Genomic DNA, 72,089 nt, shown 5'->3' with positions numbered 1-72,089 from the left:
TATTGGCTTCTATGTGTGTTGGGCAGCGAGTCCTTTCTTGGTAACAATGTGAATGATAAATAAAATCTTACTCTATGAACAGCTGGGATTTGGGGATTTATCTGTAAAAGTGGTTATTGTTACCTTAATGAATACACTTCTTTACCCAACTATTTTGCATGTTGAGTTATTCAAGAAATATTTAACACTTAATAAATAGCAGGCACTTTTATCAGGTAGTTATGATACAGTGGTAAATAAGACTGATAAAGTTCTTGGAGCTTACATTCCCTCAGAAGGGAGAGAACCACTAAGCAAATAAATAGTAAACAAATATCAGTGGGAGGTGCTATGAAAGAAATACAATAAAGTGAAGAATGACAGGATAAAGAGGCTAATTTAGATGGGGTGATCATGGAAGCTGAAGTCTGAAGGGTGCCTCAGCTGCATTTTCAAATGCTTCTTTTGACAAGAAGCATTTTTTTTTTGACCATGCCACGTGGCATACAGGATCTTAGTTCCCCAACTAGGGATCGAACCTGTGCCCCCTGCGAGGAAGCACAGTGTCTTAACCACTGGACTGCCAAGGAAGTCCCTAGGAATGGATCTTTTTTTTTTGCGGTACACGGGCCTGTCACTGCCGTGGACTCTCCCGTTGCGGAGCACAGGCTCCGGACGCGCAGGCTCAGCAGCCATGGCTCACGGGCCCAGCCGCTCCGCGGCATGTGGGATCTTCCTGGACCGGGGCACGAACCCGCGTCCCCTGCATCGGCAGGCAGACTCTCAACCACTGCGCCACCAGGGAAGCCCTGGATCATTTTTAAAAAGAATATTTCAGTGCTTTGTACCTCTTCCTTCCCAGTTTGGCAGAAAGAGTTAAATGTCCACCCAAATTCCATGCTCCCTCTCACAGTATGCAGGTATCACTGGAAAGCAGCTGCTCAGCCAAAGATTGACTAGTTCTACACTGAGGCCTTGTTTTATTATGGTAAAATATGCTTAACATAAAATTTATCTTTTTTTTTTTTTTTTTGCGGTACGCGGGCCTCTCACTGATGCGGCCCCTCTTGCTGCGGAGCAGAGGCTCCGGACGCGCAGGTCCAGCGGCCATGGCTCGCGGGCCCATCCGCTCCGCGGCAGGTGGGATCCTCCGGGACCAGGGCACAAACCCGCGTCCCCTGCATTGGCAGGCGGACTCCCAACCACTGTGCCACCAGGGAAGCCCCCAAATTTACCATTTTTAAGTGTACAGTTCAGTGGTGTTTAGTACATTCACGTTGTTGTACAATCATCACCACTCTCTATCATCCCAAACTAAAACTCTGTACCATTTAAAGGTACAATCCCCAGTCCTCCTTCCCCCCAGCTCCTGGGAACCACTGTTCTACTCTCTGTCTATATGTGTATGGCTATTCTAGATACCTCATATAACTTGAAGTATACAGTATTTGTCCTCCTGTGTCTGGCTTATTTCTCTTAACATAACATCTTCAAAGTTCACCCATGTTGTAGCATATGTCAGAATCTCCTTCCTTTTTAAAGGCTGAATAATATTCCATTGTATGGATATAGCACATTTCGTTTCTCCATTGATCTGTGGATAAGGTGGGGCTGCAGGTTTCTTAGAAGTGGCTGAGGCTTCTCCATTCTTCTCCATTCTCTCTTCCACCATCCACTTCAGAGAACTCTGAGATCCTAGAAAACAGAACAAACAGAACTACGTGTACCCTGGAATAACCATGACAGCTGCCCTCTGACCAGGCACACCTGCCTGGGTCCTTTATATGAATAAGAAAAACACTTTCATTGTATTAGCTAACCACTGGAAGTGTGGAGGTTATTTGCTACAGTATCTTGTTTAACCACAACAAGCATTATCAGGCTTCTCATACTCCTTTACTTGGCAAAACATTTTTTGGTCACTGACCCATGAAAATATTTTTTTTCTCTTTTTACTTCCACAATTTCTCTGCTTCTAGAAAACCACAGTCCCTTAAAAATCAAGAAAGCAGGGCTTCCCTGGTGGCGCAGTGGTTGGGAGTCTGCCTGCCGATGCAGAGGACACGGGTTTGTGCCCCGGTCTGGGAAGATCCCACGTGACGCGGAGCAGTTGGGCCCGTGAACCATGGCCGCTGAGCCTGCGCGTCCGGAGCCTGTGCTCTGCAACGGGAGAGGCCACAGCAGTGAGAGGCCCGCGTACCACAAAAAAAAAAAAAAAAAAAAAAAAAAAAAAAATCAAGAAAGCAAACAGTAATGAAGTGGCACTTTGCACTCCTCGTCCCCCTCCCCCGCCACTAAAAGTAGGAATTGTGATGTCTTTTCTGGCACCTTTTCTAGATTAGCCCATCTCTCACCTTGACTGAACTAAGATATCCTTCTGTGTGAACATGGATCATGTTTCAGTTCAAATAATGAATTTTCTTTAACTGAGACTGAAACGAGTTCTTCATACCAAAATCATCAGGCCTCCACTTGGCAGGGGCCCTGGCAAATCAAGAGCAACTGCTGCCATTTGTGTTGACACCACCTCCAGATGTGTTATGTTGGTTTGTTTTTGTTTAAGCATTGCCAGCCAGAGTTTATAATGCTCAACTTTCTCGTGTTCAGCAAGGTCCTGAAAAATGAGGGCAGAGAGTTCTATGAATAGTGTACAGACTCTGATACGATGCAGCCACCATCGGGTGATAAGTTACATAAGTGTAAATAAAACACGTTAACAGTTTCCATGCTGATGAGAATGACCCCAGGGTCAGACTCTCCACCCAGATTTCCAGGATTCCAGGAGCCCTAGAGATCTCTGAGCTTTCTTCCCTCAAATCTATTTTCAGGCCATTTCAAAAAGATAAGTTGCTCTCTAAGACATCCTTTAACTGACAGGTGAATTTTCCTTGGATTCAATCTAGAATGATTAAAAAGCAGGTAATAAAAATTTTGAAATGTGTGTTGGAAAAGTCAAGGGACTGTAGTTGACTCCATCTCTGCGGGATCAGAAGGCCCTCGGAGCACGGTCACTCTTGGAGTTCAGAGCTGGCCTTAGCTAAAACACCAAGCCTCGTTGTCTCTGGCCACACTGGGTCCTGCGGCACCAGCTCTCAAAGGTCCCACTTGAATGGGGAATGGAGGTGGGTGAGGGTTAGATAGAAAGGGAAGGGGGAGAGAGGAATGGGAATTTAAAACATTACAAACGGTTAGAAATTAGAAAACATTAGAAATGAGAGAGAGGGAGCAGATGAGGGGGAAGGACTTGGCAATGTGGTAGATGAATTAGGAGGGGGAGGAAATGGAAGGAGAAAGGGAGAATAAAGTGGGAAAGAAGGAAAGGGGAACAGAAAAATGGGAAATAAGGAGGAGAGAGGGAAAGGGATAGAAATTAACCATCACTGAGTACCTCTACATAAATGGTAAACCACCTTGAGGTGGAGTCTCACTTTCCAGCTTGAAGGGACAGAGGCTGAGGCTGGGGTTTAGGCATGATGTCAATGAAGTCTTACCCTGGATGAGGGCTGATTGGTACTGGAGGTGCCTTCAGCCAGGACCAGATCCACAATCTGCAGGGCCCTGAGCAAAATGAAAATGCAGGATCCCTTGTTCCTAAACTATTAAGAATTTCAAGATGGCAACAGCAGAGCATTAAATCATTCATGGGGTTCTTCTGGGCATAAGACTCTGTGCAAATGTACACATGTCCATGAAGCTGGTCTTATCTACAACATATTAACTTAACTAGAAAGTTAGAAAAGGAACTCCAACAGTGTCTATATGATATAAAACCATCTGGTTTACTGAAACTGGAACTTTGGCACCATTTAAGTAAAATGGTTGCTTGTTTGAATTTTTCTCAAGCCAGCTATTTAACTTGTGGTATATGAATTTAGCTCAGAGTTTTCTTTCATACCTGGCTCCACTCTCTAGAGCTTTATCTTTAAGATAAGACTTGTGCTTGCTTACTGCAAAATGACAACTGTGAAATTAATAGCTACTCATAGTTTTTAATATCAGGCTCAGAGATGATATTAATTGCACAATAAAGGGTCAAGTGTTAGCTCACATTTATTGAACAGAGGGAGAGCTTGTGATAAGTTCATGCAGGCACACAGGAAAAATGCATGGAGAAGAAATTCATAAAAATGTAATGATGTCCAATTATTAGGAAGGCTGAATTAGTTCATTTAACTGGTATATTTTCTTTTATGCTAAAAATAATAAATTAAAATGATATTAGGCTCCCTTTCTCCTGTATTCTACATAGCTCCAAGTTTCATATTTAGTTTGTCTTTTTGCTAATAAAAGTTATGTTCTTACAAAAAAGTCAAAGATTAGGAACTTTCTGGGTATCTCTGCTTAGTTGTTGACACCTAGCTGTCCTTTACCCACAGAAAGGTAGCTGGGTTTCTGGGCAGGAATCTCCCAGCATGCCCTACTCTTGCTCAGATGTAGGATAACCAAGATTATCACCCTTTTATTTTTGCCTTCCTCCAGGATGTGCATTTCTCAATCTCTAATCCACCAAGTTTGGGATTTTATAAGGGCAAATCTAAGTTTTATTCAGAAGATACCAATTATCTATAGAGAAACTGCACTCAAAAACTTTTTCATTCTGACAGAATTTCAGATTTGCACAACTGTGGCAAAAATAATACAAGTGTAACCTTCAACCAATTTCTCTAAATGTTAATATCTTACACACATCATAGTACAATTATTAAAACTGGGAAATTAACATTGTTATCATTCTATAATCTACAGATCTTATTCAAATTTTGCCAGTTATCTCACTGATTTTAAAATGTTCAAGCTGATTTTGTAGTAAGATGTAGCTGATAACATGTAGTTTTCTGATTTAAGAATTTTTCCCTAAAATGTGTTTACCATCTGAGTTGTTTGTAATCTTAGAGGAAACACTGATGCTGGTGAAAATCTGAAATTGTCATATTAAGGCAAACTTTCTCTATAAATGATCCAGCTTTAGCGCTTGAATGGGAAATTTGTTTCCTCTAAACTCTGGAAAGATGAATTTGTGAACTTCAATAACAATGCAACAATTTCTAGATTTAAAAAATTGAATATTTTACCCACTGAAAATTTCTTTCTCTTCTTTGATTATGCCCTCTGCCCAATTATATATCATGTAACATAATGATAACCCAGATGTATATAGTATTGTATTAGGGGCTTGACTTACTTAATATGAAATGGCCTAACTTGGATTGGATTGATATGAAATAAGGAATATTCCCAATAACATATATAGAATATATTAAAAAATAATAGAAGAAAGAGATGGAGGCAATCCAAATGTTCATTGACAGATGACTAGATAAAATGTGGTATATACATACAGTGGAATACTATGCAGCTTTAAAAAAGAAAATCCTTTCACATAATACCACATAGATGAACCTTGAGGACATTATGCTGAATGAAGTGAGCCAGTGACAAAAGGACAAATACTGTATGGTCCTACTCCTATGAAGTATCTAAAGTAGTCAAAATCCTAGAAACAGAAAGTAGAAAGGTGGTTGCTAAGAGCTGAGGGCAGGAGGGGAGAGGGAATTAGTGCTTAATGGACAGAGAGTTTCAATTTTGCAGGATGAAAAAGTTCTAGAAATCTGTTCCACAAGAATGTCAATACAATGAACACCATTGAACTGTACACTTCAAAGTGGTTAGGGTGGTGAATTTAATGTTATGTAGTTTTAAAGTCACAATTTAAAAAAATAGTAGAAGAGGTGGAAGCAGTTAGAAGTAAGGATCAAACAAGCTGGCAAAAAGCTGACAATTGTAGAGGCAGCGTGACGAGTATATGAGTCATTATACTATTTTAAAATATATTTTAGAAGTCTGTATAATAAAAAGCTGAAAGAAAGAAAGGAAGAAGGAAAGAAGAAAAGAAACGAAGGAAGGAAAAAAGAAAGAAAGAAAGAAAGGAAGGAAGAAAGAAAGAAGAAAGAAAGAAAGAAAAAGGAAGAAAGAAAGAAAGAAAAAAAGAAAGAAAGAAAGAAAGAAAGAAAAGAAAGAACGGAAAAAAGAAAGGACTTCCCTGGTGGTCTAGTGGTTAAGACTACATGCTCCCAGTGCAGCGGGCCCAGGTTTGATCCCTAGTCAGGGAACTAGATCCTGCATGCTTCAACTAAGAGTTTGCATGCCGCAACTAAATATCCCAAATGCCACAACTAAAAAGATCCTGCATGCCACAACTAAGACCTGGCACAGCCAAATAAATAAATATTTAGAAATAAAGAAAGGTTTCTAACTTCTGGATAATATTTTTGTAACATTATTTATAATCACACAGCATTCTTGATCCAAAATGAAAATAGCATTTCTCTTATGAAAATATTTTAGTTGAATTTTTAACTGTCAAAATAAAACTCAAAATTAAAAAAAAAAACCCTGGAAAGACCTTGACAACAGAGATGACACTAGAAAAAATTTAAAATCATCTCAAATTCTACCACCCACTAGAAATACTTTAGTGTATAGACTCCAAAGTTTTTTTTTTGTTTGGCTGCTCCAAATGGCTTTCAGGATCTTAGTTCCCTAACAAGGGATCAAACCCGGGCTCTTGGCAGTGAAAGCCTGGAATCCTAACCACTGGACCAAAAGGGAATTCCCTTTTACTCCAGAATTTTAAACAAATAATATTTTTTAATGTCAGTTTGTTACTGACTTTGCTCAGAGAAAAAGAACCTATACTGACACCATGTAAAAAATGACTTCTTCCTTGTTTATCAAGAAAGTCTTTCAAAATAGCACATAAATTAGCTATTACACACTGTATATGCAAAACTATGTGTTTATACATAGGCTTTTTTTCCCCTGTAGGGAAGCCAAAGCTTTCACCAAGCTTTCAAAGGCTGCTGTGACTTAAATGGGTTGAGAACCACTGCTTTAGATTATATATTCAATTCAAACAACTCTTTGCAGCCAGTCATTTCTTCATTAAGGAAAATTTTGAAGGACTTTAAAAAAATTGAATTCAACTTTGAAATTATTAACACACATCTTCACCAAGGGAAAATAACCACCTAAGGCCGGATTAAAGCACTTTGTTAGTAATTTTCACTGGCATTAATTTCACTTTTCTTTGGGTGAACAGTTATTTATAATGTGCCCTGCTCTGTTGTAATCTTTAAAGCAAGAATCACACAGTAATCTCTGATTTTTCTATAGCCTAGTATCATCTGTTTCCTATCAACACTTTTTAAATGAAATTCATGCTGAATAATATCTTTTCTTGCATGAACTATAGAAAAAGACCTGTTTGGTTTGAAAATAGTCTGTGAGTTGGTGCAGTCTGTTTATTTTGGATATTCTGTATGCTGAATTCCCTAAGATAAAAAGGAGCACTCAAATTTGCAATATTATTAGATAACCAGGTAGGCTAGAACTACAATATTGTTTGAAGTATTTAAGTTATATCATTCCAAATTGAATTCAACATTGAGTGGTCTTCTTTTCCTCCTACATAGATAGTATAATTTTGGTGATTGAAAAATAGGGTATGTTTTCAGAGCAGATCAGAGTGTGGGTAAGAGCTCAGAAAGGGGAGGCTGAAAAGAGAATGAATATAATGAAGGAGAAAGTGAGGACTAAATGCACCAAAATAATTCAACAAAGTATGAACTAATGAATAAAGAGCCATTGGAATGAAAAAGGTATTGAGAAACCAAAAGAAAAAAATTCTAGCTATTTGAATTAGATATTGGAATAGGCAATTTCGGTTTTGAGTTCTCTCCCGATGCGGAACACAGACTCCAGACGCGCAGGCTCAGCGGCCATGGCTCACGGGCCTAGCTGCTCTCCGGCATGTGGGATCTTCCTGGACCGGGGCACGAACCCGTGTCCCCTGCATCGGCAGGTGGATTCTCAACCACTGAGCCACCAGGGAAGCCCTGAAATTGTTATCTTAATTTACACAGGTTAGCCTCATATTTAAAAGTAACAAAATCTCTATTGAAATAATGGCTCATTTTAGAGTCCAATAGGTAAATGATTTTGCTTTTCATAAGTATTTTGATGTGAATTTATAACCGTTCTTTAACTGCACACTGAGTTTGTAAAGCTAGTTTGACTGGGAAGTGATTGCATCCTAGGCAAGTCAGAATGTGATTACTGTTACTATAAAAGATTCCTTTTGTAGACTGAAACTTTGTGTTCCTCCAAAATTCGTATGTGGAAAGTTAATCCCCAGTGTGATGGTATTTAGAGGTGGGGCCTTTGGGAAATGATTAGGTCATGAGGGCAGAAACCTCATGAATGGGATCCCCCCCCCCCCCCCCCTTCTGCCATGTGAATACACAGGGAAAAACCTTCACCAGACATTGAATTTGCCAGCATCTTGATCTCGGATTTCCCAGTCTCTAGAACTGTGAGATATAAATTTCTGTTGTTTATAACCCACCAAGTTTATGGTATTTTGTTATAGCAGTCTGAACAGATTAAGACAGTTCTCATGAAATACATGTCACTTAACTTTCTTACAATCCCATTCTTGTTGCAAGCAGCTGACAGGCAAATTTGATCAGATGTAGTGTAACCAATCCAATAAAGAAGGGGTTTTCAACAAAACACCTAGCATATTTGAAGAAGTAAATTGAAAAAGTTATGCTATCTAATAATCTTAGATACAAGAGAAAGCAAAAAGAAAGTGTGAAAGGACACTTAGGACAGGGGTTGGAATTTCCTCCCTATGGTTTCTCATATAATTTGTGAAGAAATAAGCACAGAGGTAACTGTTGGATTTGTTGTAATTATCATATATTTAGGACAGCCAAGTTCTGACACGGAGCTGCACTAAATTCAAAGTTAATGTCATAAAAAGCAATGCTTCTCAAACTTAAACGTACATATCAATCCCCAAGGGTCCTTTAAAAAAGTACAGACTCTGATTATGTAAGTCTGGGGTGGGACCCAAGAGTTTGCATTTCCAACACGCTCTCATGTGATGGCCATGGTGCAAGGGAATAGAGCAATACTGTGATGAGTCTTTTGAGTATCATGCCCTCAATAAATGGGGAACTTGAATGTTAGATGTTATCTCATCCTTAAAAACATTATCATATGCATAATATAAGATTTAGATCCGAGACTAACTGAAAAATTTCTCTTCAGCCATACATTTGCTTCGGCGTCCCTTTAAGCTGTGCACAAATCTGAAGGAGCTGGGCACTGCTACTCTTAGACCTGGGCACACAGACACCTTGCCTCAGAGAGTCTTCCTCTTCGAAGTGACTTCTTTGAAATGTTCTAAGTCCTCTTTTGGTGCTGGCCCTGTTTCTCCCTTTGGAGAGCTGTCTGTCTCTCTGTGCACATGGAATTGACCATATGTCCTGGAGCTCTTGTATGTATGGTGTCATCCTGGGGCTGTTTTCAGACCCCAGTTCTAGGAGAGGTGCCTGGTGAGCAGATTGCTGCTGCTGCTGGTTGGCAAGGTATTTCCTTTGCAGGATCATGTGAAATTGGGCTGTTGAAGTGATGCTGACATGCTGATTTGGGGTGATTCACACTTATTTCGGATATAGGTCTAATTTAGGGCTCTAGGCTATCTAAGGTCCACTGCTCAGGCCACATGTGTGGGCCCAGGCATCCACTTTCACTGTCTATGTGCTAACCATGCTGCCACTTCTGCTGTATAACACCCAAGGGCTCCAGGGGTGGCATCAGGTGTCCTTACACTCCTTGCCACTGGCATTTAGGGCAGTTGCCCCATTCCCTTTGTAGGTTCTACACCATGGGTCAAGGAGTCCTTTGGGAGTGGCTGCATCTATCACTTCTGAGGGCTTTCTAGACGTTCTTCACCACAACAATGGACCCTTCTGATGGATGTGGTGATGCTCTCTTCTCCCTGGTTAGTGTGTTAAGCTCTCCCAGATGAGAAACAGACATTCCTTGCATGAATTTGACTATTTATTTTGTTATGCCTAAAATCCCCTTCCTGCTGGTGGTATGAGAGACAAGGTGCAGTCAGTGTTGAAAAAGTTCACATTCTAGGAATGCAATAATTATGGCCTAAAGAGTTCAAGGCAAGACATAGAATATGTGTTGTTCCATGTTATGTTATAACATTCTAAATGATAAATTTAACATGACCAGAAAACAAATTATTCACGTTTCCTGCATACTCTGGGTCAGGCTTGAATTTGTGGTTATTATCAAAGAAGTGCCATAACAATCTTCGAGTGATTGGAAGCTAGTATTTACAAGTAGCACAATGGATGGTGCAAAATCAAGAGTAATGATGTGACTAACATGATACAGATGGTAGTAGAGTGTTGTAGAGGCTAGAAGATTCATATTATTTTAATACAAACATGTTACAAGCACCATGGTGTTATGAGAAATAATAGCATTACTATCGTTTCTTATGCTGAAAGATATGAAATTGTCAAGAAATGGCTCATTTGATAATAAGGAAAAAAAAGAAATGACTCTTGAACCAAACAAGAAGAAATAGCACCTGGATACCAAGAAGAATCTTTACTTGCATCGAGTGGACAATAAATAATTTTGTTATTATTCTAAATCTTCATCAATATATCCCTATACCTCAATGGACCTATGAATTATATAATACTTTTTCTTTTTTTTTGGCCACACCATGCGGCTTGCAGGATCTTAGTTCCCCATCTGGGGATTGAACCTGTGCCACCTGCAGTGGAAGTGTGGAGTCTTAACCACTGGACTGGCAGGGAAGTCCCTGTAATACATTTTTAATCGACTTATTTATATAGACAGGAACCCACAGGAAACATTTGCCCAGGGCCCTGCACACCCTAGAGTTAGCCCTGGAACTGGGATTTTGGTGTTAGTGAGTACCCTTGAGGAGATTTCTGAGATGGAGATTGTCAGAGTAAAACATTTAGAGACATACCTGGAACTGACAAGGAAGAAGTCAATAGTCAAAGTATACAGGAAAAATAGGCAAAGAGAGCTCGATACTTGTGCTTCTAGGTATTTCTCTGAGTTTCATTCACAAAGGCTTAAAGCCAAAAATTGGATTAAAAAGGGAAAGTTTTTCTTTGCATCTAACGTTGGGATTTTATTTATATGGGTCAGTTCCTAACTCAAATCCTCAGATCCTTTCTCTCACACTCAGAAAAATCAAAACTTCTTACTGTGGCCTGTGTGGTCTCCAACAGTCTGGTATCTCTTTTGGCACGTCACCTACAACACTGCCCACTTGCTCGTCCACTATGGTCTCAGTGGCCCTCATACAGTTCTTCAGAGAAGTTTGTTCCTTCATCAGAATTTGCACTTTCATTTCCCTAGATATTTGCATAGGCCATGCTTTCACTTCACACATATTTCTACCCAAAAATGTTAGTTCTCAGAGAGTTCTTCCTTGACTCTACTATTTTATTATTTATTTATTTATTTGGCTGAGCTGGGTCTTAGTTGAGGCACACGAGATCTTTAGCTGCGGCATGTGGGATCTAATTCCCTGACCCAGGATCGAACCCAGGTCCCCTGCATTGGGTGCTTGGAGTCTTAACCACTGTACCACTAGGAAGTCCCAACTCTTATTATTTTAGAAACTCTCTCTCATGATATCTGCAGTCTGTTGTTTGTCCTGCTAGAATGTGAGCTCCATTAAGGCAAGAAGTTTGCTTTATTCACTCATGTTTCCTGGGGTCTAGAACTGTGGCTGACACTCAATAAGTATTTAAGTAAATAAAGAGTAAATAAATTGAGAAAAATTGGAAACATCCTAAATGTTATATTACAAAGGAATGATCAAATATAGTACCATTTAGTACTGTGTGCCCATGAAAAAGGATGAGGTTAAACTCTATATACTGAAAGAAAAGGCTTTGGGCATATGTTGGTCAGTTAAAAAAGCAAGTTACAGAATATAATGCGTGTCTTGAAACAATTTGTGTAACACATGCAGTAAAAGAATGTAATGTATTTCTCATATATGTGCTTGTGCATGCATTAGAAAAAGATAGGAAGGTTGTACATTAATAGTACATTTAGGGACTGGGATTGTGCGGGGTGGGTTTATATTTTTTACTATACATAGTCCTCTTTTGAAGTTTTGTAATCATACTTTAAAAATAATACATTTTAAGGTTTCTCTCATAAATTCTTAGTTTTAAGGCAAACAATTAAAAGAATATCATGAACAAAAATTATTGCCAAAGTAACAAGGAAAAAAATCATAAAACAATAGTACTCTGCTCAGTGCCTCACATACAAAGGACTCAGTAAGTTTCAGCACATACACCAACACTCCTAACTGTCAAAGAAGCTGGAGTTGGGAGAACCCCTTGTTCCCCTCAACATCTGCAAGATCTCTCTGCTACCACACAGATCCTTGCTTCCTGAAGGAGGCTCACAGAGACTGAGAGATTAGAAATCAAAACTCTTAATTTTATAACTACAAGAGGTCATTTTTTAAAAGCACAACAACACATTTATCATTTGTTTTTAAGAAATTGTTTTTATTAATGATTTGTTTTTAATGAGGATAAAATAGGAGGATAGTCGATGTAAAAGCAGCCTATAACATGTGTGAAAAACACAGAAAACAAGATTATTCTTGGTGTAGTTGGAATCAGATTTTTCTTTCTATTAAGAAAAAAAAAAAGACCACTCTCTTTTCCCCTCCATCTCTCAGATCTGTGGTGCACTATTAGGTAGCCAGCCTAGTTCCTTTCCCTGTGTTAGCTTTCATTTTTGAAGCTCAAAACTGTCTAAACATCTCTGGTACCAATGATATGTGAAAGCATAAACTACAAAGAAGAGGTTACCATGGGGTTAAAATTTTAGATACTCTGAGATTCAAGAGAGAGTCACCTTTTATAATGTCATAGTATTTTAAGAGATTATGAAAAGGGCAGAAAGTGTGGAGGGTCCACTCTTGGTGGATATAAGAGCTATATAAGGGACAGAATCAGGTGAGAAAGCTCTGTTTGGGGCTGATGAAAAATGGAGAAGCTAGAGAAAGCTCCCAAACATTGAGTTTCGTAGGAGTAATCTTTCTGCCCTTTGGAGCACAGCTGCCTGCTTAACTTGATCTCTAACTGCTCACTCACACTGTGTACTTGCTGACATTCTGTGGCCTGGCTACAGTTTGGAAGACTACTTTAAGAACAGTCTTAAAACTTCCCTCTGTAAATAAGATCTTTTTGTATTTACGGTCAGGGAGGTAGCTTTGTCCACCTTTAAACGGAAAGAAAAGAAATGAAATCTCTTAAAGAAAAATGACCCTTTTAAGTATGTTTATGTAAGCATAGAAGTTTTTAAGAGGCATGGAATAAAAAATGGATCTGACTATTAAAACTACAGAAATAATCTCGAGAAATAGAAAGACAGGTGATTAGTCTTGTTCATTTGACCACTGCTAATGTCAAACCAATGTTTTTACTATTAATGGCATTGAAAAATGTGAAATAGAGCTTTGAAGCATTGACTCTAAACTTAGTTCCACATCATTAAGGTGCATACGTCTCAGCCTGGAGCACATTTATTCATTTCATTTTGGTTTTGTGGCCAATCACTGCTTCAAATTGAATATCCTGTACATGATTTATGGCTGCCAAGGCACGTTCAGGAAGAAATCTGTATGAAAAAAAGATGAAAAAATTTCAATTTAAAATCTTTGACACCAGAGCTCTTTTTTGTTGTCAGTTAAAAATACCCTGAGAGTTATCTGGTTTGCATTTAGTTTTCTTCTGTTCTTTCTTCACATCTACCTCTCTTTTTTTGTGTGTATCTTTTAATACTCACAGTTCAAATATTATGCAAATATAAAGAAAGCACTGATATATACAACTCTTCTCATCTTCTCATATTAGTAAACTATTATATGAAATCTTATGTGAGTAAAGACCTAAAACTGAAGATCTAGGCTTATTGCTGTAACTGTCAATGAATCCTGATGCTAAGAGTTCACAGAGCAACACCACCAGAATCCATTCCATCTGCCTCTCCACCTCTCCTTGAGTTTTTACTGAATATCTATTGATATTATGCCCTCTATAATAAGGTAGACTAAAGTACTTTAAAAACAGCTACTCCCGGGCTTCGCTGGTGGCGCAGTGGTTGAGAGTCCGCCTGCCGATGCAGGGGACGTGGGTTCGTGCCCCAGTCCGGGAAGATCCCACATGCCGCGGAGTGGCTGGGCCCATGAGCCATGGCCGCTGAGCCTGTGCATCCGGAGCCTGTGCTCCGCAATGGGAGAGGCCACAATAGTGAGAGGCCCAAGTACCGCAAAAACAAACAAACAAACAAAGCAAACAAACAAACAAAAAAATGGCTACTCCCTTTGAGGAGCTTATTGTTTAGCTAAGAGGCTAAACAACAGGCTCAGATGGTTTCACTGTTGAATTCTACAAAATGTTTAAGAAGGAAATAATACCCATTCAACACAAGTTATTCCAGAAAAGAGAAGAGGAGGGAATACTTTCCAACTCAGTTTATGAGGTAAGTGTTATCCTGACACAAAAATCAGACAATGACATTACAATGCAGGGTTGGTTTAATCTTTAAAACGAGTCAGTGTAATGCACCATATGAACAAACTAAAATAGAAAGACCATAATACCTTAACATATTCAGTAAAAGCATTTGACAAAATCTGTATCTACTCTTGATGAATATGCTCATCAAAGTAGTAATAGAAGGGAACTTCTTCAACCTGATAAAGAGAAAATGAAAAAAATCTACAGCTGATATCATTCTTAATTGTGAAAGACTGACTACTTTCCTCTGAGGATCAGAAACAACACTTGGATGTGTGTTTTCACCAATCCTCTCTGACATTGCATAGGAGGTTCTAGCCAGTGTGATAAGGCAAGAAATAAAAAACATATAGACTGGAAAAAAAGAAGTAAAAGTATCTTTATTTGCAGGAAATATGATCATCTGTGTAAAAATGTCTGTTAGAATCTACAAGAAAGCTACTAGAAGTGAGTTTAGCAAGGTTGCTAAATATAGATCAAAGTGCAAAAATCAAATATATGCTAGCAACAAACAATGGGAAATAGAAAATTTAAAAAAAATGCCATTTGCAATAGCATAAAAACCATGAAATACTTTGGGATAAACCTGACAAAAGGTGTGTAAGATTTGTACACTGAAAACTACAAAATACTGTGTAGACATATTGAGAAAGATGAAAAAATAAAAAGATACCTTGTGTTCTTTGTGCTCTTGGATTTGAAGACTCAATATTGTTAATATGTCTGCTCTCTCCCAATTGATCTATAGATTCAATGCAGTCTTAATCAAACCCCCAGCAGGCTTCTTTATAGACCCTTTATTTTTAGCTAGTTCACCATATTGCATTCTCTCTTTAAACTGTCTTTCCTTCAGTTAGAATAGTCTCTGGCAAAGACTGGCCAGAGGTAATAGATGGAGTAGAGAAAATGAATCATTCTCTTTTTATAGATTGAGTAAGGTAATAGTAGAGGAAACTTAACTCTTCTCCCCAGGCATGGAGAATTTCCACGGCAAATTTCACAACTGAAAAACTCTCCATAATGATAGTTCTATCAGTGTTGTAGTATTTTAGGTGTTTTGTGCTGTACTTACTTCTCTAGTGTTAGGAAGATATTGAGATATGATGGAACAAAAATCATTTTCTTATTGGTAAGTATTCCATCTATCAAGCTTCTTGCAACTTCATTTGTCTCCAATACAGGGAATAGTCTGTGATTAAAAAAGAAAAGTTTGGTCCTTTTTTGTTGTTTTTTGTAATTAGCAAAAGCAGGAAAATTATCTTTTCACTAATTAGGATTTAAAAGCTTCCAGGGGCTTCCCTGGTGGTGCAGTGGTTAAGAATCTGCCTGCCAATGCAGGGGACACGGGTTCGAGCTCTGGTCCAGGAAGATCTCACATGCCATGGGGCAACTAAGCCCGTGCACCACAACTACTGAGTCTGCACTCTAGAGCCCACGAGCCACAACTACTGAGCCTGTGCACCACAACTATTGAGGCCCACAAGCCTAGAGCCTGTACTCTGCCACAAGAGAAACCACCACAATGAGAAGGCCGTGCACCACAACGAAGAGTAGCCCCCGCTCGCCGCAACTAGAGAAAGCCCCCACGCAGCAATGAAGACCCAATGGAGCCAAAAATAAAGAATAAATTAAATAAATAAATTTATTTTAAAAAATAATAAAAAAAAAGCTTCCAGGATTCACTGCACAAATGCCACCTGCCTTCCCTCTCCCATGCCACATTGATGTTTTGTTATCACAATCTACTACTTTCACATCCAGTAGGTGTGTTTCATGGCTCACTCAGTCAAAACATCAAAATGGTGGTGAGGAATTAGATATTAGAAGAGAAGAGGAGCCAAGCAAGGAAGAGTAGTGGGTAGGACTGATCAAAGGACAGAAAGGAAACATGCGGCATCTTTCTTCAGGGCTTGTTAGATATGAGAAGAGAAATCTATAGCTAAGTACACTTGCTTTCTTGTGGAGGTATCCCACAAAGCTGGATTGTTTTGAGGGCATTTAGTACTTGAGATTCACTGCTGACTTGCCTATGCTGAAGTTTAATGAGAGTTCAAGACATGCATAGGGAGTATTACATTACAACTAGAGGTGTGACCTTGATTATACTGAAGACTGTATACATGGGTTCTTGAGAAGTATTCATAACCACAGGCCAGTATAGAATGCCCATTAATGCAAGATGATGACAGGAAATTAAAATGTAAATGGATTGAAAGTATTGCACCAAAGTTAAGTTGTCTAGGCATAGGCTGAATGGCTTAGGGAATACAAAGGTTGTGAGGAGGAGTTAAGTAAGTAGCGACTGTTATAACTTCCTTCCCTGAGATATCATGTGATTTACTTCAGATTATTATGTGATTGAGGTTTCCATGACTTTGAGTGGCAAGCCAGCAGAGAGTAATGCAAATCAATAGTTTTCTAAATTATTGGGTACTACCTCTTCCCTCCCTGATTTCCCCTACCTGGGTCTATCAACCCTGTCTCTGAGCCAAGCCTCACATTAGTATATGGACATGTTAGCCTTTGCCAAGGAAGTTCAGAATCAGGTAGTCTGGGTGATACCAATTCCAAATTTTCAGCATTGCCTGGGTCAGTCCCCAGGGTCACCCCCAGGAACCCACACACCCGAGGTCATATTAGCCTTACTCTTGTCATCTATTTTGCCTTCCCCTCTGGAAGAACTGGTACTCTGGGCTCACACTAAGCCTGAATGCTTACCAAGAGGATTTGTATTGGGCCCAGTTTCCTATTTAAGAAAACTGAGCCCAGAGTCCCAATTATATCACTGTATTTACTTACGTACAGTACCGTGTACTTGTTAAGTACTTGTGTTCTAACATAGTTAAGGACTCAACTGCCAGGGAGTGGCTACAGCTCTGGAGATGACGCAGCTAATTCAGAGTTTCAGAGTCAGTAGCTTCAAACGAGGCTGAGCTTAAAAGGGAATTTGTTAACTCCTTTGAATGACTATATTTAGGACTAATTCCTTTCCAATAATAAATTGGCTTCAGATTAGCAAGCTCAGTATATTTTGTTAACCTGTAGCAGAATGTTTATTAGAATCGAGGCAAATTGTGAAGCAGGTGTATTAATTTTAGGGTCCTTATCCTCACCTTTCCGCTTTATTCCTCTTTTCAGGGCCAATTTCTCCTCTCTTATCGTCTCAAATCCTCCTTTACCAGAAACAAAGTACTTGGTCAAGAAATTCACCTTGGACTTCCCCGGTGGTGCAGTGGTTAAGAATCTGCCTGCCAATGCAGCGGACACAGGTTCGAGCCCTGGTCCGCGAAGATCCCACATGCTGTGGAGCAGCTAAGCCAGCGCGCCACAACTACTGAGCCCTCGTGCCACAACTACTGAAGCCCGTGTGCCTAGAACCCGTGCTCCGCAACAAGAGAAGCCACTGCAATGAGAAGCCTGCGCACCACAAGCAAGAGTAGCCCCCGCTCGCCGCAACTAGAGAAAGCCCGCGCGCAGCAACGGAAGACCCAATGCAGCCAAAAATAAATAAATAAACTTAAAAAAAAAAAGTTCTCAGTTTAGAAAAAAAAAAAAAAGAAATTCACCTTGACTGAGGGGTTAAAGACTCAGCTTATTGCCGCTTCTAGGAACGTTTTTTTTTTGCGGTACACGGGCCTCTCACTGTTGTGGCCTCTCCCGTTGCGGAGCACAGACTCCGGACGCGCAGGCTCAGTGGCCATGGCTCACGGGCCCAGCCACTCCGTGGCATGTGGGATCTTCCCGGACGGGGGCACGAACCCGTGTCCCCTGCATTGGCAGGTGGACTCTCAACCCCTGCGCCACCAGGGAATCCCGGAACGTTTGTTTTTTAAAGGAGGACAGGGTGGTAGCCATGATCAAATGCATGTGGTTATATTTACTATGTCAGTGTTTTCCAAACCTGCCTCCAAAGTTACCTGGTTTCCTTGTAAACAAAGCAAAACAAATCAAAACATTCTTGGAGCTCGTTTCACTCTACTGAATCAGAATCTCTAAGGAAGAGCCTAAGAACATGTATTTTTTATGTAAGCACAGTGATGATGCTTAGGATCAGGCAAGTTTGGAAGATGTTGGAGTACTTTGTGCTAGCTCTGTGGCCAGTGCTGTCGAATATGGAAATGGGGCATATACCTGTGCCTTTCCATGCTCTATTGAGGAGGATGAACCGCAAGCGGGAGGGGGGAGGTGAGGTAACATTCGTTTTGGGGGTGTGGTTTCCAGGAGGGGACACTCTTGCCATCACCCCCGAAGCACAACTCTCCATCCGACCCACCCGCATTCTCACTCCCTCTTAACACCTGCGTGTGTGTTGAGTCTTTCACCTGGACACGAATAAATACCCAATGCCTGATTCATTGGCAGCTGATCACTTCTACTAGCCCCTAATGCATTTTTCCCCTTTGTTCATCTAATTTCAAAGTGAAAACATAAAGGCAATACAATAACATTAATAAGAAAAAATGTTTTTCCTTTTTTTGTTTTCTATTTTCTCAGTTGACCCACCTAAAAATTTCTCATGTCGGTTTCATACCAATTTCTCATGCCATATTTCCATCTTAACTTGATTTTGACCTTACCTTGTGCTTGGGTTTTTGGTGAACCCAGTATTCACAAAAACTGGGCAGACACACGAGGTTTTGATACCAGTTTTTCCCAAGGCTTCAAATTCTGATGTCAGAGCTCGGTGGAAGCTAACAGCAGCAAATTTGCTGGAACTGTAAGAGAATTATCCACCCCTGTTAGCTAAGGGAAAGTGAAACATTCCTCAGCTTTCTGTGAGAGGAAAATGTTGATTTTGTTTGAGAATAAAAGCCAAACCCCCAAATCTTCCACTTGGTCATCTATTTCCATTTACATTTTCTTACCTGATTTCACTGAATTCTGAATTTACCGATTTTTTTTATTAGCAGTGATAAACAATAGAACAAATTTTAATAACTTTGATTGACTTGCTTACGGCTCATTCTACCTAGAAGGTTTTTCCATTCAATCTTTAAACTGTTTTCTAATCAGTTTTTACTGCTGTTTTTATTTTGAAAAATGTGAATCAGGAAAATCATGTTTAGAAAAACTATGTAACTAATATCTGTATTAACGAACTTCTGTGGGACTCTACACATTTCTCCTCTCTCTCTTGATAGTTTCTCCTTTGAAATGTGGAGTTCACTTTGGCTTCTTAATTTCATTGTGAAGATCTGGCGTAAAAAGACTTCAGGTGATGTGGGTGCGTTAGTGTGTGCAACCTTCAGCATATTACTTTGTCTTCTTCCTTTGATTTTCTGATCTTTAAAATGCTGGTGATAGGGACTTCCCTGGTGGTCCAGTGGTTAAGACTCTGCGCTTCCAATGAGGGGGTGCAGGTTTGATCCTGAGTTGGGGAACTAAGATCCCACACGCCGCACAGTGCAGCCAAAAAACAAAATAAAATTCATTTATAAAAAGATGCTGGTAATAAAATATAGAGCCATCTTGAGGATTAAATCAAATAGCATATGCATAATAACTTTACTACCTATAAGGAGCTATGTAATGTTAATTGTATTTTTGACTCAGATGACAAGAACCATAAAGTTAAAGGCTGGCTGCTCTCTTAAAGGAAAAGAAAAAAGGAAAACAATTGTTACATTGGGTTTCCACATTTCTAAACATTAAAACAATATTAAATGTTTAATCTGTGAAATTCTGATTTGTGTTTTAAGATGCTAGAGGCAGCTTGAAACAACCATATGTATGTGCAAGGATACCTTAACATACAGCGAAAATTAACTACATCTGTGACTACATTTGGTGTCAGAAATAATTTGGTCCGTGACCAAATTCAACCTTGAACATGGATGTGTAGGTAAGTAATAAACCAACTAACTACCCACCCCCATCCCCCACTGATACACATGTATTGGCTGTTACAAAAAGAATTGGCCAAAATGTTAACAAATTAAATTTTTCTATGAGGTTGATATAAGACCAGAATAAGGAAATGAGATGCCATTGAAGGAGTGTATGAAGAAAAGATATTTTGCAAATAGTGTGTCTTTAGGGAGTTCCCACTTTCATCTCTTTATGTCCTTGGTAGAGCATGGAATATGCTATCTGCATCTTTTAATATGGTAAAGGCTTTCTCTCAATCCTTCTCTCTCTCTCTCTCTCTCTCTCTGTCACACACACACACACACACACACACACAATCTTTCATGGCACAAGTACACTGAAAAATGTTTTGATCCAGGAGCCACTCTGTTTAGCTTATCTTGGGCATGCAGGCCATGGCATAGATTTGTGTTTATTTGGACTTCCTTATATTTTGTTTCTTAGTCTGTGAGTTCCTTCTTTTTCTTTTCTTTTCTTTCTTTTTTTTTTTGTTTTGTTTTTTAGTTCCTTATTTCCTTTATGAGCATCTACTCATTCCAGGATACAATGGAAACATGCTTGGCATTACTGTTTTCTTTCATTGCTCTGTGGAGGAGTTTTCAAAAATCTAAAAATATTTTAAATGATTTTTCATTTAAAACCAGTTTCCTTGTTTTAGGAGAAGTCATTTTTAAGAGTTTATTCTAAACTACTGTATACATTCTGTAAATCCAAATTATCTGCTATGAGACTTTTTATAGCTTTTATTTTTTGCAAGGCATTTGACTTTTTGTTCTAAGAAGATTCAAAAATGAAGAAAACACAATTCTAGCTCTCCAGAAATAAATAAATAAAATAAAGAAAAATAAAACAAATTACCTGTTATGAGGACTGGAATCTGAGGTCTAATAAAACCTTAAAAGTGTAAAAATATATAGCACTGCTAGAAAGTAATACTTACCAATATGGAATAATATAAGGAATCACTCCGTGGCCGCATACTGAAGCCACTGTGACAATGTGGCCATGGTTTCTCTGCATCATCGCTGGAAGAAGTGCCTTTGTGATCTTCAGGATCATTGCAGAACCAAAAGAAACAATGACACAGGTGTTAAGTTTCCAAATTAGGTAGTTTTATTTTATTTTATTTTTGCGGTACGCGGGCCTCTCACTGTTGTGGCCTCTCCCGTTGCGGAGGACAGGCTCCGGATGCGCAGGCTCAGCGGCCATGGCTCACAAGCCCAGCCGCTCCGCGGAATGTGGGATCTTCCCGGACCGGGGCACGAACCTGTGTCCCCTGCATCAGCAGGCGGACTCTCAACCACTGCGCCACCAGGGAAGCCCGGTAGTTTTAAGACAAAATGTCATTTAAGACAACTTTTTTGATGAAATGAAATACGTGCCAAGATTCCATGATTACTTCTCCACCGATGACAGAAATGAAAAAAAGATTAAAACAATTGGTTTGAGCTGGCATTGAGTGCTGTGCACTGCATACCACATGCCAAGAACTCATCTTAATATCCCTCTTCTTCCTTTCAGAGGGAATCAAAAATCTCTTTTATGGATCCATCATCTAAACAATATTATTAAGGGAAAAATTCAGAGTTTTCAGAGCTGAGAAAATTCCGTATGGTAATCTGGTATCATGTAATTTTTTGTTTGTTTGTTTGGGGCTTTATCTTGCTAATGAGAAGAGTTAAAATCTTGTGTACCTATATCAAGTTGAGCAGAAAAAGCTGAGTCCTGTACTGACCCACGGTCATTATGTACCATGATTAGATTTAGTATCTCCCTATTTATAATACTGTGCATTATATGTTGATGTTACAGGAAACAAAAAGTCTTTCTTTACCTCCAAAAAGCTTTACTGTTTGGTGAGAAATATCAATACTATTTTATGAGAATTTTACAAACCCCCCTATGGACCCTGTGCAAATTCATAGAGCCAGAATTGCCAAACCAAGCCACCCCCAAACTCCTGACCCACAGAAACCATGAGAGGAATATGAACATTTATTCTGGCTTTAATCCACTAAGTTTTGATATAATTGTTATGCAGCTGTAGACAACGAATACATGGGGTCTCTAATTAGTTTGGTGGGCATAATAATTAATTCTCATTAGCATGTGTGAGGGGCTTGGGAAAATGGGGGAACACATCTCTTTTTTTCTTCTCTCTTCCAGAATCCAGATCTGTCCTATGTTCTACACTAATATTGAGGCACTGGAAGATTAATTCATATAAATGCTCTCTACAAAGACATATTTCAGTCTCTCACAAAACCAAACAATTATAAGAGGTCCGTAGAGCCTTAACTCTAAGCTCCAGCCTGACCTAGAGCTTTGTTCAGAGTTCCAGCCAGAACTCCCAACCCCTACATAACCCAAGTAGTGAGTTCTTTGTCCTTTCTGTTCTAAAATTCCATGACATGAGGTCACAAGTGAATGTACACTGTATGTATTTTCTCTAAAGCACTGAAAAGGTGTACACTGACAATCCTTAGGAAAGCTCCATGAATATTTTTTGAGCGCCCAGTACATGCCAGGCTTTGTGTTAGGTACTGGTGGATAAGGCAGACTAACTAGCCTACATGCTGGTGAGTCGTGTCCCCTTGAAATCTGTGCCCTTCTGTCAGAGACACGAATATTGGATAATTGTTGTATTAAGCCAAAGATATGGAGTTTCCCGTCCAGAAGGAGGTGAACTCAATTATGAACTTCATGTACCTTAAGAGGAATTGTCAGACATACACAAACTAGGAATATTTATGACTCACGCTCACCCAAAAATGTCCTAGGATGTTGACCTCAAAAGTTTTGGTAATCTCTTCATCCTTTGTGCTAAGAAGGTCAGCTGGATATATTGTCCCAGCATTATTCACCACGATAGTTACATCACCCACCTCTTTCTTTACCTGTTGAAATAGAAAGAACACATTCATTGGGTGTAGTATCGAAACTTAAAGTTTTGGGGCTGATATCATCCAGGGATTAGATTCTTTATTCTGTTTGATGAGATGTCTCAGAGTTTAGGCAGGAAAGAGCTTTAGTCCAAAGAGTGGTTGCCAAGCAGACACTGTCATAAAGCTGGGGTAAACTGTTTTTTTTAACAGCTAAATTTCAGTACCCAGTACATCATAGATATTTTTTGAAACTTACCAATAAAATGAAATTAATATTTGTGTTGATTGATATATCTGTTCTAACCAAATATTTTAAAAGTGCTAATTGAGTAATCCTGTTTTCACTACCTACTAGCTACATGACCTTGGTCTGACATATCAGTTCTTACCAAATATTTTTAAAGTACTAATTGAGTAATCCTGGCTCTGCCACCTACTAGCTACATGACCTGGTCTGGCTTAAACCCTCTGAATCTGTTTGCTCACCTGTCAAGTGAGGTTAAGAGGGTTATTGTAGGGATTAAATCAAAGGGTACAACCGTTTTCAGAGTGCTTGGTCCATTGTATTTGATATTTACCCTTAAAAATTGTTATAATAATTATTAATATTATATTTTCTATAGAAGATTAGATTGGCACCAACATAAATAAAATCTCAAAGAGGAAATATTTAAAGGAAAAAATAAAGGAATTACTGCAAAAGTAACAGGACTAAAATGAAAATAGAAAGGTATCCTTTTCCCTGGTGATAAATCTTTTCTCTGTCACTCTGTGCAGCTGCTCAAACTTCTGACCAGAATGAAATCGATTAATTAATTGATTAATTAATTAATAAATAGGCAGAGTTGAGTGGATTATATGGAAGGAAAAGGTCTATGTCCTTCCTTGTTCACACAACTACCTCAGTTAGCAGAGGCTAAAAAAAAACCAAATCTAATTTAAATTAGGCAGTCACAAAGAACCTTTTCATATTCCATGTAAGGGGACACAAAATTATGGGAAGAAATTTGTATTCTGAAGTCTCACCTGGTTTACAGAGTCATAAATCTCTTCTCTGTTACTGCAGTCTACCACAAACACATGTGTAATGGCCCCTAGTTTTCTGCATTCAGCTGCAGTTTCCTCAACGCCATGCTGTAATTGTAAAAAACAAATTCCAAAAGATGTAAGTCAGTGAGGGGACAAGAGTGAGGGAGAAAGCATTGGAGAAGAAATTTTTTTTAAGATTAAAATTCACGTCCAAAATGTCCCACTTGTTTGTAAGCAAATTTCCTGAGAGGCACCGCTTGCCTAACTCGCAGAGATTATACCTGGCTTTTCTGCCAGGGAAGGCTCATGTTAGTCTCACGTGTTTTCACTTGTTTTGCTACATTCTCATAGCTTAAAGAACATGCTTGAAAGATGTTGCTCTTTGTGGTGTCATGAAAGGAGATGTTTGAGTATGGAGAAGATTACTCAACAATATACTTAACATATGTTTGTTGAGCACCAACTATGTAATAGGCAGTAAAGCACCTAGCAGATTGTAAAAATTTTAGGATTGTGTGCATGTGAGAGAAGGCACGAAGAAATTCTGTCACATATTCTTCTTTGTTTTTTTATTTGGTTTTTGTCTTGCCAGACCTTTAAAAAATACATTACTAGCTGAACAGTCTGCTCTAGGGCCAGGTTTGGTTCATTGGCTGTAGTTTGCTAACCCCTGTTCTTGCCTATCCGTGAGGTATTGGGTTGGCCAAAAAGTTTGTTCGGGTTTTTCTGTAAGATGTTCTGTTCAGTTTTTCTGTAAGATGTTCTTTCTGTTACAGAACATCGTACAGAAAAACCCAAACGAACTTTTTGGCCAACCCAATATTATCCCCATTTCAGATAAGGAAACTGAGGCTGAGAGAAATTGTCTGCTCAATTTAAACAGTTTGGAAGTACCCTGGCTCCTGAGTCTATGTTATCAAACTTGCATATCATGGCATAAAAATCACTGCTTAGGTCTCAGTTATGTTCCCTTCATCAAACCATCCTGGTGGGGACTTCCCTGGTGGTCCAGTGGTAAAGAATCTGCCTTCCAATGCAGGGGACGCGGGTTCGATCCCTGGTCAGGGAACTAGGATCCCACATGCCGAGGGGCAACTGAGCTCTTGCGCTACAACTAGTGAGCTCGTGCTCCTTTACTAGAGAACCTGCATGCAAACTACAGAGTCCACGTGCCCTGGAACCCATGCGCCACAACTATAGAGCCCATGAGCGCTGGAGCCTGCGCACCACAACTAGAGAGAGAAAACCTGCATGCCACAACTAGAGAAAAGCCCTCACGCAGGAATGAAAGGTCCCACATGCTTCAATGAAGATCCCATGCCACAACTAAGACCTGGGACAGCCAAAAATAAATAAATAAATAAATAATAAATCTTAAAAAAAAAAAAGCTATTGGGTGCCATGACCATAGTCCTCTTCTAACTCGCTCTCTGCAACTAGATATGATGGGTAATATGGCACTTCTACTTTAAACAACAACAAAAACTACAAAAAACCCATCCTGATGCATATGTAGAGTAAGGCTCCAGGGAATTTAGTTACCAAACTTCGAGAAAGACAAATACAAATATAAGCAAATGTTAAGTCAAATAAGTTCGGGCCTCTCACTGTTGTGGCTTCTCCCGTTGCCGAGCACAGCCCCCGGACGCACAGGCTCCGCGGAATGTGGGATCTTCCTGGACTGGGGCACGAACCCGTGTCCCCTGCATCGGCAGGTGGACTCTCAACCACTGCGCCAGCAGGGGAGCCCCAAGTCAAATAAGTTTTTAAACACCTGTCTCACTTGTAACTTTAAAAGGTGGGTAAATGAATCCAGTACCTTATTAATATCCCACAGAACCAGTCTGCTCTTCCGTTTTGCAAATTCATAGGCAGTATGCCTTCCTATTCCATGCCCAGCTCCTGTAATGAGAACAATCTCTCCAGCCACAGATTTTCTCCTCTGGGGAATGAAAACCTTCACCAAGGATTCTAAGTAGGAGTAGATGATGATGATCAGAAGCAGGAGGAGATCCAAGATAATATTCATGGCTCTGCTCTGTACTCTTCTCCTCTGGTTCAGTCCCTGTCTAGTCCCAGCAAAGAGCCACCCTCTTCAGAGAGCTCCAGGGAAGAGCTGTGTTCCAGGTGTTGATGGGACTGGCAGAGGTAAGCTAGATTTGCAGGCAGGCTTTGTCCATGTGTTCTAATGCGTTAGATGCACTTTGAGCTTTTGAAGTGGTATCAATTGCTAGTAAAAACTTGGCACGGGGACAAGGGAACTCAAGAGAAAGTCCCCTCTGGATTTTCTTTTTGGTTGTTGTTGTTTAATACTATATTTTATTAGTTTTCAAGCACTGATTTGACATCTATATACCTTGATTTAAAAGTTGATATTTTATTTTGTATTCGGCTCATACTCAATTAAGTTTAAAATGAATGCAAGCATAGTATAGGGCATAAGTTATTTAAAGGTAAACCATTTATCATTGGAATGAAATCCGGTCATGGGATTTATGGTAGCTAACAGTTCAATGAAATGGTGCCCTCTTATTGTATCTATCATTCCATTTCTCTACATTTGTACCTCCATCGTCCATGCCTATTCCCATGTGCTAATTGCTATTATATTCCACAGTAAAGGCATAGTTTTAAACTTCCTCTACTTTCAGGAGGCACACTTTTCTTGCAGTTCAGTTTCTGAAGAAAAATGATCAATATTGGGGCTTCCCTGGTGGCACAGTGGTTAAGAATCCGTCTGCCAATGCAGGGGACACGGGTTCGAGCTCTGGTTTGGGAAGATCCCACATGCTGCAGAGCAACTAAGCCCGTGCGCCACAACTACTGAAGCCCGCACACCTAGAGCCAGTGCTCCGCGACAATAGAAACCACCGCAATGAGAGGCCTGCACACCGCAACGAAGAGTAGCCCCTGCTCTCCGCAACAAGAGAAAAACCCACATGCAGCAACAAAGACCCAACGCAGCCAAAAATAAAGTAAAATAAATTTATTTAAAAAAATCAATATTTATTACTGTAGTGAAATCAATACTCTGATTTATTTGCCCAAAGTTAATTAGGACCAATTCTTTTTATTCTGCTAATAAAAAAACTCACTTTTTTAAATTCAGGAGAAACATTAGCACCTTTCCTTTATCATTCTTAAGCAGCTCTCTGGCATAATATGGACTTAATTTCTGAGAAGCAGTTCTGTTCTATGTTTCACCATGGCAACTGAAAAAAAGATGCACAATCTAAAAAATGAGAATTATGCTTTATTTGGTGGCCTGAGGACTATAGCCTGATGTTATACCCTCTCAGACAGCGTACTGCTCCAAAGAGGTAAAGGAGGAGCTGATAGGGATAGAGTAGGGTAATCAAATAGTTAGTTTAGGGAATTCCCTGGCAGTCCAGTGGTTAGGATTCTGTGCTTTCACTGCCAAGGGCGCAGGTTCAGTCCCTGGTCGGGGAACTAAGATCCTGCATGCTGCATGGTGCAGCCAAAAAAAAAAAATTAGAAGTCCCACTAGGGGACTGTAGATAGAAAGGGAACTTTAGGGGGCTTTGGGAAACCACAGTAAGTCAACGATCACTCAAGAAAGCAATGGGAAAATATTGAAACTTTGTGGGCTTGCTTGACTTGTGAAACAGCAAATCGCTTAGCAGCAAAGCCAGACAGGCTTGCTTAGCAACAAAACCATGCAATGGAGGCATGAGTCATGCCTGAAGACAATAAAACAATAGTGGAAAAATAAGGCCTACATCCCGCCCAGTCCTACATCCCGCCCAGTGAATGTCAACAAGTTAATGACCCCCTAGGACATGCTCTCTTCACACATAAAAAGCAGTAATTTGGGAAAGGTGACACTTCAAAGTGAAAGACCGTCATTATACTGAGACCTGAAATAATTTTTCCATAGCACCATGACAGTCCCGGATGGGCCACATAGTGCCAAAAACTCCCCCACCCAACAGTTAGGAGGAGTTGATGGAAGACTCGAAGAAGGAGGAAGAAGATGGTCTCCCCCCCCAATCCTGCTCTTCCTTTGATTATAAAAATGTAACCCACTAACGCTTGCTTGCCTGCCTGTTTGTAAGCCTCACAAGTGTCCTATTCTAATAAATCACTTCTTAACTATCACTTTGCCTTTTGCTGAATTCTTTTTATGCTGAGACAAAAAGAACCAGAGCTCCTCTGAGCCCCCTGCCGCCGAGATGCATTTCTGTGGTTTCAGAGCCAGGATATATAGTAGTTTTTGCTGGGAAAAAAAATGTAGTCAAACATCAAAGTTTATTGCTAATCACACAAAACAGACATCTCAAGTTAATAATTTTAGTGCTTTTCTATGTATGGGAAGATGCAAGAATCTGGGCTTCTTGACATTATTCCTTTGATATGCATCTTAACTATTTTGGGCCAGTATCCTGTCTTTCTCTATCCTGAATTCCCCTCAAGGTGCATGGTTGGGCAGCTGCAGTGGCTGATGGCTTGATGGAGAGCAACATTTATTGTTTACAAAATGGCAGGCAACAATTCTTTGTCCACAACCATGAAGTTTTACCTCTAGAAATAATCCTAGAGATACTGCATCAGCTAATGGTTGCTTGTTATCTCTCTGTGAAATGTTTTTGAGTTTGTTTTGTTTTTTAATGAAGGAAAAGAAGAAAGAAGAGATATTATCTTAAGGAATCTTAAAGCATGGACTCACCAAGCTTAGTTTGATTGATTTATTCATAAAAGCTCAATATGTCTCAATTTGCTAATCATTTTACATGAGATGCCCATTTCCCTGAAAACCTCTTGTGTTTGGGGGAGATTATAGGTTATATCAGTTCCCTTTGTGATAATTTGGAAAAGAGCATTAGACCAAGAGCCAGAAGTATTCACTTACAAGGGGGTGTGACTTCCAATACCTCAAAAGTGGAAACAACTTAAGTGTTCATCAATGGATAAATGGATAAACAAAATGTGATATATGCATAATAAGGGAACAAAATTTTCCACCCCGAAATGTGTCTCCTTGGCATGAAGATTAATTTAGGCTGATTATTTTTAAGAAACAGAAGGCTTGGGAAGTCTTTCTTTTTACTTCTCCATAAGCTGCCTAAGGAATTTAGATAAAGGGCCTATTCCCAGAAGACATGATAAATATATACAATGGAATATTACTCAGCCATAAAAACTAATGAAATGTTGCCATTTGCTGCAACATGGAGGACCTGGAGGATATCATACTAAGTGGATTAAGTCAAACTGAGAAAGACAAATATTATGTGATACCATGTATATGTGGAATCTAAAAAAATAATACAAATGAATTTAGTTGCAAAACAGAAACAGACTCACAGGTATAGAAAATAAACTTATGGTTACCAAAGGGGAAAGGACAGGGAAGGATAAATTAGGAGTATGAATTTAATAGTACACACTACTATATATAAAATAGATAAATATAAGGATTTACTGTATAGCACAGGGAACTACATTCAATATCTTATAATAAGCTATAACAGAAAGTAATCTGAAAAAATATGTATAACTGGATCTCATTGTTGTATACTTGAAACTAACACAATATCTTAAATCAACTATACTTTAGTTTAAAAACAGCTATGGAGATGAATGGTGGTGATGGTTCCACAACAACATGAATATACTTAATGCCATTAAACTTTACTTTTAAAAGTGGTTAAGGGACTTCCCTGGCGGTCCAATGGTTAAGACTCCATGCTTCCAATGCACGGGGTAGGTTGGATCCCTGGTCTGGGAACTAAGATCCGACATGCTGCATGGCCAAAAGATTTAAAAATAAAAAATAAAATAAAATACAAATAAAAATGGTTAAAGTAGTAAACATTATATTATGTATATTTTACCACACACACACGAAAAGTGGCATGACTTCAAGCAATTCTTTTTATTTTTTCTATGTCTCACTTTTCTTATCTGGAAAATAATGATAAAAATAAATGCTTCTGGGTAAAATGCTTTTACCCAACACAGACCTTTACCAACACATCATAAGTTCAAGCTTCCTCACATACCCACACACAAGGGGGATATGAGACTCAGATGAGAGAGCATGTATATGAAGTAGATTTTCAAGTAGTAAATGGTTATATAAACCAAATAATAATAATAGTAATAGCTTAAATTTATTAAGTGCTTACTATTTGCCATAGACTGATATAAGGGCTTTAGGTAACAACTTATTTAATCCTCACAGGAAATATTTGAGGTAGGTCCTATTAGAATGAGCATTGTACAGATGAAGAAACTGATGGAAAGAAAAGTGAAGTAACTTGCTAAAGTCACATAGCCAGTAAGACGTTGAGTTAGGATTCAGGAAGTCAGATTGCAGTGCCCCAACTTTTAACTTAGACCAACTAAGTTAAAACCAGCCAGCCAAATAGTTCTCAACCAAGGATACTTTTGCCCCAAAGGAGACAGTTTGCCATGACTGGAGACATTGTTGGTTGTCACACCTCAGGCATGCTAGTGGCATCTAGTGGGTAAAGGCCAGGGATGCTGCTAAACATCTTACAATCCACAGACAGCCCTGTGCATTGAGGGAAAGAATTATCCAGCCCCAAGTGTCAGTTGTACCAAGGTTGAGGCATCCTGACCTAGGCTATACTATATCGCATTGGAGAGAGTATAATTGGCTCTTTAAGTTTTAACCCTGAGTGTATTTATAAAAAAAGAGTACTTGACTATATATCAGTCTGCATGCAGGTTTGCAGTGATGTTTATATGGATCCATTTAAATATTAACATAGGTGATTTAGATCAGACTTCATGCTGGCTGCATGGAATCCGTTTTCAGGTTGAATGCCTCTAAGTTCAATATTTCACTTGCTCAGAGTGGGCCAGACCAGAGGATTCACACCATGCAAATTCATATACTACTGATATTCTTCTAAAAGGCAATGAAAAATTTTATAGCAGAATCTAGATTCTTTTACCTTCTGGGATATCTGTATTATCCAAGAATTAAGAAACTTTGAGAAAGTGAAAATCACTTTGTTAATGTTACTTAGTTCACATTATGCTCAAATAGTTTGGATGCTGAGAAATTTCATTCAGACTGAGATCACCTGGAAAAAAAAAAAACTATTTTTTTTTTGTTATCTTGGGGTGAGAATGTTCATATTCCTCAAATACAGGTTTAACTTTCTCAACAAATACTAGAAACATAGAATCTACCCCCCTTGCTTTTTTTTTTTTTTTAAGAGTTGAAGAGTTTTGTTTGCATGTCTTCATGACATCATTGGCTTCATTTCAACAAATTTTCGTAACAAGTAAAAACGTTTAGTTTACTCTGATCACATGTTACATCAGTTTTTTCCTACTGATATGAATGAAGGCACATCACATTTATCATTAATTTCTCTTTGCATTACATTTTAGGATGAGATGCTTTTGGAAAAATTTTGTTGACTAAACTAATACCATCTATAACATTTAGATTCTTATTGAACTGAAATATTTTTTGAATTTAGTCTGCTTTTTTTTCTCTTTTAAATTAATATCCCTCTTGAGAGCCACCCCTCTGACTGTCAATTTTAGAAATGTAATGATTTTTACACAAGTAATGATAACCAGAAAGGGAAAAAGATGGAATAGCATAACTAGCGATTTATAATTTGGAACACAGATAATAATGATGGTAATATTAATCATAGCATTTACATAGCAAAAGAAAGGGAAGGAAAAGGACAATGTGGAGAGAACATTGGCAGAGGTATCATCCAAGTTGGACTTTACCTTCTGAGCAGAGCCATTCTGTGAATGTCACTTGCACACTGTAGAGCTCAGAAGAGTTGATATGATATTGTAATTGATAATGGGTAGGTGGTATATCATGGTGTAAAGCAAGATCAACACTAAGTCATTATTCCTTTGGAGGCCATAAGATGAGGAAGTTATGGAATCTGTGCACATTGTTTTAATCCACAGTTTGTTTAGTCTAACTACAGTAATCTGCCAAGTAGAAGTTTAAGAATGTAATCTTTTCAAATAAATACTTTTTTCCCCCTTTCTGGAGGGGTTCATTAGTTCACCATCAAGGCTTCTGTGTACTGCCAAATTGATAAGGTGAGAAGGAGTTAGCTGGATGATGAAGGGGATACGAATGTTCCAGACATAGGAAACCAGGTGTATGGGTACCAGGAGGTGAGAGATCATGGCACATGCAAGGAATAGGAAGCTCTGTCTTGGAGCACAGAGTGTCAGGTAGAGAGAAGATAGAGACACAGCAAAGGCTTAATCTCTCAGAGTCTTAACAACAGTGAGGGCTAGTAAAAGGTTTTGAGTGGGAGACTGCTATCATCAGATTTAGAAACGCTGCAAGCTGGAGATTGCATTGGAAGAAGGATAAGAAGAGATGAAGGGAGACCAGTTAGGAGGTTTTTCAGTAATCCAGGTCAGAAATGATGGTGGTCTGAATGAGGGTGGTACAAAGGAGATATTTAGGAGCTAGAATCATGGAAGAAATATGCATTCATTAAAAAAATATATCAAATAATTGGTACGTTTTATGGGCTGTTCCAGGCATTGGGGGTATAGCAGTGAACAAAATACATAAAAACAAATCACCTCCTGGACTTCCTTGGTGGTCCAGTGGCTAAGACTCCGAGCTCTCAATGCAGGGGGCCTGGGTTTGATCCCTGGTCAGGGAACTAGATCCCCCATGCCGCAACTAAAGATCCTGCATGCAGCAACGAAGCTCCCATACATGGCAACAAAAATCCTGCATGCCATAACTAAGACCCAGAGCAGCCAAATGAATGAATGAATAAATAACTGAATATTAAAAACAAAACAAATCTCTTCCCTTGGGAAGCTTACACTCTAAGGGCAATGTTGACAATAAAGAGCATAAGTAAGCAACATATGTAGCATGCTCCATAATGATAAGTGCCAAGGAGAAGATTAGAGAACAGAGGGAGAAATGCAAATGTATGTAGGCTGTGTAAGCAGGGTTGCAGTTTTAGGTATGGAGTGAGAAATTCTGAAAAGACCTAAGGAAAAAGACTTAAGGAAAGAGGGAGCTAGTTATGTGGATATCTGGAGGAAAAGGTTCTGGAGAGAAAAGAGTAATGTACAAAGGTCTTGAAATGGGAGCATGTCTGGTGGGTTGAGAAACATCAAGGGACTAGTATGGGGCTTCCCTGGTGGCACAGTGGTTAAGAATCCGCCTGCCAATGCAGGGGACACGGGTTCGAACCCTGGTCCGGGAAGATCCTACATGCCGGGGAATAACTAAGCCCGTGCGCCACAACTACTGAGCCCATGTACCACAACTACTGAAGCCTGCATGTGCTCTGCAATAAGAGAAGTCACCGCAATAAGAAGCCTGAGCACCACAACAAAGAGTAGCCCCCACTCACTGCAACTAGAGAAAGTCCACGCACAGCAACGAAGCCCAAATGCAGCCAAAAATAAATTAAATAAATTAAAAAAAAAAAGGGACTGGGCTTCCCTGGTGGCACAGTGGTTGAGTGTGAAGGTATTTTGTAGATGTGGTTAACATCTACAATCAGCAGTCTTTAAATAAAAGGAAATTATTCTTGATAATGTGGATGGGCTTCACTGAATCCATTGCAAGCCTTTGAAAGCAAAACCAAGCTTTCTCTGTGCTATAGACTGAATGTTTGTGTCCCTCCGAGGTTCACAAGTTGCAATCTAACCTCCAATGTAATGGTATTTGGAAGTGTGGTGTTTGTCTCAGGGTCCAGCAAAGAATCATGACATTAGAGCTATACAAAATGTAGCCAATATTCAATTCACAAATCACTTGGTTTTTGCACAAAACACAGGTTAGTCAAAGTAGGGAAAATAGGAAAGGGGTTAAGAACCACTCCAAGGAGAAGTCTGGGAAGGAGGCATCTCAGCACAAGCAGTGGTCTCTGGTCCTGCCGCAGGTTGTGAGCAGAAGTCGCCCTCTACTCTGACAGAGCCTCCAGCAGCTGTCCGTCTAGAACAGCTCTCAGCAGGGGGTATCGGGTCCTCTAGTGAAGAGCCTTCAGTGGGTTCATTTCAAGGAGTGTGCAAGAGGGGTGTAATGATTATGCCCCAGGGGGTCTTGTCTCTATCAGTTACTCCTGTTCCAATGAACTCTTCCTGCGGATGCTGCCTCCAAGATTCCTTATTTAAAGGAACACACTTAATTTATCACTCTAACACACTTGCAGTTCTATACCAGCCGTTTCAAAACAACTAATATTGTTGCAAAAATACATTATAACTTGGGGCCTTTGGAAGGGCCTTTGGAAGCCCGCATGAAGGAAATTAGTATCTTATAAAAGAGACCTCACGGGACTTCCCTGGTGGCACAGTGGTTAAGAATCCACCTGCCAGTGCAGGGGACACGGGTTCGAGCCCTGGTCCGTGAAGATCCCACGTGCCTCGGAGCAACTAAGCCCACAAACTACAACTACTGAGCCCACGTGTTGCAAATACTGAAGCCCGTGCGCCTGGAGCCCATGCTCTGCAACAAGAGAAGCCACTGCAATAAGCCTGTGCACCGCAACGAAGAGCAGCCCCCGCTTGCTGCAACTAGAGAAAGCCTGCGCGCAGCAACGAAGACCCAACGTAGCCAAAAATAAATAAATTAAAAAAAAAAAAAGAGACCTCAGAGAGCTCCCCTGTCCCTTCTGTCCTGTGACAACACACCGAGAAGATAGGCTGGCTGATTGTGAACCAGGAAGCAGGCTCTCACCAGACACTGAATCTGCTGGTGTCTTGATCTTGGACTTCCAGCCTCCAGAAGTGTGAAGAATAATTTTCTGTTGTTCATAAGCCACCTGGTCTTTGGCATTCTGTTACAGCAGCCTGAACTAAGACACCCTGAGTAAGAAGAAATTCTGCCTCAAGACTGCAGTATCAACTTCTGCCCAAGAGTTTCCAGCCTGCCAGTTTCCTCTACAAATTTCAAATTTTATAGCCTCCACAATCATATAAGCTGATTCCTCAATTCCTTGAAATACATCTGTCTCTTTCTATCTGTCTGCCAGTATGTATGTATATAAAACCTCCTACTGGTTATGTTTCTCTGGAGAATCCTAATAAGGTAGTAAAGTAGCAGGTAAGAAGACTGGACAACATATGGCCTTGTAGGTCATGGTAAGGACTTTAGCTTTTACATAAGAAGTTAATGAAGGATTTTGAGCTGAAGCATGACATGAGCTCATATTCCAAAGAGTCAATCTGGCTGCTGTGTTTGGAGTAGCAGAAAGGGGTACAAGAGGTGAGGGAGACTTGGATTGGGGGTAGCAGTGGGGATGAAAAGGTGACAGAATTCTGGATATATTTTCAAAGTGGAGCAAACAGAATTGTTTTCATGATGGATATGGGAGTGAGAGAGAGGAACTGAGGATGACACGAATCTTTTTGGCCTGAGCAACTAATTAATGGGGTTTGGAACAGGTTTGGGAGAACATTAAAAGCTCACTTTCAGCAATGCTACCTTGAAATGCCTATTGGCCATATGGGCAGAGATATCAAGAGGGCACTGGATATCTGTCTGGTGTTCAGAGGGAAGATTTGGGCTTGGAAGTATAAATGTGGGAATGATGATTGATATTGAATGTGTGTGCTGGGGATTAGGATGTTGGTGAGGTGAGAGATGAAGGTGAGGGACGAGGAGGCAGGTATAGCTCCAGGATTCTGGCTTAGACACTCGTTAAAAGTGTCATTCTGTTAGGGAACACAGATGGGGTAGAGAAGATGCTAGGTTTTCCATGTGTTGATTTAAAAACATCTATTTAACTGGAACTGGAGATAATCTAGGAGCCTATGTAACCTAATTTGATCCTTTTATAGATGAAAAAACTGAGATTTCAGAAGAGCCAATGTGAATTACATTGACCAGTGCTCTTTTTGCAGTTCTAGGGTGCCTGTAATTATAGGGATGACTATAAAAGTAAAAGGCACATCTCCCCAATTCTGAGGTTGACCTAGTCATCCCTAGACGAAAAAACCCCCCAAAACCAAAGAACTCAAGTGGTCAGATTGGCTCTCAGGTCAAGTGGAAACTCCTATCTATTTGGGGTAAGGATGTGATGTCCAGTGTAGATTACGACTATTCCAATATTTTCAGGCTCAGTATTTTAATTTCAAGAAACTTTACCTATCTATTTATCTATCATCTATCTCTCTGTCTATCTATCTATGTGGCTTGTGGGACCTTAGTTCCCCAACTAGGGATTGAACCTGCACCCTTGGCAGTGAAAGCAAAGAGTTGTAAACACTGGACCACCAGGGAATTCCCAATTTCAGGAGACTTTAGACTATGGTGATTTGGGGCCAGGCCTGGTTGGATTGTTTTAGGTGGAATAATTGGGCATCTGCATTGTAGCATTTTATTCTACTTTAAAATAATCCCAGATTGAATAGCTTCAATTGCCATCAGAGATTTTCATTGGCTGCTTTTGGAATATTGTTTAAACATAAAGGAAAGCTTGGGTAAAAGTAGAGCTTGTATAGGGTGATGGTTCAACTCTCCAAGAATTCCACTGAGGCTGTATGATAGTGAGGTCAGCAAACATGGGTTCAAATCCTGAGCTTGACTTCTAAGTAGCCATGTGATTTTACGTGTTTGGTGAACTTCCCTGGTCTATAGTTATCTCATCTTTGAAATGGGGATAATGATGTCACACACATAGAATTGTCCAAGGAGGTAAATCTATCACCCAGCCTGGGAGAGGAGGCTCTTAATTGCTCCCCTTCCCCACTGTAAAATACTTACTGGCCGTTTACTCACTAGCCAGGTTGGTGTTGAGAAGGTATTGAGGGTCAGTTTTAACCCTTTTCTTTGGTCTGATTCCCCACTCTTTCTAACCCTCATTTCCATTAAAAAGTGTAGATTTCTGGCAAGTGAGAATGGTGGCATGGGGGCAGGGGTGGGGAATAGTGTTTCTGAAGCAAGCATGGACATATTCTCAAAGGGAATAGGAGAGAGGCTGGTGAGCCTCAGCAGTCCCATGGCAGAGCCCCAGCGTGACAGCAAGGGCTCAGAAGAAGGCTTTAGGGTGTGTCCAGGGAGGGTGGCTCACCGCCACAGTCAGGATTTCTGTACCCTGCAAAGGAGAGAGCCATCGGTCTTCAAGGTCCTAGTTTAGGACCACAGGGTACCATGACAGTTGACAATTGGGTGTCTTTCTGTATTTACCTGAAAACAATGTAAGCCTCTCTGATTTTGGTGTGACCCTTACAAGTAGCACGGTTGATGGCTGAGATGGATTTTCCCATTAAACTATTGAGAAGTGGGTTCAGAGCTAGCATAATATCCAGGAAGTACCTCGCAAAAAAGAGAAGTAGTACTTATTTCTCACAATGGTCAATGCCAAAATTCATCCAAGTGCTAATTTTAGACAAGTGTGTTAAGAGCCAAAGCAAGTTTATTGTGAAAAGAGGAAAGCTGTCAGTACATTTTGGGCCTCAGTTATCTTACTGAAGTTTCACTAAAGGCTTTCTCCTAGTCTGTTGAAACTTGCCACTTGACAAGCTGGAACTGGTGTAACTTAATCAAAAGAACAAACAATCCGTTTCAAAATGAGTTAAAAGATGACTATAACGGACTCTCCACCTTCTAGTGTCATTCTCTGCTAACATAATAGGGTCTAGGTAAATCCATAAATGCTGGCGATTCACAGATATTCTAGTAGAACTAAAGTATGGAGAGGACTCCAAGTTACAATATTCAATATAATGATGTTTTGGAAAGCAGACCTTTTTTTTTTTTTTTGGCTGCACCAGGTGGCATTCGGGATATTAGTCAAACCCGTACCCCCTGCAATGAAAACGCAAGAGTCTTAACCGCTGGACCACCAGGAAAGTCCCTGGAAAGCAGGCATTTTTGACTCTGGTATGTACTTACATCAAGTAAATGTAGAATATATATTTTGATGTATATTCTACATTTAATTTTGATTCTCTGTATTAGAAGAAGTTAGTTGATGGGAAACAGGGAGAAATTTACTGTAGAAATACCTTCACATGAAATTTACTTATATGTTACAGAATCTATAGTATAACTTTCCTTAAACAGATTTCCAGATACTAAAAGAGAAAAAGAAAAAGACCTTGATCACATAATCCATTTTCCTTTCATTTGAAGGTTAAGCTATGTTCTGTTCAAAATAAAAAGATAGAAACACCAAAAGTTTAAGTTTGGTCCATTTATTATTGTTGCTACTTATGGGTACATTCTCCCAATTCTCTGCCTCAAATCCCAAAGATGCTTTTATCCTTGCAACACGTGTTCATCTCTAATTTCCTTGTGCCGAAATGTTTGGCATTGGAATGTGAGGTATTTCTCAGAAAGCAGTAGTAATGTGTAGGCTGGAATGTTTGAGCAATATTTCTTATATCGCATGAGATTCATTATGAAATACCACTAGATATAGTCCTTCATTGTATTTAGCGAGTTTGAAGTTTCCATTTTGATGTAGAATAGAAAAGGAAATGTGAATTATATAAAATTTAAGTGTAATTAAAAATAAAAATACATCTTAAATATTTTTAGTACAAACCTTGCAGAGCCTTCAATGAGCCACAGAATCCTGGGAATTATTGTAAAACTGTTTCTCTTTTTCTTCATTTTTTCACAAAATCAGTTCCTCATATATTTCTGTGTATTATATGACATTAGGACCTGCCAGAACCTCAAAAGATGGTATTGAAGAAAAAAAGGTAATTAGGAAAAGCAGAAGTCCAAACATTAAAATTCTGATTAATATTAGATGAAATCAGCTTAAACTTTGTAAATCAGTTTTCAAAAGACCAAGCACTTATTTTTCTTTCATTTTATATCCAATAACTGCATCAAACCTAACATCAATCTTTCATTTTAAAATTGCCAGGAAACGCTCAGGAAGGATCCTAAAAGAAAGATACATGAAAATCATTAGGAAATTAATATTAAGTACATTTGTAAAATATCTTTAAGAATACTTATATTTATCATATATCTTGTCCATGTTCATCTTAAATAAGATTAAGAACATTTACTCTGAGTCACTATTATATGTTCTTTCCAATGAAATCCATTTCCTTTTGAAAAGGAAAAGGAAGGAAGTTTAGCCTTCTTTAGGGTAGGAGTGACTTGAAAGATTTAGTCTTCAAAATAAATATACTTGAATATTCTTCAAAAGATCTAAGATACAAGGTGTATAGAACTGAATAATTCAGATACTAAAGGCTCTTAAAAAAAAGAAACCTGACATTGGAAAGGAAATAAGAATAGGAAATAATTTTATACTTTATAATCCAGAAACTAATAAAATGTTCCACTAAGAGACTGTGGAAGCAGAATTGCTAAAAGAAAATGCAAACAGTATACTTGGTTTTGAGCATAATGCTGAACAAATTAACAAAAGCGTTTAAATTCCTTAGATGTAAACGAAAGAGTTAACACATACCCCAGAGTGTTCTTGTGAAGAATCAATGTGTTAACATAAATGCCTTAAATGGTGATGGACACACAGTAGGTTTAATTTTTTTCTCCCCACCCTATACTTAAGAATTTTGAGGAACTTGTCACATTCCAATGAGTCTGAGAGAAACTAAACAGAATATGTAAGTCAGTGTAACTATATACAGACATCTGCTTAGATGGCATTAAAATAAGGTTTGGAAGTTGAGCACCAAACATTCGTAGTCATAGGAATATCAGGGCAATATTAATAATAGTGATACTTACAATGACAGTAGTGCATAACATTTATTACTTATAGTATACTATAATATTTTATAGTATATACAACATATATACTATATATAGTATATATTATATTACTTATATAATATAGTACACTGAATATTTTAAATGCATTATTTTGTTTATTCCTCACAGCCCTATATAGACTTGTTGTCTCCATGAAGAAACTGAGCTTCAAAGAAGTTAGATAACTCATCCATGTTCATGTAGCGAGCAAGTCAGAAAAACACAACTTCACCTAACTCCAGAACACAAACTGTGAGTCTCTATGTTAAAGGTCTAGGTACTCTTTATCTAATTAACAAACATTTTGGTGCCTCCTATGTGTCCATCAACTCTTCGAAGTGCGAGGATATAGGGCTTCCCTGGTGGCGCAGTGGTTGACAGTCTGCCTGCCGATGCAGGGGACATGGGTTCGTGCCCCGGTCCGGTAAGATCCCACATGCCGTGGAGCGGCTATGCCCATGAGGCATGGCTGCTGAGCCTGCGCGTCTGGAGCCTGCGCTTCTCAATGGGAGAGGCCACAACAGTGAGAGGCCCGCGTACTGCAAAACAAAACAAAACAAAACAAAAAAACCAAACAAAGTGTGAGGATATAGTGATGAAAACCAGGCAAAATTACTTCCCTCAGAGAGTTACCTTCTAAAGGACTGTGATCACTGAGGGCTTACATAATGTGACAAGTCAAATGTGAAACACTTCACAGGTTTTAATTCATTTATGCACCAAGAAGATCCTTGAGCTTTACTACCTAAACCTTTAGGATAGTTTCAACCATAGTTCCTAGAAGAAGGGGCTAAAAAGCCTGACACAAGCCACTTAATGCTTTTGATCTCCTGAATTTTTTTTTAAGGCTCTACGTCAGTAGTTCTCAAAGTACGATCTTTGAACCAAATGCCTGTGACAGTTGCTTGTTAAAATAGAGATTCCTGGATCCCAATTCAAACATCCTATATTAAAATCTCTAGAGGTGAGATTTTTTTTTTTTTTTTTTTTTTTTTTTTGCAGTATGCGGGCCTCTCACTGCTGTGGCCTCTCCCGTTGCGGAGCACAGGCTCCGGATGCACAGGTTCAGTGACCATGGCTCACGGGCCCAGCCGCTCCGCGGCATGTGGGATCCTCCCAGACCAGGGCACGAACCTGCGTCCCCTGCATCGGCAGGCGGACTCTCAACCACTGTACCACCAGGGAAGCCCTGTTTTTTAAATTGACTTCCCAAGTGATCCATGTTGGGGAAGCCTGACTTTAGGGACAGGCAGGAGAGGCTTTTTTTCTTTTCCTGACCAAAGGTACCTCTTCACTTTCCCCTGACCAGACTCACTGCCACACAGCCTTCCTCCCAGAAAAGTAATGGGGTAATGTGCTATGATGAGACAGTCTTTAAACCAGCAGTTTCCAATCTTGGCTGTACATTAGAATCACTTAGAAGGATGTATCCCTCAGAGACCAGGCCCACAGACCATTTAGATCAGACCATTTAGATCAGGATCTTGGGAGCAGGTATCAGGTGTTAGCATTTTTTAAAATCCCCGGTGAATTCTAATGGGCACCAAAGTTGAGAGCTACTGCTCCCAAGAAATGTTTCTCAAATTTGAATATGCATACAATCACCTATGGGTCATATTAAAATACAAATTCTGATTCAGGAGATCAGGAGACTCTGCATTTCCAACAAACTCCCAGGTGATGCTGATGCTGCTGGTCCATGGACCACATTTGAAGTAGCAAGGCTCAAGGGTCTCTAAAATTATAAAAGATTATTTAGCAATACCTATGCTTCAGTATAATTTTGCACAAAGGAAGAGCTCAGTGATTATCTGTTGTATATTTAAATGAATATCTAAAACCTGACTATGGTCTCCTCCAAAATCATTGTCCCATAATTCCATTATGTAATAATGCTTAGAAACTATCCTCCTTCATATGCATTCATTTATAAGACAGGACTTCCAGAATTATACAAATTTCTTTCTTCAAAAAAAAAAAACCACAGGGCTTCCCTGGTGGCGCAGTGGTTGAGAGTCCGCCTGCTGTTGCAGGGGACACGGGTTCGTGCCCCGGTCCGCGAAGATCCCACATGCTGCGGAGCGGCTGGGCCCGTGAGCCATGGCTGCTGAGCCTGCGCGTCCGGAGCCTGTGCTCCGCAATGGGAGAGGCTACAACAGTGAGAGGCCCGCGTACCGCAAAAACCAAAAACCAAAAAAAAAACACAAAAAACTTAAAAAACATATGGAAATTATTCAGTTCCTTTGCCCAACTGCTATACCAATCTTGCTTGAATGATTAACAAATGTGGTTTTAAAAATGGATGGATTCTTTAAGCTTATTATTTTTATTAATTCAATTACATTTAATTGTACTTTTATCAAATGCCTGGTTTTAAATCTGAGTAAAAACATGTAATAGATAACCTTTATTTATAATGCTGACAAACATCACTGTGGCTTACCTTTCCACCACTGTTAAAAAGCTTATAGAAGATGGAATAAAGATGATTTTCTGCTCAGTCAGGATCCCATCTATCGGCTTGTTTACCACTGCCTCAGGTTCCAGGGTGGGTCCCAAACTGAAATCAGAAGTAGTCTGCAGAAACAAAACATTTCAATGACGTTTTAGCTTTGATTTGGTGCTAAGTGAGTAAGTTAAGTTACCATACAAACCATAACATAACTGACTTGTAGTATCTAGCGCAACACAGATGCTCAAGCCGTTTTAGCATTAATAATAACAAAAACAGGAGGAGTCTTTCAAGATGGTGGAGTGGAAGGACCTTGCGCTTACTTCTTCTCATGAACACACCAAAACCACAAATAACATCTGAACAACCATCGATAAAAAAGACTGGAACCTACAAGGATCTTCTACATCTAAAGGCATAAAGAAGAAAGCACAATGAGACGTGAACAGAGTATCTGTCAGGCAAGAGCTGCTGTGATGGTTTATGATGATGCCAATAAAATGTGGGTGCCAGCTGGTGGTTCAGTCAGGTTCAGCAGAGTTCATATATATCATCATACAGGCAACAACACATTCAGAGTGGTGGGCAGGAAGATTCAGGACCATCAGGTCGTGATAAATTGTGCCATTCCTAAAGGGTTGCTAGACAGGTGTCTGGTCTCAACTTTGGCAGCAAAGATGCCAATGTCTTCACAAATGCCATGACGCATGCCTTAGAAGTGTTGAATTCACAGGAAACGGGGCCAATATTGCCTTGACAAAATTCACAACTACCTGCCCAAGTTCAGAATGGCCCATCACAAGAACTGGAAATTCAAAGAAGGCAGCTACAAGAACAGCAATGACAAAAGGAGCTGGAGCAGGAAAGGCTGGAGAGAGAAAGAATGGAAAGGGAGAGACTGGAGAGGGAGAGATTAGAAAGGGAAAGGCTGGAGAGGGAGCGACTAGAACAGGAGCAGCTGGAGCGAGAGAGAGACAAGAAAGGGAACGTCAGGATCGTCTGGAGGGGAGAGGCTGGACCGGGAAAGGCCAGAACGAGAGCGGCAAGAGCAGCTAGAAAGGGAGCAGCTGGAATGGGAGCTAGAGCCAAGAATGGCAAATGCCGCTGCCCCTGCCTCTGTGGAGACGACTCCTCAGCTTCTGAGCCAGGCTTGCAGGCAGCCTCTCAGCCGCGTGAAATCTCCAGCCCAACAGGGCATTGTCTTGGTTCCTCAACCCTCTCTTCCTAATCAGGTACCTCTCCCCACCCCACTCCTGCTCCTCCCCTCCCTGCAACTGGAGTTTTTTCGGGATCCATGTCTGAAGACCATGGCCCTTTAACTGGACTTGCAGCTGCAATTGCTGGAGCAAAACTTAGGAAAGTGTCATGGATGGAGGATGCCTCCTTCCCAGGTGGTGGGAATACCACTGGTGTGAATTCGGCCTCCTCTAAAACAGATAAGGGTGGTGGAAATGGACCCCTTCCATTAGAGGGTAGTGGTTTAATGGAAGAAATGAGTGCCCTGCTGGCCAGGAGGAGAAGAATTGCTAAAAAAGGGATCAGAAATAGAAACAGAACAAAAAGAGGACAAAACTGAAGATTCAGAGCCTGTAACTTCTAAGACCTCTTCAACAAATACACCTGAACCGACAAGAAAACCTTGGGAAAGAACAAATACAATGAGTGGCAGCAAGTCACCTGTTATTTCCAGATGGGATTCTCCAAGGTAAAATCAGGTTGTTTTTGACAACAGGTCCTATGATTCATTACACAGACCAAAATCTGTGCCCTTGTCACAGCCCAGTGCCAACGGAGTCCAGATGGAGGGACTGGACTATGACAGGCTGAAGCAGGACATTTTAGATGAAATGAGAAAAGAATTAACTAAGCTAAAAGAAGAGCTCATTGATGCAATCAGGCAGGAAATGAGCAAGTCAAATACTGCATAGAGAATCAAACTAAGGAGAGATAGGACTTTAATCTGGAGAAAGGAAAAAAAAAAACCCTACAAAGAACAACTGTGTTACCAACAACAAAACCTTTATATTTTGTGAGCTGTAAGAAGAAAACGGAGACAAACAGTTGGAAGGAGGGAAAAACCAGCATAGTTTGAAAGACTTCAGGCATCACTACTCTGGCGGTAAGCTATTTCCCTCCCATTTTGCTGCTTTTTTCTGACCTTTACAACACGATGGAAGAGAGTTGTATAGGAGTTCCTGTATCGGTTATGCAGAAAATACTGAATCCGTCAGGCAAGATCACCGTGCATTGAAATATTTTCATGTCAAGAGAAAATCGCACATTTTCCACAATCCATTGCTAAAATAAAGAGGAGAAAGGCTTGAGAAGTTTTTTTCAGAGAATGGTGATGAGGAATTTAGCAAGTTATGCTATTGTATTGTAAATGTTTCTCTCAGGTTTGTCTTCCTATCATATTTGATATTCCATGAATAATTGAGTTCAGCCCTATGTAGGTTAAGTTCATAAAATGTGGAACAAATCGAATTGTATGTGCTTTCAAAGGGTGATATTTATAAGAAAGTGTCCTAAAAATGATCAGACGGACTCTCAACCACTGCGCCACCAGGGAAGCCCGCATGTGGACATTTTTATAATGTAATTACAATCACCACAAAATTAGCTTTTTAAATTGCAGACGGTAATGCATGTCAAACTAATATGTAGTGGCCTTTTCAAGGCCTAGTCCCAGGGAAAACATTTTGTAGAGTATAGGGCAATGGGAGGAAGGGAAGGAATAATTTTTTATTTAAAGTTAATTTCTGCACTATCTTCGTTCTCAGTTACCTGCATGAATAATAATGAGGAATATTTTGTGACTTTTATTGGTAAATATGTTAACAGCACCAAGTACTTAATCTTTTACATCATGTCTTCACCTATTTGTATTTTAACTTGAGTAAGTTCAATGGTCTGAAACATGATTCTGAGCTTCACATGAATTACATCTTACTGTGGAACTCAAAAGTTCCATCCCTGAATTTGGCAGTTGTTATTACCCTGGTGCCCTGCAGTTATACAGGTGTTCAGGTACACGTTCCTGACTACAAAGCTGCTTTTGAATCTTGTTATGTTGAAATACTAGAAAAGTAACAATGATGACAGCAATTAAGGTCACAGAAATCATTAGATAAAGGGAAAACAACAAGGGGGTGTCCCGCATAATTTTCTTTTAATAAAGTGAGACTTAGGTGGTGGGAAGAAGGAACTAGATACTCTACTTACCACCGTGTGTGTGTGTGTGTGTGCGTGCGTGTTTGTGTGGGCACTCACGTGTGTGTATGTTATCCACTCTCTTTTCTTTGAAACTTCTAAGATTAAAATAAGGGAGAAATCCTGTATGTTGCAATGATAGAATTTTTTGAAATTTTAGGAAATCAAAATTCTCCAGGCTCTCCATCTTGATTTATGCTTGAGTTGTTATGTGCCATATTTGCTTTGAAACCTTTATCAGTAGTTTTACTAAAATTTTGAAGAAATAATCCACTTTCATTTGCTTTGTAGATTTCTTAATCTAAGTTCATAAGACAGAACTTGTTGATAGCGTAGTTAGAATTCTAAGTGCTGCAAGTTTGCAGCCATTACCACTCAAAGAGTTTGAATGAGGGATTTTTTTCCCCTTGTTAAAATAGTTCCTGTTTACGTAGAAACTTCATTTTTAGATCTGTGATGGATGAGCTATCATAATTCAAGTATACAGTTCTTTTTTTTCTATCAACTATTCATTGTCATCCAATAGTGAAGACATTAAAGATGCAGGCAAGCTTATGAAGTACTACTTTCTAAAAGAAATAGGAGGCATTTTCATCTTTATTATTGTACTTTTGGTTACGCAAACACTTTGATGATACAAATGTTTATGTCCCCCATAAATCTGGTCAGAAATCACTTTTGATTTTGTTGATTAAGTTAAACAGTCTATAGTAGGATAGAGTACTGGGTACAAGTGTTCCAAAGTAAGGTAAAAGACTACGGTAAAAATGCTAGATCTTAAAAAAGAAACTGGTTTATGCCCTAAACGTTTTGTGCCTTGGTCTAATATTAACATGATGTCTGTGTAAAATGACAAAAAGAACCAGTGTTGAATCACGTTTTATTTCCTGTCGTTCTGCGTTATCGCAGATTGCTAAATGTGTTCTTTCCAAGAAGTTTGATTGAAGTACTGTATACATTTACTGTCCTATGTGACAGTTTTGTCATTGTTAGAGATTTCAGTAATTAAAATGGGAAACAGAAGCTTAGGTTATTTTCCTTATTAAAACTATGTTCCTTGGAGCCACAATATTATGATGGTTTTTGTGCTTTTGTCTTAAGCTGAGTGCAGTTTAGGGGATCCTTTCTAATTACAGGAAGGTACTTCTTTCCTTCAACACTGTGATCTGACCTGTGACAAATCTGTACTATACACTATGTAAATGGCTAACAGGTCAACTGCAAAACAACTGAATGTACAAATCTTAGTGCTGGTGATGAAATCTCTTCAGAATACTCATCATGATCTCAAAGTTTGTCTCAAAATTAGCAAGCATCAAGTGTCAATCAAAACTGAAGATGAAAAACTAATGAATGTTGAATTCTCATGCTTTAGGTGTACTTCCTTATTAGAATTTTTGGTTCTCTGCTATTTTTACCGTACTGTTTCATTTAAATTTCCTACATGCCAACTTCGTTTGTGCGATTGAAATAAAATTGCAGTATATATATAAAAATAACAAAAAAAACCCATTTAGTGCTTATCATGTACTGCACACTGTGTTAAACAATCTACATAAGTTATCTCACTAAAGTTTTCCAACAACCCTATGAAGGAGATATTATAGTCCCTATTTTGCATATGAGAACTATAGGAGTAACTAGGACTCGAAAATAATTTAGCTAGATTAGGACTGACAAATTTCACTTTTAAATCTCTAGAAGTCTTGGGAAAGAAGTCAGATGCCATTATACAAGTTTTATTATCCTATTAAGACTATTTAATGAACAATTTCTAGAGTATCAGAGGAATTAAAATATAGGAATATGCTTAGCTCTAAGTCCTTGATCTCCGTATGTAACCCTTATATTTCTTAGGTCTTGATTTAATTTTCAGCTTTCTTACTTAGTTCCATGTTACATCTTTACTGTGTAATCATCCTGGTATATGTACTACTGAGTAGCAAGTAGTCCCTAAAAAGTGGCCTCTGTTATCTGGGTGTTAGAATAAGGGCACTTAGGAGGAGTTGCACAAGAGTTGGTCCTGAGTTTTTAACATTTAAAAAAAATTTATTTATTTTATTTATTTACTTTTGGCTGCGTTGGGTCCTTGTTGCTGCACGCGGGCCTTTCTCCAGTTGTGGTGAGTGGGGGCCACTCTTTGTTGCGGAGCACGGGCCCCAGGCACGCAGGCCTCAGCAGTTGTGGCTCGCGGACTCTAGAGCACAGGCTCAGCAGCCATGGCGCATGGGCTCAGCTGCTCCGCGGCATGTGGGATCTTTGCGGACCAGGGCTCACCGTGTCCCCTGCATTGGCAGGTGGACTCAACCACTGCGCCACCAGGGAAGTCCCTAACATTTTTTTAATGACTTAGAAAAAAGATACATAATCAAATTTATTCATGAAATTTGCTAATGTCACCAAACTGGGTGACTAACATTTTGGGGAGGCAGATTTTAAATGTGTGCCACTAGTTGAGAGAAGTAAGGCAAAAAAAATTGGATGAGATTCTTTAGGAACAAATACAGAATAGTTCATTCAGAAAGAAGAACATGTAGTAAAGTAAAACTGGGACAATTGGAAAGTGTAGTATTGTACTTAAAAGTGAGCATGATAATTGGATACATGAAGGAGAGCAGAGCTTAAAACATACATGATATAATCTTTCATTCTCAGCATAGGTCAGTCATTTATTAGAACACTGTGTTCACCCCAGCACCCCGACGCAACAGTATTACATATGAAAAGCTTGGAGATGTCACTGCAGAGGAAATATAATAATGAAAGCGATGGCTTTTGGCTCAATAGAGGCAAAAATGAAAGGCAATGGAAACTTGAAGAAGACTAAGCAGTCCTTTAGCCTGTGGGATAAGAAGGTAATGGGTGTTGAGGAGGGTGACTCTAGAAGCTGAAGGATGCTTGTGCCTTGAAAAGTGTTCAGAGGGAAATTCACTTTCAAGCATACCACTACCAGACTTCAATATTCCCAAGCTCCATCAAAGCTCACAAACGCCTGTGTAAACAGTATAGCATACTCTCTCGAATTCACACTGTGGCCTTGCTAACCTACCAATCAAATGGTGTTGCATTTACTGAACTTTCCTTAGTTACTTGATCTCTTTACCTAAGGTCTTAGCCTCTGTCAGAAGAATTTTCTTTAAACTTAAAGGCTGTCCAATATCACGATATTAAAAAGATCAAAAGAAAAGTCTTCCAGAAAAAATTCAATTTCTTGGCAGACTAAAATCTTAATCATTAAAATATCAGTACATGGAAATATTTTATTCCCTGATAGTCTAATTTTAACAAGAGTTGTAAATCCTATTAAATAAATGTAGGTAACGGATTTTGTAGAAACTATACAAAATCACTTCAGGCCAATCTGCTGGGGTTGAGAAGAAGAATCCATGTAGGATCATAAGAATACTTAGGGAGAAAGAGTACTTTCAGGTAGAAGAACTGTGTTTGATTATCTAATTTTACCACTTAAGTAGCTGAATAATTTTGGGGATGACATCTCTACTCTTTAAAGCTCAGGTTTTTGTTTTTATGTTTAATATGAAAAATGGAGATAATGCAGTGGTATGCTGGTAAATGTGTAACAACTGGCTCTCCTGGGGACAGAATTACCAGTTTTGTAGCATTTTCCAGTTTCTATGGTATAAATACTCCAACCAAAATAGCCAATTTCAAGCTACCAACATGGTGTCACTGAATGAATATAAGCCAGCTTTAGCACTCTGTGGGTAACATGATGGTTAAATGGGAAATGTACATATAAATACTTATACAGTTATACTATACAAATGTTACTTGTCACCTTCTTATATAACATCTTTTTTTACGGTACTAGCCAATGAAAACTAATATCTTTCTGTAGCACACACACAAAAGCTAAATTTTTAGAGAAAATAAATTTTGTTATGTATATTACATATAGGAGAGTAGGCGTTTTAAGAGGATGAATCAGAACATACAATTTTTGTTATTTAATAAATCCAGCTTATGCTACATTATTTATACACTAACAGAAAAGAAAAAAATAACTTATTTAAGGGAAAAGCACTTAATTAAAAATTGTTGGTATATCTAATAATGGAGCCCCAAAACAGATGAAGCAAAAAATAACCAAATTGAAGGGAAATATGGACAGTTTAAAAGTAAGAGTTGGAGACATTAATCCCACTTTCAACAATGGACTGAACAGCTAGACAGAAGATCAGCAAGGAAATATAAAACTTGAACAACAGCATAAATCAACTGGACCTAAGAGCATCTATAGAACACTTAATCCAACAACAGTAGAATATGTATTCTTCTTAAGGGCACAAGAAACATTCTCCAGGACAGATCATATATTAGGCCACAAAACAAATCTCATTAAATTTAAAAATATTGAAATCATAAAAAGTATGTTCTTCGACCACAGTGGGATGAAATTAGAAATCAATAACAGTACACACCAATGTTCATTGCAGCATTATTTACAATAGCCAAGATATGGAAGTAATCTAAGTGTCCATCAATAGATGAGGGGATAAAGAAAATGTGGTATATATATATATACACAACAGAATATTACTCAGCCCTTAAAAAAATCTTGCTATTTGCAACAGCATGAATGGATCTAGAGAGTATTATGCTAAGTGAAATAAGTCAGACAAAGAAAGACAAATCCCGTATTATTTCACTTATATGTGGAATCTAAAAGAACAAACAAACAAATAAACTAAATAAAATGAAAACAGACTCATAGATACAGAGAACAAATAAGTGGTTGCCAGAGGGGAGGGGGAAGGAGTGGGGACAAAATAGGTGAACTGGACAAACCTCCAGTTATAAAATAAATAAGACATACCGATGTAATATACAGCATAAGGAATATGATCCTTATACCCTTTGTATAGGGACAAATGGTTACTAGACTTATCATGATGATCATTTCATAATGTATGTAAATGTCAAATCACAATATAGTACACCTGAAACTAACATAATATTGTTCATCAGCTACATTTCAATTAAAAAAAGAAATTAAGGACTTCCCTGGTGGTGCAGTGGTTAAGAATCCGCCTGCCAATGCAGGGGACACGGGTTTGAGCCCTGGTCTGGGAAGATCCCCCGTGCTGCGGAGCAACTAAGCCCGTGTGCCACAACTACTGAAGCCCACATGCCTAGAGCCCGTGCTCCACAACAAAGAGAAGCCACTGCAATGAGAAGCCCACACACTGCAAGGAAGAGTAGCCCCCGCTCACCACAACTAGAGAAAGCCCATGTGCAGCAACAAAGACCCAACCCTGCCAAAAATAAAAAAGTAAATTTATTTTAAAAAATTATGTTAAAAAAATAAAACTAGAAGGGACTTCCTTGGTGGTGCAGTGGTTATGAATACACCTGCCAATGCAGGGGACGTGGGTTCGAACCCTGGGCCAGTAAGATCCCACATGCTGCGGTGCAACTAAGCCCATGCACCACAACTACTGAACCTGCGTGCCACAACTACTGAAGCCCGTGCGCCCAGACTCCATGCTCCACAACAAGAGAAGCCACCGCAATGAGAAGCCCACGCACCGCAATGAAGAGTAGCCCCCGTTTGCCGCAACTAGAGAAAGCCTACGTGCAGCAACGAAGACCCAAAGCAGCCATAACTAACTAACTAACTAACTAACTAAAATAAAATAAAGCTAGGAATAATGAGGCTTTTGGAGTCAGGGACCTAGGTAAGAATTCTAGTCTGCAGCTCTGGGACTGTGTGACCTTGGGCAATTTTCTTAATTTCTCCAAGTTTCAGTTTCTTTCTCCATAAAATGAGCATAGTAAAACTTATCTTGCAGATTGTTATAAGGATTAGAGCTGGGTTAGGCAAACTATGGTGTGGGTCCAAATCTGGACCTCTTGTTTTAAAGATTAGAGGTAATTTATGTTAGGTACCCTAGTAGGGTACCTGGTATCTAGTAGGCTTTTAATAAATGCTTTTAATAAGATGATTTCTTGATATCCAAGTTTATTTAACAAAAATAACTTTTAGCTGTCAAACAAATTACTTGGAGTACCTGATTATACTTAACTCCAATAAACTCATTATATAAATATGCTGCATTATAACACAGTAAACCAATTTCTTTGCAGTTGGTTAGATGTGTAAATATAACCAATGAACTACATCTTTGAGGTGCTTTAAAAGAGAATTTAAGTTCCAACATTAATATAATACAAATTATTTTGAATTGGTCATCTAGAGGTTGTTTCCTTTTTCCTCAAAGGCTATCCCTCTGTGTAAAAGGGAAGTTTAGTCTGAATCTCAGTTCTGCCAATTTAAGTCAAGTTACTTTATCTCTCTAAGCAAAGTATTGTTGTGAGGTTTAAGAAAATTACAGATTTTATATAGGGTCCAAAATATAAACTAAAGTAAGAATTTTTCTGTTCTCTAATTAAAACTAAGTTTCTATATTAAAACTAACTTCACCTTTGGCATCCACTCTAATATCAGCTTATCTTCAAAGGGCTTCGTGTGGCAGGACAAGCCCCAGACCCGTTCTTAGCCAGGTTATATTCCTGTGATTAGGCTAGAATCAGGCCAACTTCTATTTATACTTCCCCTCCCCACCCCCCACAGCAAGCGTCCCAATGATTTTTTAATTGCACTAGTAAAGCTTTGCCAGGAGAGGGCACCCTTGCCCACATGAAGGTTAGCTTTGTGCCGGATTCTTCTGGGGGCAAGGGTAAAAAATTCGATTATAATTAAAAAACATATTCAATATAATGTGTTTTTAACTGCTGCAAGACGGTCTTAGTGAAAAATTTGACTCAAATATATTATTTTAGTGTCTAAATATTGGCAAATTTTATCCTTGGGGATGGTACTCTCTTCCTCCTTAGATAACATCTTTCAGTTTTAGTGAACTCTTTTTAAAATTAATTAACTAATTAAATAATACTTATTGAGATACAACTGACATATCATATGATATAAGTTTAAGGTGTACAACCAGTTGATTTGATACATTTATATATTGCAATATGATTGCCACCTTAGCATTAGCTAACACCTCTATCACATTACATGGTTATTTCTGTTTTGTGATGGGAACAATTAAGATCTATCTTCTTGGAGGACCTTCAAAATGGCGGAGGAGTAAGATGTGGAGATCACCTTCCTCCCCACCAATACATCAAAAATACATCTACGTGTGGAACAGTTCCTACAGAACACCTACTGAATGCTTGCAGAAGACCTCAGACGTCAAGATACTCCCCATGTACCTAGGGTAGGGCAAAAGAAAAAAGAAAAAACAGAGGGTCTTGGGCTTCAGAGGTCAGATCCCAGGGAGAGGACTGGGGTTGGCTGTGTGAACACAGCCTGAAGGGGCTAATGCATCACAGCTAGCAGGGAGGGATTCCGGGGGGGAAAAAGTGTGGAACTGCCTAAGAGGCAAGAGACCATTGTTTCCGGTTGCCTGAGGAGAGGGGATTCAGAGCACCACCTAAACAAGCTCCAGGGAAGGGCGTGAGCCGTGGCTATCAGGGCAAACACAAGAGATGGGCATGAAACACTAAGGCTGCTGCTGCAGTCACCAAGAAGCCTGTGTGCGAGCACAGGTCACTATCCACACCCCCCTGGGAGCCTGTGCAGTCCGCCACTGCCAGGGTCCCGTGATCCAGGGAGAACTTCCCTCGGAGAACACATGGCGCGCCTCAGGCTGTTGCAGTGTCACGCTGGCCTCTGCCGCCGCAGGCTTGCCCCGCATTCTGTACCCCTCCTTCCCCCGCCCCGTCCTGAGTGATCCAGAGCCCCCTAATCAGCCGCTCCTTTAACCAAGTCCTGTCTGGGTGAAGAACAGACGCCAGAGGGTGACCTACACACAGAGGCGGGGCCAAATCTAAAGCTGACACCCAGGAGCTGCGCGAACAAAGAATAAAAAGGAAAATTTCTCTGTGCAGCCTCCAGAGCAGCAGATTAAATACCCACAATCATCTTGATGTACCCTGCATCGGTGGAATACCTGAACAATGAATCATCCCAAAATTGAGGTGGTAGACTTTGGGAGCAACTGTAGACTTGGGGTTTGCTGTATGCGACTGACTAGTTTCTGATTTTTATGTGTATCTTAGTATAGTTTTTAGCACCTGTCATCATTGTTGGATTTGTTTATTGGTTTCGTTGCTCTCTTTTATTATTTTTTTACTTTAAAAAATTTTTTTTTTTTTTTTTGTGGTACGCAGGCTTCTCACTGTTGTGGCCTCTCCCGTTGTGGAGCACAGGCTCCGGACGCGCAGGCTCAGCAGCCATGGCTCACAGGCCCAGCTGCTCTGTGGCATACGGGATCCTCCTGTACCGGGGCATGAACCCATGTTTTTTTTATTTTAATAATATTTAAAAAAATTTTTATTTTAATAACTTTATTTTATTTATTTATTTTTCTTCTTTCTTTTTTTTCTCCCTTCTGAGCCATGTGGCTGACAGGCCTGAGCCTCCAAAGTGGGAGAGCTGAGTTCAGGACATTGGACCACCAGAGACCTGCTGGCCCCATGTAATATCAATTGGTGAGAGCTCTCCCAGAGATCTCCATCTCAACGCTAAGACCAAGCTCCACACAATAACCAGCAAGCTCCAGTGCTGGACACCCCATGTCAAACAACTAGCAAGACAGGAACACAACCTCACCCATTAGCAGAGAGGCTGCCTAAAATCATAAGAAGTTCACAGACACCCCAAAACACACCAACAGAGACAGTCCTACTCACCAGAAAGACAAATCTAGCCTCAGGCACCAGTCCCCTCCACAAGGAAGCCTACACAACCCACTGAACCAATCAACCTTAGCCACTGGGGGCAGACACCAAAAAAAATGGGAATTATGAACCTGCAGCCTGCAAAAAGGAGACCCCAAACACAGTAAGTTAAGCAAAATGGGAAGACAGAGAAACACATAGCAGATGAAGGAGCAAGGTTAAAACCCAACAGACCAAACAAATGAAGGGGAAATAGTCAGGCTACCTGAAAAAGAATTCAGAGTAATGATAGTAAAGATGATCCAAAATCTTGGAAATAGAATGGAAAAAATACAAGAAACATTTAACAAGGACCTAGAAGGACTAAAGAGCAAACAAAAAATGATTAACAACAAAACAAATGCGATGAAAAATTCTCTAGAAGGAATCAATAGCAGAATAACTGAGGCAGAAGAACAGATAAGTGACCTGGAAGATAAAATAGTGGAAATAACAACCACAGAGCATCTTAAAGAAAAAGAATTGAGAACAGTCTTAGGGACCTCTGGGAAACATTCAATGCACCAACATTCGAATTATAGGGGTCCCAGAGGAAGAAGAGAAAAAGAAAGGGACTGAGAAAATATTTGAAGAGATTATAGTTGAAAACTTCCCTAATATGGGAAAGGAAATAGTCGATCAAGTCCAGGAAGAACAGAGAGTCCCATACAGGATAAATCCAAGGAGAAACACGCCAAGACACATATTAATCAAACTGTCAAAAATTAAATACAAAGAAACAATACTAAAAGCAGCAAGGGAAAAACAACAAATAACACACAAGGGAATCCCCATAAGGTTAACAGCTGATCTTTCAGCAGAAACTCTGCAAGCCAGGGGGAAGTGGCATAAAGTGATGAAAGGGAAAAACCTACAATCAAGATTACTCTACCCAGCAAGGATGTCATTCAGATATGATGGAGAAATTAAAATCTTTACAGACAAGCAAAAGCTAAGAGAATTCAGCACCACAAACAAGCTTTACAAAAAATGCTAAAGGAACTTTTCTAGGCAGGAAACACAAGAGAAGGAAAAGACCTACAATAACAAACCCAAAACAATTAAGAAAATGGTAATAGAAACATACATATTGAAAATTACCTTAAATGTAAATGGATTAAATGCTCCAACCAAAAGACACAGACTAGCTGAATGGATAAAAAGCAAGACCTTTATATATGCTGCCTACAAGAGACCAACTTCAGACCTAGGAACACATACAGACTGAAAGTGAGAGGATGAAAAGATATGCCATGCAAATGGAAATCAAAAGAAAGCTGGAGTAGCAATTCTCATATTGACAAAATAGACTTTAAAAGAATGTTACAAGAGACAAGGAAGGACACCACATAATGATCAAGGAATCAATCCAAGAAGAAGATACAACAATTGTAAACTGCACCCAACATAGGAGCACCTCAATACATAAGACAAATGATAACAGCCATAAAAGGGGACCTCGACAGTAACACAATCATAGTAGGGGACTTTAACACCCCACTTTCACCAATGGACAAATCATCCAAAATGCAAATAAATAAGGAAACACAAGCTTTAAGTGATACATTAAACAAGATGGAGTTAATTGATATTTATAGGACGTTCCATCCAAAAATAACAGAATACATTTTCTTTTCAAGTGCTCATGGAACATTCTCCAGGAGAGATCATATCTTGGGTCACAAATCAATTCTTGGTAAATTTAAGAAAACTGAAATCATATCAAGTATCTTTTCCAATCACAATGCTATGAGACTAGATATCAATTACAGGAACAAATCTGTAAAAAATACAAACACATGGAGGCTAAACAATACAATACTAAATAACCAAGAGATCACTGAAGAAATCTAAGAGGAAATCAAAAAATACCTAGAAACAAATGACAATGAAAACATGAGGACCCAAAACCTATGGGATGCAGCAAAAGCAGTTCTAAGAGGAAGTTTATAGCAATACAATCCTACTTCAAGAAACAAGAAAAATCTCAAATAAACAATCTAACCTTACACCTAAAGCAATTAGAGAAAGAAGAACAAAAAACCCCAAAGTTAGCAGAGGATTGAAATCATAAAAATCAGATCAGAAATAAATGAAAAAGTGAAGGACACAGGACTTCCCCGGTGGCCTAGTGGTTAATAATCCACCTGCCAAGGCTAGGGACATGGGTTCAAGCCCTGGTCTGGGAATATACCACAGGCCGTGGAGTAACTAAGCCTGTGCACCACAACTACTGAGCCTGCGATCTACAGCCTACAAGCCACAACTACTGAGCCTGTGTGCCACAACTATTAAAACCCATGCACCTAGAGCCCATGCTCTGCAACAAGAAAAGCCAACACAATGAGAACCCTGCATACCACAACAAAGAGTAGCCCCTGCTTGCTACAACTAGAGAAAGCCTGCGCACAGCAACGAAGACCCAACGCAGTCAAAAATAAATAAATAAATAACTTATAAATAAATAAGTAAATAAAAAGGAGATGGGTCTGTTAAAAGAAAAAAAATGAAGGGCACAATAGCAAAGATATATAAAACTAAAAGCTGGTTCTTTGAGAAGATAAACAAATTGAATAATCATTAGCCAGACTCATCAAGAAAAAAAGGGAAAAGACTCAAATCAACAGAATTAGAAATGAAAAAGGAGAAATAACAACTGACACTGCAGACATACAAACGATCATAAGAGATTACTACAAGTAACTATATGCCAATAAAATGGACAACCTGGAAGAAATGGACAAGTTCTTAGAAAAGCACAACCTTCCGAGACTGAACTAGGAAGAAACAGAAAGTATAAACAGACCAATCAAAAGCACTGAAATCGAAACTGTCATTAAAAATCTTCCAACAACAAAAGCCCAGGACCAGATGGCTTCACAGGGGAATTCTATCAAACATTTAGAGAAGAGCTAACACCTATCCGTCTCAAACTCTTCCAAAATATAGGAGAGGGAGGAACGCTCCCAAACTCATTCTATGAGGCCACCATCACCCTGATACCAAAACCAGACAAAGATGTCACACACAAAAAAACAACACTATGGGTGAATATCTCTGATGAACATAGATGCAAAAATCCTCAACAAAATACTAGCAAAAAGAATCCAACAGCACATTAAAAGGATCATACACCATGACTAAGTGGGGTTTATCCCAGGAATGCAAGCAGTCTTCAATATACGCAAATCAATCAATGCGATACACTATATTAACAAATTGAAGGATAAAAACCATATGATCATCTCAATAGATGCAGAAAAAGCTTTTGACAAAATTCAACACCCATTTATGATAAAAACTCTCCAGAAAGTAGGCATAGAGGGAACTTACCTCAATATAATAAAGGCCATATATGACAAATGCACAGCCAACATTGTTCTCAATGGTGAAAAACTGAAACCATTTCCTCTAAGATCAAGAAAAAGACAAGGTTGCCCACTCTCACCACTATTATTCAACATAGTTTTGGAAGTTTTAGCCACAGCAATCAGAGAAGAAAAAGAAGTAAAAGGAATCCAAATCAGAAAAGAAGTAAAACTGTCACTGTTTGCAGATGACATGATACTATACATAGAGAATCCTAAAGATGCTACCAGAAAACTACTAGAGCTAATCAACGAATTTGGTAAAGTAGCAGGATATAAAATTAATGCAGTAATCTCTTGCATTCCTATTCACTAATGATGAAAAATCTGAATGAGAAATTAAGGAAACATTCCCATTTACCACTGCAACAAAAAGAATAAAATACCTAGGAATAAAGTTACCTAAGGAGACAAAAGACCTGTATGCAGAAAACTATGAGACACTGATGAAAGAAATTAAAGACAATACAAACAGATGGAGAGATATACCACGTTCTTGGATTGGGAGAATCAAAATTGTGAAAATGACTATACTACCCAAAGCAATCTACAGATTCAATGCAATCCCTATCAAAGTACCAATGGCATTTTTCACAGAACTAGAACAAAAATTTCACAATTTGTATGGAAACACAAAAGACCCCAAATAGCCAAAGCAATCTTGTGAAAGAAAAACGGAGCTGGAGAAATCAGGCTCCCTGACTTCAGACTATAATACAAAGCTACAGTAATCAAGACAGAAGGGTACTGGCACCAAAACAGAAATATAGATCAATGGAACAGGATATAAAGCCCAGAGATAAACCCATGCACATATGGTCACCTTACCATTGATAAAGGAGGCAAGAGTATAGAATGGAGAAAAGACAGCTTCTGCAATAAGTGGTGCTGGAAAAACTGGACAGCTACATGCAAAGGAATGAAATTAGAACACTCCTTAACACCATACACAAAAATAAACTCAAAATGGATTAAAGACCTAAATGTAGGGCCAGACACTATAAAACTCTTAGAGGAAAACATAGGCAGAATACTCTGTGACATAACTCACAGCAAGATCCTTTTTGACCCACCTCCTACAAAAATGGAAATAAAAACAAAAATAAACAAATGGGATCTAATGAAACTTAAAAGCTTTTGCACAGCAAAGGAAACCATAAATAAGAGGAAAGGACAACCCTCAGAATGGGAGAAAATATTTGCAAATGAAGCAACTCAGAAAGGATTAATCTGCAAAATATACAAGCAGCTCATGCAGCTCAATCTCAAAAAAACAAACAACCCAATCAAAAAATGGGCAGAAGACCTAAACAGACATTTCTCCAAGGAAGATATACAGATGGCCAACAAACGCATGAAAGTATTCTCAACATCACTAATCATTAGAGAAATGCAAATCAAAACTACAATGAGGTATCATCTCACACCAGTCAGAATGGCCATCATTAAAAAATAAACAAACAATAAATGCTGGAGAAGGTGTGGAGAAGAGGGAACCCTCTTGTACTATTGGTGGGAATGTAAATTGATAAAGTCACTATGGAGAACAGTATGGAGGTTCCTTAAAAATCTAAACATAAGGGCTTCCCTGGTGGCGCAGTGGTTGAGAGTCCGCCTGCTGACGCGGGGGACACAAGTTCGTGCCCCCGTCCGGGAAGGTCCCACATGACACGGAGTGGCTAGGCCCGTGAGCCATGGCTGCTAAGCCTGTGCGTCCGGAGCCTGTGCTCCGCAACGGGAGAGGCCACAACAGCGAGAGGCCCACGTACTGCAAAAAACAAACAAACAAACAAAAGTAAACATAGAACTACCATACGACCCAGCAATCCCACTACTGGGCATATACCTGAGAAAACCATATTCAAAAAGAGTCAGGTACCACAGTGTTCATTGCAGCACTATTTACAATAACCAGGACATGGAAGCAACCTAAGTGTCCATCGACAGATGAATGGATAAAGAAGATATGGCACACACATACAATGGAATATTTCTCAGCCATAAAAAGAAACGAAATTGAGTTATTTGTAGTGAGGTGGATGGACCTAGAGTCTGTCATACAGAGTAAAGTCAGAAAGAGAAAAACAAATAACATATGCTAACACATATATGTGGACTCTAAAAAAAAAAATGGTTCTGATGAACCTAGGAGCAGGACAGGAATAAAGACGTAGAGAATGGACTTGAGGACACGGGGAGGGGGAAGGGTAAGCTAGGACAAAGTGAGAGAGTAGCATTGACATATATACACTACCAAATGTAAAATAGATAGCTAGTAGGAAGCAGCCGCATAGTACAGGGAGATCAGCTCCGTGCTTTGTGACCACCTAGAGGGGTGAGAGAGGGAGGGTGGGAGGGAGATGCAAGAGGGAGGGGATATGGGGATATATGTATACATATAGGTGATTCACTTTGTTATACAGCAGAAACTAACACAACCTTGTAAAGCAATTATACTGCAAGAAAGATGTTAAAAAAGAAAAAGATCTATCTTCTTAGCAACTTTGAACTTTTTAATACAGTATTGTTATCTATAATCATAATGCTTAGTGAAGCAAGCAGTTTACTTACTGCTTCCAGAATCCCATATGTAATATATGCTAATTATATGAAATTATACATTTAATCTGTACATAAAGAGATGACCAAATCGATGTTCTTCAAAATGTTGAAAGTAGTTTCCACTGGATAGAGGGTTTTAAGGAAGTTTAAAAAGAAACTTTATTTGTATTTTTGTGTATGTTGGAATTCTTTTTTAAAAGTATGCATCATGTTTACAAAAATGTTAAAGCTATTCCCAGAGGAAACATTAAAAATAAACCTCAGCACCGATCCTTTGTAATTTTATTTTTTAACCAAGGACAGACTATGGTCTGCTACTTATTTTGGAGGATAATCTCTAGATTACCAAAGGAAAGGCCTTTTTTTACATTGTGGTCCCGGGTCACCTCTATCAGAATTACCTATGAGGCTTGTTAAACATACAGAGTTCCAGGCTCCCTTCCCCACCACTACTGAATCCCAACCAAAGCGAATAAATCAACATCTCTGTGGGGTGGGACCCCTACATGGTTCCCAAGCGCTCCCGGAGAAATGTATGTACACTTAAGTCTGAGAACCACCAGAACTAAATGAAGGATTAGCAACTTCACTGTGTCATTCATATCTATAATTATATACATTCTCTCCCTCTCTCTGTCTCTCCACCTATTTTCCCAGTCTACAGAAGCTGAAACTGAGATGAGGTAAAGGCCTCGAATATCAGGTGTTTCAATGATTAAAATACTTAGGAAACCCCACAGAATTGTTGATATTCATAGCAATCCCCAATCTTTTTTTGTCCATTTCTGTCTCAACTTACCTGGTTCTTGGGTTTTTGATGAAGCCAGTGTTTATGAAATTAGGGCAGAGACATGTTTTGACTCCAGTTTTTTCTAAGGCAGCCAGTTCTTCAGTCAAAGCTTTACGAAATCCAACAGCAGCAAACTTGCTTGAACTGAAAATAAACAGTTCAAGAGAGAGTTCACAAGATAATTCAGGAAAGCTGCTGCATCTATTTAATTGCAATGTCTGTTTTCCTTAGTTAAATGTGGTGCTCTGCCAGGCAGCACGGCCACATCTGGATCTCAGGGCCTGGCCCAGACCTACTGAATCAGAATCTGCATTCTAGATGATCCTCAGGAAAATTTATAGGCACAGCAAAGTCTAAGAAGTGCTGGCATAGAACATTTACTGCATCCCAGCATCATTTATCAGTGTAAGAACTGAGTAGGTTTAAATGTCTTGTTAGGAAAATTGGTAGGGTGTTTGTTTTTGTTGTAGCTGTTCCCCTAAAATTTAATGTTGCTATAGGCTGTTTGTTATTTACTATAGTATGTTCATGGAATTCATTGGGAAATTCTCCAGCATAGGTCCTAGTCTTCCCTTAAGCCTTAGCTTGATTGCCTCAAAGAGGGCTTTCCTGACCCCTAGTCTAAATTATTGTCCCATTATACGGTAATCTTCAGTTTTCCAAGAAGCACATCTTGGACTTGTAATTAAATATTCATTTGGGTGAATTTTTTAATGTCTGGCCCCCATACCTTTACTATAATAATCTCCATGACTGTTTTGGTCTCCAATGAATCCCCAGGGGCTGGCACAGTGCTTGGCCTAAAACAGGTACTCAGTAAATATTTGTCAAATGAATGAATCAAAATGCAAAGCAATTCTTATTGTCATAGTGCCTTCATTTGGAAAGAGAAGGGAAATTTGTCATATTCTAAGTGGACATTACTTTTCCAGCTAGGCTTTTAAAGAAAGCAGCATTATTGAGATATAAATTCACATACCATATAATTCACTCACTTAGGTGTACAATTCAATGGGTTTTGGAATATTACATTATTAATTTTTAAAAATTATACAAAAGTATTTATAATATAAAATTTACTATTTTAACTATTTTTAAGTGTATAATTCAGTGGTATTAATTACCAGATAGATTGTTTTTCTCTAAGCCTGTACAGATTACCAATTTTTTTTAATGAATTTTTAAAAAATTATTTATTTTTGGCTGCGTTGGGTCTTTGTTGCTGTGCGTGGTCTTTCTCTAGTTGCAGCGAGCAGGGGCTACTCTTCGCTGTGGTGCATGGGCTTCTCGTTGCGGTGGCTTCTCTTGCTGCGGAGCGTGGGCTCTAGGCGCACGGGCCTCAGTAGTTGTGTCACACAGGCTGAGTAGTTGCAGCTCACGGGCTCTAGAGTGCAGGCTCAGTAGTTGTGGTGCATGGGCTTAGTTGCTCCACGGCAAGTGGGGCCTTCCCAGACAAGGGATCTAACCCGTGTCCCCTGCATTGGCAGGCAGATTCTTAACCACTGCGCCACCAGAGAAGTCCCCAGATTAGCAATTATACAAAGTAAATTCTTGCCAATTAATCTGTGCTTTGGATAATTATCTTTTTTTTTTTTAAAGCTTAGACACATTGAAGGCTTTAAAGAAAGATTGCTAGATTCAATTACATAAAATGTAAATCTTCTATACACTGAAAAACAACACAAACAAAAATAATATCTAAAATTGATCACTATATACCAGACACTGTCCTCAGTTATTCAGATGCATTATTTCATTTAATCCTCCAGCAATTCTGTGAAATAAATACTATTTATGATCTCCATTTCCCAAAAAGGAAACTTAGGCAGAGGCGGGGTTATAGAACTTGCCCAAAGACACAAAACAAAGTGGTGGAAAGAGGCTTTAAACGTGGGCAACAAACCAGGCCTCTATATTATATACTCTAAACTTTATTAGCTCCTAACCAAGTTAAGAGGTAAATGCAACATATAGGACAAAGATTAAGGGTGAATACATGACAACTTTTATAAATGAATAAGACAATACTCTAATAGATAAATGCCTAAGGACATTAGCAGAAAATTTACAGAATAAAAATACCAATAGATATATGTATATAAATTTTTTTAGGAGTAATTAATATAAATACAAAGTAAAAAAAGATAAAATTTTTGCCTAGCAGTAATAGTAAGGATATGAGGAAACTTTTTACTTGTTTGAGTTGTTTTTCAATGTACAGAATACTTTCATTCTATATAATTGAGCTGGCAATATTTTAAAGCCATAAATATATGTCTAAGCTTTAAGAAAAAAAAGTGAGAGAGAAATTTCCACAGAACTTCCTATTTTCTAAAGCACAGGTTAATTGGCAGCATTTTCTGAAAGGCAATTTGGCAAAAGGTATAAAATTCATTAAAAATATACCATGCTCTTAGATCTGGTAATTTCTCTTTTAAGTATATATCCCAAGGAAATAATCAATCATGTTTCTAAAGATTTATGTTCAAGGATAGTCCCTGGGGTATATAGTCCATGAAGGCAAATAGTTGCAAACACTGAAAATGTCTGGAGTGGACAGATGCTGTTTTTGCCCATCAGCATTCATATTCCCTCATTCTGGTAAGATCGCTCTGATTTTGTCGGGTTACACCCAGCTCCTCCTCTCCATACAGTGATTGAATCCAAATTGGTCTAGTTAGAGTGAACTCTAGAACTAGAACATTTGAAAGCATGGCTTTCCCCCCAACCTGCTGAACTTGGAGTTGAAAGGATATTATTCCAGAACTGCTGGTAGCTATCTTGCCAACACAGGACAGCCTGCGTAAGACTTTTCATCTTTTGGTCTGGGGCAGTTTAAGTTTTGTGTTCCTTGCAACTGAAAGAGTCCTGAAAAACAAATTATCCAACAATAATGGATAAACGGAATAAACAGTGGCACATATATACCATGCAAGAATTGAAAATGATGTTGCACATATATATTTATTAACAAGCAATATGTTCATTTTAAATTAAAAAAAAGCAAATTTATGTATGCAATTTTTTTCAATGCATGACTATATATCTACATTTAAAATGTCCCAAAAAATGATAACAAATGCTTATCATGGTTATTTCTGTGTGGTGAGACTATCAGTAAATATTCTTTTTTTTCTTTTACTAAACTGTATTTTCTGATTTTTCTTAAGTGAACCAGAAGTGCAGGGATATATTGAAACTCATAGTTAATGATCTTGAGTGTGTTAAAGGAATTTTATATTTTTGAATTTCAGAGTGAATTTGTTTTTAGACATATATATGAAAGCTAACAGTGAGTGTATTTTTTTCTTCACTTTGTGACTTTACACCAAATTTCTTCTTACTGTCAATAATCTGAATTAATATTTCTCATTCCAAATTATTCTTTTAGATAACATTTCATTACAAGTTAATGATCAGGACTCAGTTTTGCCATGTCTTCCCATACTGGTAACTTTCATGCTTATAAATTGGCTGAGTTGACAAAAAACATTAGCCAGAGTTTATAGATGAATAAAAAGAACAAAAAAGTTTGCAAGGATAGTCTAACCACATCTGCAGAGTGGTTGTTCTTATGTCATGGCAAGATTCCCCTACCTCCCTCAGCAGATGTTTCAGTATGAAAGCATAATCTGTAAATGTTACAAAGTTTTCACAGAGTTTTGTTAAAATGTCCATCTCTTCATCTTCCATCTGCCTAAGAATATCCTCTTGCTGATTCCGTAGAAACAGTCTAAATTGCTCACATTCAAAATTTATTTCTTCTCTCCTACATTTAACCTGGTTTCTCACGTTCAACTGATTGGCTGGCTTGCAGAGTTATCACTTTTTCAACTTGTTCCATATCACTCTTCAAGGGCTCAATGGTACATTCTAGAATTTTCCTGTGGTGAGAGGCAGCTTTCATGATGGGGCAATTGTAGTGTTTCTGGTGTTGAATGGAGAAACAGCACTGTGTACATAAAACCTCTAGGTCCTTCCCACAAAAAAGGGTCAGAAACTGATTGTGCTTCTCACACACAGAATTCTCTTCCTGCCCCTTCCACGTGCTCCTTCTGATCTGGAGTAAATTAGCAACTTCAGTCAAATGACTGAGCTGGGTTTGCTCCTGATGTTCTTGTCTCCAAACCAAAAATGGCAGACGGGACAGGGGAAGGTATCACCTAGGTCCTTCCAAGTCATATTGATGCATGAGCAACAGAAGCTGTGCCCACAGTTGATGGTTACTGGATCTTTCGAGTTATCCACACAGATGGGGTAGCTAGACACCTCTTGTGCCTGTACCAGGGCTCTCACGAACTCCACTGAGTTGAGAACAAAAGTGGTGGATAAGAATGCTCCCTCTGGCAAGGCCTGCTCAAGCTCAAGACCCAGTGAGAAGTGGATATCCTCCTCCAGAGAACATAGATTGACCAGCTTTACGTTGCACTGGACCGGCATGCTGATGACAGCCACAGAAGTCTTTCTGAGTCCCCTGCACCTACCTCAACTTGAAGGGCAAGAGAGATTCACTGCTTGTAGTGCTATTGCAAATTAGCCCACCGAAATTTAACATTAATGAGTTTCTTCTACAAGTAAGTAGCCACAGGTTCAAGAAAGCAATCATTCCTATGGGGGAGAAAAGCTTTTAAATTCAAAATTTCCTAGACTGGCAATCACAATATAATAATTAATTCAGGCAAGAATCATCAATGACTGCAAATACTGTAAGGTAAAATTTCATGGGAAATAATATATTCACACAATCTCAAAATATCACTCTGAGAATTATAGTTCATGTGTAGAGAGACAAAATAGGTGCCTTTACAATGTAGAGACTAGAGAACCCCTCCTGACCAATGAATGGATAAATTGATGGCCTGCGATGGGAAGAAAAACAGCACATATGGAACAGTTCTGCCCCCCCACCATTACCCAAATCTAATCACAGGGAAATAATCACCAAAATTGAAACCATGGAACATTCAATGGTCTTAAACACTGCATAAACAAGAATGACACTGAAAACAATATGGGGGAGTGTTCTACATTAAAAGAGACTAAAGAAACAACTAAGAGAAATTCATGATCTTAAGCTTTGATTCTAGATAGGCAGGAAAACTGCTGTAAAGTGGATAGTATGGGACAACGGGGAAAACTGAAATATGCACTATTTATTAGATAAGGGTATCATAGTTAACCTTCTTGAATTCTAAAATTACACTTTAGCTACATAAGAAAGTATTCAATTCTTAGGAAAGACATGATGAAATACTTATAGATGAGGGGTCATGAACTTTGAATGTTATTCTGAAATACTACTTTACAAAAAGCGGGTGTCATGGTTTTGGTATGATGTGGGAGTGTGATGGCTGTGACTATAAGACTTCATAGAGATGGAATAGTTCTCTATTTGGTGGTGGCTACATGAATCTGCATGTGATAAGTGTCACAGAACTATACGTACTCATTTGACCAATATCAAATTCTTGGTTTTCATATAATATTGTTAAGAAACATGGGAACGTAGACAGTGGGTCCATGGGACCCCTCTGTACTATCTTTAAAAGTTCCTTGGATCTATCATTATTTCAAAGTATTAAAGTTTTAGAAAAAATCACCTGCAGGCTCATCCAAATGGTTAACTTAAATGGAAGTGGTTTCATTCATTTTGTAGTACACTGGGATATAAATCACTATATTCCTTGCTTTTTCTACTCATTTATTGTTCTGTACATTTTGGGGGCAGTCTGCTACCTTGTGAGATATATGAGTGCAGTACAGAAGCCTAACCTAGACCAAGCCACCAACAGCTCTCCACTTGGTTATGGTACCACCCTTCTATCTGGTCAGCCTGCTTCCACTCTTGCTCCCTTGCATCCATTCCCACTCAGTAATCAAAATTTTCCATTGAATAGACAACTTACATCCTCTCTTCCCGGTGATTAAATTTTTCCAGTGTCTGAATGCACTTTAAAACCTCAACTCCTCAACATGATATACAAAATCTTAAGTACTGATCCTGACTAGTCACTTTGAGGTTGAGTCCTATCTTTCTTTCTTCCTTGGTACACTGCAGCAAAAATTAACTATTTTTGGTTGAATATGGTGATTACAAAATTTAATTAACAATCAAGTTAAGAAGAAAAAAGGGGAAATTTTATTCGAGCCAAACTGAGGATTATAACCTGGGAGACAGACTCTCAGAAAGAATTGTTCCACCTGTTAGAAGTTGGAGAGCAAAGTCATATACATTTTCAAGACAAAAGGATCATATATCGAAATGACATACTGATACTTTACATAAAGTTCATGAAGGATACATAGTCCAGGTAAGCATGTCCAAAGTGAGCAGCGAGTCACTATGACCTCCTACAGAGTTGGGAAAGAATGCTATTCTTTTAAGAAGTTAAGTTGCTAGGGTCAGATGAACGGGAAAACAATTGATCTTTAAGGTTGAGCAGGCAGTCCCATCTTTGAGGAGCTCTGGTTTATGTGTAATGCAGAAGCACCCTGCACATTGGGGAGGGAGAGAGGTGGCCCAAACAAACACAGAAAGAGGATTTTATGTTTAAATTTTCTTGTCCTGCCTTAAAATATAAATTTTATTTCATCGATGCTGAGGTCATTGCTATGGAGTTAAGCATTCTCCACAGGAATCTTTGTACACCTCTGCGTTTTCTTTCAGGTCTCCTCTCTCAAATGCTATCTCCTCATGGAAACAGTTTCTACTCACATAGTTTGACTGTCTTCCTCTCCCTGCACTCTCTTGCTATCCCCTCTATTTTCTTTCATAGAATGCAATCATAATCTAAAATTGTCTACTTCATGTGTGTGTTTGTTGGTTATTTTCTCTTTTGTCCATCAATAGTAAGATAAGTAGGTTCTTAGTCTACCTTGCTCATTGGCCTGTAGTAGATATTCAAGAAGGGCTTTTTATTAAAAAATAAATAATAATAATGAATACAAAATGAATAAACCCTAAAAAACATTAATATTAAAAATGTCAATGTTATATAAAAGACAGAAGTGGGGAGACTGTTCAATTACAAAAAATTAAAGAGAAGAGACAACCAAATCTAATCTGAATTTCTCTGGGAATATAGAGAAAAAGTTATAAAGGACATTGTAGGTGCAACTGAGAATATTTATACATGAACTGGTATTAGATGGCCTGGTTGAAGGGCAGTCAGGGCCCTGCATTCTTGGCATACATAAAAGACTTCAAAGGCCTATGTTGAAATTCCTCTCCCAGCACTAATTTCATAGTTGGTGTGAGGGTTTAATTGAGAATCAGTGACTGTGTGGAAGGCACTTACCACAGTGCCTGACGCACAGCAAACCTTACCAGAGAAGGGGACTCAAGCTCCTTCCACAAAGTCTCAATTCAACCCAGGGAAAAGTAAGGAAAGGGTCACCTAGTCAAAGGGAATAATATTTATACAGATGAGACACTAACATAGAAGGGTTTCAGAAATACTGAGCCCTGCTAGATCAGAGGAAAAGGAGACATGAGCTGTGAGTCAGTCTGTGTTTGAAAACCCACCTTCTACCAGCCCATTCCTACCATTCACACACACCATACAAACGCTGCTGTCCAAACACACACATGCAGATAACAGTGGCCAGAATATCTGGCAAGTAATTCCTACTCAAGGTAAGTGTTAGCTAGGGTGGGGTGGGGAGTGTGATTTACCTGTGGAAGAGGATTACCTGCATGTATATTCAGGAAGGCAGGCCATACACAGTCCAATTGGCTTAAGTTCCTTCAGGACTCTACGCCCAATGTTCTCCTAAAGTGAGCTGGATTATAATGGGCAAGGAGGGACGATAAAATGCATGACTAGTATATACAACCATATTTTATTAATTCTAAGATGCATATTTTTTTCACATTTTAATAATTCTGAAATAAGATAGCGTAGAAGTGATGAGTCAGAATGGGGTAATTTCCCCTTGGTTATAAGCACAAATCCAGCATTAAATGTGAAATCATGACAATTTTACTATGTTCAAGCATCATTTTATGTGAAATGTGAACAGCAGAAAAAGTTAAAAAATGGTGCCTGATAATGTGAGAAGGAAAAGGAATAGTGTACTGATGGTTGAGTAGCCACTATTTGAGAGAATAACTCTGCCTGGAAATTAGGAATGACAGGACAGAATAAACCAGCCACCAGAGGTTTCTCTAACTTTTCCTTTTGAAAGTCTTCAACACTACAACGATATTGAAACAATAATGTAGTCAACCCCCTTATTCCCTTGCTTAGAGTGTCCAGTTTTTAAGATTTGGGCTGACCAGTATTTCTCACTACATGTGAAGGCAAGAGTGTGTATGAATATATACGTGTGTAGAATATATTATTTCGAACAGTTTAAATTACAGACATCATGTCAGTTTTCCCTTAAATACTTAAACTAATATTTCTTGAGAATATGGACAGTCTCCTTTTTTATTATAAAACTTTATTGTACCCAGTTTATGCTAATATACCTATACCATCAGGGCCATTTCTCAGGGTTGTGTTTGCAGAAAGCATCCTTGAAAGGGGAGCTAAAGTCTCCCTGTGGGACCAGAAACAGGCTTGCTATGAAAGGGGATCCCCCAAACTCAGGGATCTCTGAGTGTGTTGCAAACCCGCAGTGTGCACAGCATCCACGTGGCCCCTCCACATCACCTCTGTGGGACTTGGGAGGTACGGGGAACTGACACATCACGATGCTCATGCTTCTGGCTGTGCCAATAGTAAGAGTCTTCTGTCTCTGACCCTAGGAGTTTGTGTCATCTGGCACCAACTATGAAACATTAACAGGCTAACTTATTAACTTCCCAGTAGCGTAAAACTCTAAACCATTAAGCACACTGTATTTCTTGTTACTTCTGTACCTAATAAATATATATTTAGTTTTTATCCCAGGTTCCTGACACAGGACTCTTAACCTTGAAATCTCCCTAGTGTTAAGAGGGTCTTTTGTATGCTAATGAGATGAGTGATGGCCAAGGACCCATAGACAGCACCAGAATGGAGGCAAGTCACCAGAAAGATCAAGGTACGATTAGAGGGTTGGAACTTTCAGTCCTAACCTGTGACTTCCTGGGGAGAGGCACTGGAGATTGAGGTAATCACCAATGACCAATGACTTAATAAACCATGTCAACATAATGAAACCTCCATTAAAAAAAAAAAACACCAAAAAAACCCCCCTGAATGTTAGGGTTCAGAGAACTTCTGGGTTCTGATGAATACACCATGGTGCTTTGGGGATGACATGCAGTACCTAACCCAGAATAGATGCTCAATAAGTGGCACTGTACAAAGAAGAGTTAAAAGAGCAGGCTTAAGACTGCTGTCCTTAGAAAGGCCTGCTTAAAAGGCTGGCCCTTGGGTCCTGTCTGGGAACTTGGATTTTGTAAGGGTTACCACCATTCCCTGATAATGGCTCACTGTGCTAAAGTGTAGGTACAAATGATGTGGTTTATGCTAACCACCAGTATTCCTTCTGGGAATCTGGAGATCTGATACATTCTAGGCAGAGGCTGGCTACATGACCTGTTCCCCCCAGATTTGGGGGCAACAAGCCTCTAAAGAGCTTCCCTGGTAACAACATTTCACACATGTTGTCACAACTTGTTGCTGAAGGTGTTAAGTGGGTCTGTGTGACTCCCCTGGGAGAGGATTCTTGGAAGTTTGCCTTGGTTTCCTGAGACTTCATCTCATGCATCTCTTCCCTTTGTTGATTTTGCTGTATCCATTCACTATAATCAATCACAGGTCTGAATATCCTTTACCCTGAGATTTCTGAGTCCCCCTAGTAATAGCTGTACCTAGGTCTCGGGGACTCCTAGACACAAGATCTTATACATTTTCAAAGTGAAAAAAGCTCTTAGAAATCTATCTCAACTGCCTAGATTTTTATTATATCATGTAACATTGTATTAAAGTATATACGATAGCACTATTTCAGTCTAAAAGCTACTATAAATTTTGGTACTGCTAAATCTTTAGTGAGAAGAAAAGGTGTTAACTGCTCATGGCAGTAGTTTGGCAAAGAAAGTTTGCATGCATCTAGTTTTGAAGGAGCTGTAAGGTATTAGTGCATTAAAATTCTTTTTTGTTATATTGTAATTAAAGGATAACAGAATATGCCACCCCAAAATATGCCCATTTGGCATAAGGATGATTTTGAGCAGACTAGTTTGAGAAACTGTAGACACAGAAGCTCAGAAAACAGAGTAGAATTTAGGGAAATTTATATTAGAAAGGGAGACTGTACCTGGAAGTGCTCTAATTCCAGAGATCACTCATCTACCTGACTTATTTGCATGGCAGAGCAAACTTTACCAACAATTTCCTCTACTCACCTTCCAGTGAATTGCCTTCCTCCCATTTGAAACCCAGCCCCTATCCCTTTGCTCTTCTCAGTCTGGTATATAAGCCTCAGTTGCCGGGCTGCCTTTTGAGTCTCATTCCTTTGTGGGGCTCCTACACGACCATATGTATTTAAAGTTGTTTTGTTTTTTCTCCTGTTAATCTTTAATTATGGAAGGGGAGAGGGGTGTCTCAGCCAAGAACCTAGCAGAGTAGAGGGAAAAATATTTTTCCTCCTCTACAGTATAAAAAGAAATGTATAAAGTAATGAAAATGTGTCTTCCAACTCTTCTGACCTTCCAATCTAATGTTCATAAATAACACTGTCATGTCATGGATTCCTAATCCTTGTTTAAAGTTCCATATTTTACAAATGCATTTTGGCTGATTAAATATATAAGGTTTTAAGAATATTGCCCAAGGCTATACAGGTAGTACATTACAAGTATGACTAAAGAAGATGGCAGAGTAGAAGGATGCAGAGTTTGTGTCTCCCCACAACTAGGGCACCTACCAGATGCTGGGGGGGGATCTTGACACCCAAGGGGATAGGAGGAACTCCCGAGTGACCAGGTAGGACATGGTGGGTAGTAAGCGAGAAAGAGGGGTGGAGGCCAGATGGAACCAGCGCCGTTAAGGGGTGGCTGGGAGAGGGAGGGCTTCCCACAC

At 39.1% G+C, this 72,089-nt stretch overlaps 1 protein-coding gene and 2 pseudogenes across 2 annotated transcripts; 1 reads left to right on the top strand and 2 right to left on the bottom strand.

The window, feature by feature from the left end:
- Positions 1 to 13,454: 13,454 nt before the first annotated feature.
- On the bottom strand, positions 13,455 to 26,258 carry HSD17B13 (hydroxysteroid 17-beta dehydrogenase 13). Of its 2 annotated transcripts, XM_024764202.1 has the most exons (7): positions 26,049 to 26,258; positions 24,227 to 24,334; positions 23,081 to 23,212; positions 21,256 to 21,362; positions 19,025 to 19,162; positions 15,520 to 15,636; positions 13,455 to 13,545 (listed from the first exon to the last, which is right to left on the bottom strand). In XM_024764202.1, the coding sequence occupies exons 1-7, from the start codon at positions 26,256 to 26,258 to the stop codon at positions 13,455 to 13,457; spliced, it is 903 nt and encodes a 300-aa protein (XP_024619970.1). The 2 variants fall into 2 exon arrangements, with proteins under 2 accessions (XP_024619970.1, XP_024619971.1); XM_024764203.1 differs by lacking the exon at positions 24,227 to 24,334.
- A 16,581-nt stretch (positions 26,259 to 42,839) lies between these two features.
- Positions 42,840 to 44,318, top strand: LOC112412488 (protein enabled homolog; annotated as a pseudogene).
- Positions 44,319 to 64,494: 20,176 nt separating this feature from the next.
- LOC112412492 (tripartite motif-containing protein 60-like) lies at positions 64,495 to 65,511 on the bottom strand (annotated as a pseudogene).
- Positions 65,512 to 72,089: the final 6,578 nt, after the last annotated feature.

This window comes from Neophocaena asiaeorientalis, unplaced genomic scaffold (genome assembly GCF_003031525.2).
Source record: "Neophocaena asiaeorientalis asiaeorientalis breed wild unplaced genomic scaffold, Neophocaena_asiaeorientalis_V1.1 scaffold296, whole genome shotgun sequence".
Taxonomy (NCBI): domain Eukaryota; kingdom Metazoa; phylum Chordata; class Mammalia; order Artiodactyla; family Phocoenidae; genus Neophocaena; species Neophocaena asiaeorientalis.
Note: the sequence above shows the minus strand (reverse complement) of the source record. Positions and strands in the feature narration are given on the sequence as shown.

Excerpts from the sequence above, each read along its gene's own strand:
- HSD17B13 (XM_024764202.1), bottom strand. The coding sequence starts at position 26,258 with ATGAATATTATCTTGGATCTCCTCCTGCTTCTGATCATCATCATCTAC. Across the intron at positions 21,363-23,080 it reads ACATCCTAGGACATTTTTGG|ATCACAAAGGCACTTCTTCC; the intron begins GTGAGCGTGAGT and ends ATGATCCTGAAG. Across the intron at positions 13,546-15,519 it reads ATCTTCCTAACACTAGAGAA|ATTTCTTCCTGAACGTGCCT; the intron begins GTAAGTACAGCA and ends TTTTTCATACAG.